General features: G+C 39.4%; 1 protein-coding gene across 1 annotated transcript; it reads right to left on the reverse strand.

The window, feature by feature from the left end:
* Positions 1 to 42,519: 42,519 nt before the first annotated feature.
* On the reverse strand, positions 42,520 to 47,654 carry LOC141643037 (eukaryotic translation initiation factor 2 subunit alpha homolog). The gene is made up of 8 exons (XM_074452061.1): positions 47,465 to 47,654; positions 46,934 to 47,334; positions 46,393 to 46,449; positions 46,223 to 46,309; positions 45,966 to 46,112; positions 43,838 to 43,942; positions 43,043 to 43,141; positions 42,520 to 42,926 (listed from the first exon to the last, which is right to left on the reverse strand). The coding sequence occupies exons 2-8, from the start codon at positions 47,303 to 47,305 to the stop codon at positions 42,777 to 42,779; spliced, it is 1,017 nt and encodes a 338-aa protein (XP_074308162.1). The 5' UTR covers positions 47,306 to 47,334; positions 47,465 to 47,654; the 3' UTR covers positions 42,520 to 42,776.
* Between the last annotated feature and the right edge of the window lie 24,435 nt (positions 47,655 to 72,089).

Here is a 72,089-nt window from a genome sequence, read left to right on the forward strand (position 1 = left end):
ACGACCTAGTGATCGAACTGTTATTGGTACAAGATGGGTGTTCAGAAATAAACTGGACGATGCAGGACTTATTACAAGAAACAAGGCACGACTAGTTGTGCAAGGCTACAATCAACAATAAGGGATCGATTATAACGAGACCTTTGCACCCGTAGCAAGACTTGAGGCTATTCGTCTCATTATTGCCTTTGCTGCTCATAAAGGAATGAAATTATGTGGGAAATATCGGTATATTTCATCAAGAAAATTCGGATTATAACGAAATTATGAAATATGAAATTACAAGTCATAAACGAAATTGTATAAACAAAAGAATAGAGATTAGAATTAACCTCCGGTCCTAGCAATTTGGCCTAAGAAAAAATATCGAGATCGATATTCTCCTAATCGTTGCACCCAAGATGCTCCGAGAGATGCCTTTTTCTTGCAAGAAAGAGAACCCTAATTCCTAATAATTTTTAGGGTTTTGAGTGATGAGAGTATTAGGTCAAAAACCTAGAGAGAAAAATGATCCTCCCTCTCTCCTATTATAACCGTGTAAAAGGAGAAAAAAAGGGGAAGATATTTTTCTTCTTTTTTTCTTTAAACCGTGAATCACAAAAAATAAGGAGAAAATCTTCTTATTTTAGGTAGTTATTGATGTGTGTCTTTTATATGATGTTTTACATCCTATTTTCCACGCATTTCAGAGCTCATTCGCGTAGTTTAAGCTACCATTTCCCCTATTTCCGTCTATTTTCGTGTTTTTGTACATTATTGCAGAAATGTGAAGAATCCAACGGAAATTGAGCTAAATCCATCCCCGAGTGTCCTGCATTGCATTTTGACGTGAAGTATTTACTTAAGGAACGAGTTTGGTGCGCAATCCAAGGCCCAAAAGACAAATCCACGAGATTATAGAAGCCAAGTAGCAGCTAAAGCAGTCGATCGACCACTACCTCAGTCGATCGACCAACCATCGGGTTCCAGAGGCTACTGTACACTGCTATTCAGTCGATCGACCGGTAACTTCAGTCGATCGACCAAGACGCTATTCCAGACGAGAATTAAAAGATCGAGATTTATCAAGCCCATGAGTTATTAGGTTTAGGAATTATGTTACGTATACTTTCTATATAACGTAACCTAGTTCGACAGATACAAGGATCCAGTTTTTATCAAGTTTTTACATTAAGTTTTACATATAGTTCTTTAGAAATAATTAGGGTTAGAGATTACTTTCGGTATTGAATACAATTCGCTTTGTCATTCGGCTTTGTTCTTTTCCTTCGCAATTCACACGGTACTCTCTGGTTTTATTCTGTTATTTTATTTTCGTTCATAGTTGTCGAATTGCTAGATCAGTTCCCAAGCCGAATTGCCATCTTTTGTTAATTGTTTATTTTACCGTTTTAAGCATGAATTCCGTAGTTTTAATCCTTAATATTATTGTTGCCTTCAATTTCAGTATGAGTAGCTAATTTATTCGTGATAGGATGTAGGGGAATTGTAGTGTAGGCGACAATATAATGAACACGGCCTGATTCGCGTGTTGGTCGATCGACCGCCATGCCTGGTCGATCGACTGACCACGTGAGGTTTTATATTCGTTTTAATTGTTTTAATTCTTTATTCGACGAATCGAGTGCACACGGCTAGTTGAATGTTTAGGATTTGACTGACCCATTAGATCGAGAGATAGGGACAGTTGTTAGATCACCAATTAAAATGACTAAACTATGCTGAGATCGAAAGATAGGTAAAGTTTAGACCGTTAGTCATTTTTCAGGACGAAAGTTAGTATTAGTGATATTAGGGACCTATAGCGAGATCGAAAGATGCTATTTGTTAAGAGTGGACCGAGAGGACCTCTTTATTTCCCGCCTCATGTGTTTGATTTAGACCTGTTTAGTATCTTTGCCTTGAAACTATAACGAACTGACCATCCTAGTACCCCTTCTCTATCTGTTTTATCTGTTTATTTAGTTTGTTGTCTTTATTTGCTATTAGTATAGACTAAAACAAATCAACCCCCACTTTTGTTACCTTAGACTAAATTAGACAATTAGAAATTACATTCGCCTCCTTGTGGTTCGACCCTGTTACCACTAGCCTAGGTTAGTTTTAATAGGAGATTATAAATTTTATTTTTGGTGCTCACAACGACGGGTATCAAATTTTAGGCGCCGTTGCCGGGGAGGCAATTGTTCTAATTTTTAGTTGTTTTTATTTAGTCTTTCTTTAGTTTAAGGGACTTCCGTTCCTTAAACTTTTCTTCTATTCTTTTTGTAGTTTCTTCTTATGCGCAGGTCACAGGGTGGTGAACTAGTACCATTCAATCCTGAGATCGGGAAATCCTTGCGCGAGTTGAGACTATCACAAAGGGTATTACCGACAGAGGAAGAGCTGAGTACTCTGTCAAGCTACTACGAGAATACTCTGTTCGAAGAAGATCCACCTACATCTCCTGCCTCTACTTCTTCAGCTGAGACAGTCACTTCTCCAGAAATTCCAGTCATGGCCGAAGAATCAACCATTGCCAGTCACTCAGAGTCGACAGCTGCGAATCTCTACAAAGGATTCGAACTACCTTAGGAGGCGAGGAAATTCGAGCCGAAGCCTTCCTATATTAACCTGGTTGAGAGAAACCAGTTCGGGGGAGCTGCAAATGAAGATGCAGCCAAGCATATGGAGATTTTTATTGATTATTGCTGCTCTATACCCCCGCCGACCGGTGTGACCTAAGACCAGATCAAGGAGACCATGTTTATTTTCTCCCTTCGTGATGCTGCAAGGGAGTGGTATAGAGATCTGGATCGAGCTGCTCATGGGATCACCGACTGGAATTCCTTAGCCCTGGCATTCTACAAAAAGTACTTCTCTGCCTCGAAGACGAATGCCATTAGAGCTCAGATCACGAGCTTTAAACAAGGGCCGGATGAGAACTTTCATGAAGCATGGGTCGTTTCAAGAAACTGGTGCGAACCATACCGCACCATGGGTTCGAAAAATGGAGTCTTTGCAATCAGTTCTATAATGGGCTGTATGACGATCAGAGGGTTATTTTGGATGCTGCAGCCAATGGCCGATTTGCTGAGAACATGGGAGAGACTAAGGGGTGGAAGATCATTGATGATTTGGCCACTCATAAGGCTGAATATGGGAATTCGAGAGGAAACCAGAGGAGAGCTGCTGAATCTTCCTCTATAGCTGCACTAGAAGCTCTCACTGCAAGGTTTGACAAATATGAGTTGGGAGGAGCTTCTAAAGGAGGGACGTACCATTTTAACGCTGTTTCAGATGGTCCTTTCGTCTGTAGAAGATGTGGAGCTGAGGGGCATGTCTCAGAGAATTGTTCTGTCCCCTTTGAGTCTTGTGCTGCCTTTCAACACTATAGGCAGACAAACACGTACTATGAGCCGAATGACCACCCCAACTTGAGGTGGAGTAGCCAGAATGTCCTGAATCCGACTCAACCTCCACAACAGCAGCAGCAGCAAACATTTTTTCCCCCTTACAAACAACCATATCAAAAACCTCCCTATGTGCCGCAGCAACAACAATCCCAAAATTCCGAGTTCACCGAGTTGAAGAACTTATTGCTGAAGGAGTCCCAAGCTAGAGAGGCCGGGATGAAGATGCTAGAGAGCCAAATTGCTCAATTGGCTAGCAAGAGTACCACTCGAGCTCCGGGACACTTACCGACTCAAACTGACCAGAAAGAGACCCTAAATGCCATAACTTTGAGGAGTGGGTCTACCCTGGAGGGGCCTGCTATGGTCGAGGATGATGCTGCAAAAGATGAGGCAAAACCGAGTCAAAACAAAGCTGAAACGAGCAAAGGAAAGAAAAAGGCGTCTACCAGGTATATCGATCGATCGATGACATACCCGGTCGATCGATCAAAGTGTGGGTTCTGAGAAGCTTCGGTCTGTTCAACTCGGTCGATCGATGACATCACCGGTCGATCGATCGAGATCGGCTTGATAGTGAGATTTTTCGTCCTCCGATGCCCGAAAACTTGAGGGATCATTTGTTTCGGGCACGACAGTCCAAAAATATTGGGAAAGACCCGAGTGCTGATGGGTCAGTCCCGGCTCCGAAGTACGACCCGATGTCGATCAATGGTTCACATTTGAGACGGTCTGAAGAGGGTTCAAGCTTCAACAAGGAGAAAGTAGTGGACTTACAGCCTAAGTCCACGGATACCGGCATGCGCGATTTAGAGGAGAGGGCTAAGCTACTTCTTACAGCCCCATATCCGGAAAGACTAGTGCCGACGAAGGAACAAGTATCTTTCAATAAATTTGAAAAAGTTATTCGTAGCTTGAATGTACAAGCGCCTTTCCTTGAGTTAGTTAATCAAGTGCCTACCTATACTAAATTCATGAAACAACTCTTGTCTAAAAAAAAGTCACTTGAAAATGTGCATACTGTCGCAGTAACCAAAGAGTCATGCTCTTATTTGTCTCACACTGCACCTCACAAGCTAGAAGACCCGGGTAGTTTTTCTGTTCCTTGCAATATAGGTACCTTCTCTATTGAGAAGACATTAAGTGACTTAGGAGCTAGTATAAGCGTAATGCCCTTGAGTCTTGCTAGGAAGCTCAAATTGACTATGTTCGCAGTAACAGACATGACAGTACAGATGGCTGACCGATCTGCGGTCCAGCCAATAGGAGTCTTAGAAGACATCCCCGTGCAAATAGGGAAGTTCTTCTTCCCTGTTGACTTCGTCGTACTTGACATGCCTGAGGATGCCCATATTCCCATTATTTTGGGTAGGCCATTTCTGCACACTGCTGGTGCAGTCATAGATGTTGGTTCGGGTACCTTGACTTTTAAAGTAGGGAAGCATTCTATTGTCTTTGCCCAACCTGCTAAGAAGAAGGACCCCATGTGGCCTGTGACTTGCAATACGGTTTCTGAAAAGAAATCTTATTTTATACTTCCTGATATGCCTGTCTCTACTCCTATTCCTGTCATAACCCCTCCGTCCCAGATTGGGAGCAAATTGGAGGAAGATTTGTCTATTCCTGATATTGCAGGAGCTGGTTTAGGGAAGGACGAATTGCAAGTTACTCCAGCAGCAAAGAAGCCAATCATCTCACGAGGTGGTCTTGGTTGCCTCAGCTATGGCACTGATGAAGAAGTTGATGACGAGCCGGTCAAAGTGAGGAAGTCCGACTTGGACTTTGATGAGCAAGAAGAGGTCATTGACTGGGGAGATGATGAAAGTGTTGATCCGTTGAGCCATACGGACATGGAAGCTAAGAAGGGTGCAGCTGATAAGATAAGCACCGTTGAGGCTACCTCTAGTAGCCAGAAGCCGGCGAAGTGGGCCATTCCGTGGCCGTTCTTGATCAACTACTAGTTGATCACATGTTTTCTGAACATTTTAGTTGCTTTTGTTAGACACTTTTTATTGCTTTTGTGTGCGCGAAACTTCGCATTTTATTTTGCTTGCTTAGGATTTTATACGCTTTAGGCTTTATTTTGGGTTTTGCGCAATTTTGGGCGCGTATTATTGTGCATTTGCAGGTTTTTAGACCTCATTAGCTCAAGTAATTGAGCAAATACGAAGAAATCTGAAGTACAGCAGTATTTTCAGTCGATCGACTGGGCTATATAGTCGATCGACTGGTCTGCAGTTTCCAGGAGCTACTGTTCCTTTCACCTCGGTCGATCGACTGAGTGATGTGGTCGATCGACCAACCTGCACTGCTGTATCTGTTTACGACCCTCTCCTGCTATGTTTGGTCGATTTGCGGAATTAAGGGAGTTTTCTACTCCACTTTATCTTCCGTCACTATTTATTTCTTCGTATTTTTCTCAATTTTGCACATAATACCGCTTCATCATTGCTTTCTCGATTTATGCGTGGTACTTTGCTTGTCTTTTCAGGTACTTATTAGTAGCACTATCGCTCACAAAACCTCCTAGCTCACGCTGGTTTGGGAGGTTTCCTTTGCGCTTAAAGTCTTGTGAGTTTCTAAGTCTTTACTTCATGTTTTATTTATTTAATTTTCTCGCAAATTCCCGCTTCTCTTTTCTTCATTACATGATTTTGCACAATGGGGACATTGTGCGATTTGGTTTGGGGAAGGGTTTTGTGTCGCATATCATTTGCTTGCATTCACGTTTACATTTTCTGCTTGCATTGCTTTTTTATTTCATACTTATATACAAAAATCCAAAAAATTGAAAATTTTCAAAAAATTCAAATAAAATGCACGTTTATTTTAGCATATAGGTTGAGTCGGAACGGTAGTATTTCCATGATGACATTGCATTTGCACCTGTTTTTGCCTAAGCCTTGCTTGATTGACATGTTATTAGTATAATCATATATGCATAGTCTACGAGTTTTCGTTAATTATTTGCTGAACTTGAGACTTAACTTTGAAAATTGGCAAACTACATCATATTTCTGAGATTTAGAGCCTATAACTGGTGACATCTATGACCGGTTTATTTAGGAATGTGAGTAGTACTCCTTATGAGACATGTCATATCAATGTGCATAAATATGAACTTAATCTGCTTAATACCTGTATGCATTCGGTTTGTGGTTAGTTGACACATGTGGTAGAGGTTTTCCTTTATTCATTTTACCCATAAGCTCCACACTGCCAAAAATATTCTTTTTTGTCCTATTTACTACATCCTACATTTAGCCTGTCCTTTGTCAAGCTAGTAGTCTTAGTTGTTGGGATTGTTACTTCGTTTTTGGTAGCCAATTGCTCTTATTTGAGATTTTGTTGGGAAGATGAAATGAAGGAGGAAAGAAAAGAAAAAAAAAAGAAAAAAAAAATGATTCGAAAGAAAAAAAAAGTTCTGTACTGTTCAAAGCAGTCAATCGACTGCCCATTATGGTCGATCGACTGGAGTTCGAAAGAAAAAAAAAGAAGAAATCAATTCGCATAATTCAAATCCTTATCTTTTGGCGATTTTTGCTCCCATGTTGCATTAGTATCTTATGGGGAGTTAGTTGATTACTTTTATACCTGGAAACTGTGAGATTTGTGCTTGCTATAGCACCGTTTCATTTGATTTTGAGCAAGAAGTTGGATGTTGCCATATGGTTCCGTTTTGGTACTAGCTTGATCACCTGTACCTCCACTTTTCCATAAACGTTTTGCCTCTTCTTACCCATACCTCACATATCCATATACCTCGGCATGTGTCATGGTCATCTGTTTGGTTGGAATGCATATGTACGGTTGTAGAGATTATTTTCATATTAGACTGCAGGCATGTTCTTATCGGTCGTAGTTAGGTGAGAGTCTTTACAAAATGAATTCTTTCTCTCCTCTTATATTTTCACCTGTGCTTATGTGTGATATGAGCGACCCGTGAGAGTCCAATTTGATAAGTCTCTTTGGTTGACGGTTCAGCGGTTTTTGACGACTCCATAACTCGTTTGCATGATTCATTTGCTAATTGATTGTTGGTTGTGCATTAAATTGGTTTAGGCTTTACATATTGCATTTCGCTCTGAGATTGAACTCGTTCCATGAGGTTTTAGGATCGAGTCTAGTTCTTGCTTGGGGACAATCAAGGGTTTGGTTTGGGGAAGTTTGATGCGTGTCTTTTATATGATGTTTTACATCCTATTTTCCACGCATTTCAGAGCTCATTCGCGTAGTTTAAGCTACCATTTCCCCTATTTCCGTCTATTTTCGTGTTTTTGTACATTATTGTAGAAATGTGAAGAATCCAACGGAAATTGAGCTAAATCCATCCCCGAGTGTCCTGCATTGCATTTTGACGTGAAGTATTTACTTAAGGAACGAGCTTGGTGCGCAATCCAAGGCCTAAAAGACAAATCCACGAGATTATAGAAGTCAAGTAGCAGCTAAAGCAGTCGATCGACCACTACCTTCAGTCGATCGACCAACCATCGGGTTCCGTAGAGCTACTACAGACATCATTATTCATCGATCGACCGGAACTTGATCGATCGACCAAGACGCTATTCCGCATTTGCGAGAATTAAAAGATCGAGATTTATCAAGCCCATGAGTTATTAGGTTTAGGAATTATGTTACGTATACTTTCTATATAACGTAACCTAGTTCGACAGATACAAGGATCCAGTTTTTATCAAGTTTTTACATTAAGTTTTACATATAGTTCTTTAGAAATAATTAGGGTTAGAGATTACTTTCGGTATTGAATACAATTCGCTTTGTCATTCGGCTTTGTTCTTTTCCTTCGCAATTCACACGGTACTCTCTGGTTTTATTCTGTTATTTTATTTTCGTTCATAGTTGTCGAATTGCTAGATCAGTTCCCAAGCCGAATTGTCATCTTTTGTTAATTGTTTATTTTACCGTTTTAAGCATGAATTCCGTAGTTTTAATCCTTAATATTATTGTTGCCTTCAATTTCAGTATGAGTAGCTAATTTATTCGTGCTAGGATGTAGGGGAATTGTAGTATAGGCGGCAATATAATGAACAAGGCCTGATTCGCGTGTTGGTCGATCGACCGCCATGCCTGGTCGATCGACTGACCAAGTGAGGTTTTATATTCATTTTAATTGTTTTAATTCTTTATTCGACGAATCGAGTGCACACGGCTAGTTGAATGTTTAGGATTTGACTGACCCATTAGATCGAGAGATAGGGACAGTTGTTAGATCACCAATTAAAATGACTAAACTATGCTGAGATCGAAAGATAGGTAAAGTTTAGACCGTTAGTCACTTTTCAGGACGAAAGTTAGTATTAGTGATATTAGGGACCTATAGCGAGATCGAAAGATGCTATTTGTTAAGAGTGGACCGAGAGGACCTCTTTATTTCCCGCCTCATGTGTTTGATTTAGACCTGTTTAGTATGCTGCCGCCGAAACTATAACGAACTGACCATCCTAGTACCCCTTCTCTATCTGTTTTATCTGTTTATTTAGTTTATTGTCTTTATTTGCTATTAGTATAGACTATGATGCGGTCGTTTCTACACCAAAAATAAAATACCTAGATTACTGCTAACAGAAGTCAGCGGCAAGTAGGGTCGATCTCCACAGGGAGGCTAAGTTGCTATCTATCTGTTTAACTCGGTCCGTCAGGGTGTCACAGAAATGGGGGTTTTGAATTGATTTAACTAACTAGAGACTAAAGCGAGGAAAATGAATAAGAGAAATTAACAGCAAGAGGAAAGGGAGTATGCTAGGAGTCAGTCTACCGTGGCAGCTATCAAATCTTATACTATTGGGAATACTGAGGCGATTAAACTATTGATAAGAAGAGCTATGGTCGTCACCTTTCGGTCCTTAAACCGCCCTAGAGCGTAAATAGCTTAACTTTCGCCCTCACTGCAATACCCTATTGTAATTAAGCAAGCCTTCCCTTCCAATCTTTCGATCTAGGTCGGGGTTAACTAGATTTATGGTCTCCTGCATGCATTCATTCGACCGGATAACAGTTAAATTGCCTAATACAATTCCTATTGCAAGTCTAACCTATTCAAGTCAGTTAAAACATCGCTACCACGGCTTCCCTAATCCTAACATACTATGGGGAATTAGCTAGACATGGAAATAAGGGGAATAAGCATAAAGGAAATAAGAATAATAAACATTAAATTAAAAGGAGAGAATGAAGAAAGAATTACTGAAATTAAAAGATCCGGAAATAAGGAAGTGACAAGTAACAGTAAACGTGATAGAAGAGAAGTAGCGTGATCACTGGGTGATTACAAATGGCAACCTTTACTCCTATTTATAAGAAATTAGGTGTAAAGTTAAACCTAATGACGGAATATAACTAAAAAGCCCAGCCCGTCAACAATATCCACTCGATCGAGTAACTAAATCACTCAATCGAGCAAAAGCATAAAAGGAACTGGTCGATCGAAAGGAAAAATAGTCGATCGAGTACTTATTCATCCTAAAACCACTCGATCGAGAAGAAGTGGCTCTCGATCGAGCAAATGGGCTCTCGATCGAATAGAAATAGTTCTCGATCGAGCACTTCTCAGCGCGTAATTCCTGCTTCGCGCACTGAACTTCAAATGGCTGCCATTTCTTCGTTACTTGGGCAAATAGGACGTGGTTGGTGGCGTTGGAAAGCTAAGAGGATAAGCTTTCACCTCCAACTGGAATCACCTTAATAACTGTTGTATAACTCGAGATATGGCTCTTACAAGCAGGAACTAGCAAATTGAAGCACTCTCTTGGCTCGCCTAACTTCCTTACTCCAATGCGCATCTCAAAATAGTACTTTCCAAGCTCCGACTCAACTATCCTTTCCTAAATGCATGCGTAGGGACATGTTTTAAGCTTGTTTTCACTCCTTTCGGGTTCATTCCTGCAAATAAGACAAAATAACCCAAAGTAGCATATTCGGGGCATTTCGTAGCATAAAACCACGGTAAAAGCATAGAGATGCGTGCATAAAATAGGCTAAAAAGACTATATAAAATGCACGTATCAAATCTCCCCAAACCAAACCTTTACTCGTCCCCGAGTAAACTAAAATGCAACTAAAGGAACGGAAAAAGATAATTCAGAGCCAGCTACAAATGCCCACTTAAGCCAATTTAATACAAGCAAACTAACACTTATAGCAAAACAGTCAAATGCAAACGAGTTATAGGATGTTTATAATAAAGCTGAACCGTCGACCTTGCAAGACCTTTAAAATCGGACTCTCACGGGTCACTCTTCTCTCATGAAGCAAAGGGTAAGCAAATGAATGTAAGAGAGAAGAAGAAAAATAGTCGCTCACCTAGACTACGACCCACATAAACATGCATGCAACTAATATGATAGACAATTCTAGATACCGTACACACATTCCAACCAAACGAGGTCCGTCACAGCCGAGGGCTTACAAAAATATGGTAAAGTGAGGCAATGGGTAAGAAAAGGCAAAACATTTATGGGAATGTGGAGGTATAGGCGGCCAAGCTAGTACCTAAACAAAACCATATATCAACATCCGATTCTTAAGCAATTATGGGATTAAGCACATGCCCTTCATTTGGCATAAAATCTCACCAAACCAAACTAGAAACACTCCTCATATGATATAGAATAGAACATAGGAGTGAAACCGTCTCATCAAACATCAATCTTTTTTTTCGAATTTTTCTTTTTTTTTTTCTTTTTTTTCGGTTTCTTTTCTCTTTTTTTTTTTGAATTCTTTTTTTTTCATATTTTTTTTCTTTTTCACGTCCTTTTTTCATCAACCTCCTTTCCTTCATAAATTACCAACTCCAAGTCAACAGATACACGACGGGTATCAAATTTGATACAATGAAATATATACCGCAAAACATACACTAACCTAGCTTGACAGGGCAGGCTAAATTTGGAATGTAGCTAAGGGTCAACTGGCAAATTTGGCTAATGTGGAGTTTAAATGGGTAAAAATGAAAGAAAGGGAAATTGTAAGCACCTCCCTGCATGTGACACCAACCACTAACCCGAATGTATGACGGCAAAAAGCAATTGAATCTCATATATGTGCAAATTAATGAACATGTTATGCAAGGAGTAACTACTCACAATCCTACATGAAACTGGTCACAAATGACACCAGTTTATAAGGCTCTAAATCTTAGAAATTATAAGTAGGTTGCCAAAATTTCAGGTCAAGTCTATTCGTTCAGCTAAATTCAACATTAACTCGTAGATATGCAATAAGACAATGCTAATAGAATATATAGTTCAATGCAAGGCTTAAGCATAAAGACAAATGCAGTGCAATATCATCATGGAAATCTACCGTTCCGACTCAACCTATATGCTAAAATAAACGTGAAATTTTTTGAATTTTTAACAATTTTTTTTTAATTTTTTTTTATGGGATTTTGAATTTTTTTGAAATAAATAACAATGCAGACAGAAAATTAAACGTGATAACTGAAATGCAATAAAAACAATATGCAGACGTAGATATGGATGCATAACCTCCCCAAACCAAACCGTACAATGCCCCCATTGTACCAAAACATGGAAAGGAAATGCAAACTGAAGGAGAAAAAGAGTAAATGCGGAAAAACTCACAAAATGCGCGAATAAGGGGACCTCCCCAAACCGACCATGAAATGGGAGGTTGCTAAAGGCCCGGAAACCGTCTCAGGAAGCTAATCCAAGTCAATAACACCCGATCAAGAAGAATAGTGGCTGATCGAGTAACATGGGCGCTCAAAAACTGCTCGATCGAGGAAGATACCAGTCGATCGAGTGGTTCTCATCTTGCAGGTGGTCGATCGAGTGGGTTAATCACTCGATCGAGTGAATCCATCGGCTACAGTGCTCGATCGAGTAGAAAAACCACTCGATCGAGTAATGCTCAATGTAATTCCTGTAAACGCAATGAAAACAGCCCGCAAACCAACAAGACAAGCATACTGAGAAAGTTTTATGGTATAAGAACCATTTATTACAACTGAAATTGAAATAAAAACAAAATAAAATCTCCGGGTTGCCTCCCGGGTAGCGCTAGCTTCAGTCAGGTCCCAGCTCGACCTTCTTTTCTTCAAGCCACTCAAATTAATCACAATCAAAACAAAAAAGCGCGCAAAAAATTTGTCAAATAGCTGCGCATGTGCTACACAACAGCATAAGTAGCACCAAAGTGGAATACAGAAATAGGAAATAAAAATGTTTAACTCTTTAAGCCGAACGAATTTCCTATGAGCGCTCCTAAATTTATCCACAAAATAAAGGAGCACGGGAGCAATTGTCAATATATAAGGGTCCCGATTCAGATTAGCAAACTTGGAATGATAAGGACGGTGAAAATTCGTTAAATTATGCGTCCACATATGAGAGGGTGTAGCATTAAAAGAAGGAGCACAAATTAAACGAGGCAATATACTGTTAAAACAAACAATAATGAAATTATCGCTTACTACCTCGGGTTGGTCGCTCCCAACGACGGAATCACTGACAAAGGAATGGATTACCTCATCCGTGCTAGGGGCAATTACCGTCTCAGCTGCTTCTTCATCAACCTCCTCAGTGGAATCCATCCCGTAGATCGCAGCTTCAAGTGTATCCGACTCGGCTGTGAATAAGGGAGGTTCACCGTAACCTTCATCATCGTCAAACTCGTCATCCAATATGAACCCAAGTGACGAATTAAAGCTCCCAATGGCCAATTCAGTCGATCGAGCAGAACAATCACTCGATCGACCACTTTCCTCCCGCATCTCACTCGATCGAGTAACAAAATCACTCGATCGAGAACTATCCTTCTGCACTTCACTCGATCGAGAAGAGGTATTACTCGATCGAGGACTGTCTTCTGGAAATTCACTCGATCGACCATTATAAGTCACTCGATCGAGTGATTCTTCTTGTACAGTGCTGACATCCCCGCATACACTCTGGAAATACGATAGAAATTCGTCATCCGAAATATGGAAATCATTTTCAAAGATTGGGCAACGCGGGTTCTTCATGGGAAAAACCGCTCTTGGTCAAGTACACCTCTTCCGGTTGCCGATCATCCAACCCAAATTGTTAACCGAGCAATTTCGATCGCAACTCAGTGACTTGAGTACCCATATATCTATCATATTCTAGAATTAAGGATTTCAGCTCCGCGATTTCTTTTTTCAGTGTATCATGAGGATCTTGTTGCGGTGGCCATTGATGGGGTGGATGTGGCGGCACAACTACAGCTGCATTGTGCTCAGCAGCACCACATCCCCAAGATTTCTTCCTTTCCCAACTAGCAGGTCTTTCAGCCTGGGCTTCAAATTGAGCAATTAGTCGGGAGACAGATGTCATCTTGGCAAGAGGGATCGAAGGTACTCAAGCCTTCCCTTCGATAATCTCCCTCGTGCTTTGTCTAATAAACCCGCAGGCCTATCAAAACAGCACTAAAGAAAAAGATAAGAACGGCCTCAAGGTACTCAGTCGTCCCTTGAGGCGAAAGGACAAACAAAATAAAACAGATAAAAAACGTCGCCTCCCCGGCAACGGCGCCAAAATTTGATGCGGTCGTTTCTACACCAAAAATAAAATACCTAGATTACGCTACAAGTCGGCGGCAAGTAGGGTCGATCTCCACAGGGTGGCTAAGTTGCTATCTATCTGTTTAACTCGGTCCGTCAGGGTGTCACAGAAATGGGGGTTTTGAATTGATTTAACTAACTAGAGACTAAAGCGAGGGAATGAATAAGAGAAATTAACAGCAAGAGGAAAGGGAGTATGCTAGGAGTCGGTCTACCGTGGCAGCTATCAAATCTTATACTATTGGGAATACTGAGGCGATTAAACTATTGATAAGAAGAGCTATGGTCGTCACCTTTCGGTCCTTAAACCGCCCTAGAGCGTAAATAGCTTAACTTTCGCCCTCACTGCAATACCCTATTGTAATTAAGCAAGCCTTCCCTTCCAATCTTTCGATCTAGGTCGGGGTTAACTAGATTTATGGTCTCCTGCATGCATTCATTCGACCGGATAACAGTTAAATTGCCTAATACAATTCCTATTGCAAGTCTAACCTATTCAAGTCAGTTAAAACATCGCTACCACGGCTTCCCTAATCCTAACATACTATGGGGAATTAGCTAGACATGGAAATAAGGGGAATAAGCATAAAGGAAATAAGAATAATAAACATTAAATTAAAAGGAGAGAAGGAAGAAAGAATTACTGAAATTAAAAGATCCGGAAATAAGGAAGTGACAAGTAACAGTAAACGTGATAGAAGAGAAGTAGCGTGATCACTGGGTGATTACAAATGACAACCTTTACTCCTATTTATAAGAAATTAGGAGTAAAGTTAAACCTAATGACGGAATATAACTAAAAAGCCCAGCCCGTCAACAATATCCACTCGATCGAGTAACTAAATCACTCGATCGAGCAAAAGCATAAAAGGAACTGGTCGATCGAAAGGAAAAATAGTCGATCGAGTACTTATTCATCCTAAAACCACTCGATCGAGAAGAAGTGGCTCTCGATCGAGCAAATGGGCTCTCGATCGAATAGAAATAGTTCTCGATCGAGCACTTCTCAGCGCGTAATTCCTGCTTCGCGCACTGAACTTCAAACGGCTGCCATTTCTTCGTTACTTGGGCAAATAGGGCGTGGTTGGTGGCGTTGGAAAGCTAAGAGGATAATCTTTCACCTACAACTAGAATCACCTTAATAACTGTTGTATAACTCGAGATATGGCTCTTACAAGCAGGAACTAGTAAATTGAAGCACTCTCTTGGCTCGCCTAACTTCCTTACTCCAATGCGCATCTCAAAATAGTACTTTCCAAGCTCCGACTCAACTATCCTTTCCTAAATGCATGCGTAGGGACATGTTTTAGGCTTGTTTTCACTCCTTTCGGGTTCATTCCTGCAAATAAGACAAAATAACCCAAAGTAGCATATTCGGGGCATTTCGTAGCATAAAACCACGGTAAAAGCATAGAGATGCGTGCATAAAATAGGCTAAAAAGACTATATAAAATGCACGTATCAGACTAAAACAAATCAACCCCCACTTTTGTTACCTTAGACTAAATTAGACAATTAGAAATTACATTCGCCTCCTTGTGGTTCGACCCTGTTACCACTAGCCTAGGTTAGTTTTAATAGGAGATTATAAATTTTATTTTTGGTGCTCACAACGACGGGTATCAGCTATCATATTGTATAAAATGTGTATAATTATCAATTGTCATTTATGTCGTCACGTATTTAATAAGTCCACACACATAAGTTTGTCGTCGATTTATTAATACCGGTATGTTCATCATTTATGATGACAATTTCGTATAATATATACATTAACTATAAATATCGCATATTTATAATTTGCTAATTAAATATAACCGTTTATGTTAATTACGAATTAACATCTTAATTCGTTTAAGCTAACATTATATACATTAATTAAATATAACAGTTTATATTCAATTTACGAATTAACAATTAATTCGTCTCAGCTGATATTGTTTAATTGTATTAAATAATCGACTCATCATCACATTGACTAACCTTTTAGTCATATAAGGCATCAATGTGATTATATTTTCATATAATCACATCTCTCAAACACATCCTTTAGGTGTGACTTTTAGGGACCAGTTGATCACCGCCATTAGTATGATAAGAACGTCAAACTTCTAGCAAGCCAACCGTTATTAGTAAATGTTAACCAACTGATAAAATACTAAGTATACCCTGTGAACCTATAAGAGATTTATACACGTTATCACACTAACTGTGGAGGACACTAGCTCCAACAAACTCCCACTTGTCCTCACAAGTGTATGTGCGATAACCGATTCTCATATCCTTAATTTCTCCCACTCAATGTAAAACAATTTGCAAAATCCGTATTATACATCCGTATAATACCCTTTAAATATAGGACTATAACGTAAATTTAAACATGTGATTATTGTCATAAAACATAAATACAATAGAAACGATAAAGATTAGAAATCAACCTCGGGTCCTTTGATGCACGGCGTAAAGAACAGAAATCAAACCAGATTCCCTCCTAATTGTTGCACCCAAGACCTTGTCCGAGATATGCCCTTGTGCTAGATGGTGTTCTCCGATTGCCTTGCAATATTGGGAGAACTTGTTGTGAGTTTTTCTCGAGATGTGAGATCTCGGTTTCAGAGAAAAGCTTGATCTCCAAAACCCTAGTTTTTCTGTAAATGAAATTGTCTAGGTCACAAAAGAGAGAGATGCTCTCTTTTGTTAGCTCGGCCAGCCGTGGGTTTTAGGGGGAAGTGGGCTTTCCACTTTCTCCTAATATTTTAACCTGTGGTCCGATCAATTCCGCTAAAATGTATATGACGGGTTATATTATAAACTGTCATCGGTTATCGGAAATTAAGGCATCAGCTAATAATACGGGTTAGCTGAATTATTAATACGTGTCCGACAAAACAGTATTGTATAATTATATTCAATATACATTTAATTAAATATAAAACGCTTATATTTAATTTTACGAATTAACTGGTTAATTCGCCTTAGCCCATGATATTTAATCCGTATTAAATATAATATCTCAACATCACATTTTGACTAATTACTAGTCAAATAACTCGGACTAACTGGTTAGTCAATTTTGGCATCTACATGACAGTATTTTCATACCGTCACATCTCTCGAACGTATCCTATAGGTGTGACTTTTAGGGACCAGTTGATCACCGCCATCTGTATGACAATAACGTCAAACTTATCTAGCAAGCCAACCGTTATTGATAAACGTGGATCAACTGATAATAATACCAAAGTATGCCCTTTGATCCTTATAGAGGTTTATAAGTCCTTGCACTAACTGTTAAGGACACCAACCCCAACAAGCTCCCACTTGTCCGTACAAGTGTATGTGCAATGACGTTATCCGCACTAACTGGAGGACACAAGCTCCAACAAACTCCCACTTGTCCGAACAAGTGTATGTGCGATAACCGATTCTCATATTCATTTAAAATTTCTCCCACTCAATGTAAAACAATTTGCAGATCTGGATCCACAAAGGTCGTATTTTACAATCGATCTGTATCTAGAGTGGTTTCCCGACTAGAGAGTAACTTAACCGATAAAACGAATCCGTATCCGAGCATGGCCATGCATTTCGATTCTGACTCCTCGAGTGGCCCTGAGAAATATCGAGTACCCGATAAAGGCTGAATATTTCCTTCAACTCGACTCCTTCCGATCTAAGCACAAAGCATGAAATGACCCGAAAAAAATCTACTTGGCCCCCTGATACGGATGACCGTGAGAAAGAAACCAAAGTCACCCAAAATCTGCCGTAGTCTCAAGAGACAGTCGATAGTCAAAAGAATCGACTCTTAGGATCACCATGGAGGTCCTATCCACGACCGGGCATCGAATGTTATAAAACATTTAGGACTCCACGTCGATGTCACAATGGTGTCCTACGAAATATCCGTATAAATCGCCTCTGTGATTGGTCAGTCAACCGGTTGACTTATGGCTCGTTGAACCCACCATCAACCAACGTCACAAAATAATTGCCAGAGTTATCAGCTCATGTGGGCAATTAAGGACTGAAAAAGATATGATGTTTGTTCAGTTCACTTTGTGGTGTTCAAAATTGTCGTACAATTCCACATGAAAAAACAAAATATATATATAAAATATCAAAACGATGATGTCGTATAGAGTACAAAGGAGAATGAATCTGATCCATAAAAGAGTACTACAACTCAGGAACACGTTTGATTCCCATGGAATTTACGTGCCCTTCATGCTTGTCTTGTCGTAATGCTTTAGTGAGAGGATCTGCTATGTTATCATCAGTAGCAATCTTTTCTATCACTACTTCCTTTTGCTCCACGTAATCTCGGATTAGATGAGCTTTCCGTTGTACATGTCTAGATTTGTTGCTAGACTTTGGCTCCTTAGCTTGGAAGATGGCACCACTATTGTCGCAATAGATGGTGATTGGGTCATTCGAACTAGGCACTACAGATAGTCCATGTAAGAATTGACGCATCCATATCGCTTCCTTTGTAGCTTCGTACGCGGCATAGTACTCGGACTCGGTCGTAGAATCTCTTTAATGTGTTTGTTTCGAACTCTTCCAAATGATCAGCGCCATTAAGAGTAAAAACGAATCCAGACCGAGATTTCGAGTCATCTCGATCCGTTTAGAAGCTAGCATCTGCACAGAATCGGTTGCGCATAGCTTTTGAGAGCCTCCATAAGTCAATGCCCAATCTTTAGTCCTCCGGAGGTACTTAAGAATGTTCTTGACAGCCAACCAATGTGGTTCACCTGGTTGCTGTTGGAATCGACTTGTCATACTCAATGCATATGCCACGTCCGGACGTGTGCATATCATGGCATACATGATTGATCCTATTGCCGAAGCATAAGGAATCCGTGTCATGCGCTCTTTCTCTTCCGGTGTCTCTGGTGCCTGGGACTTGCTCAAATGCACCCCTGGAGCCATAGGAAGGAACCCCTTCTTGGAGTTAGTCATGCTTTGAATCTCTCTAGGACTTTGTCTATGTAAGACTCTGACGAGAGAGATAACATCCGTCGTGATCTATCTCGATAGATACGGATGCCTAGAATTCTTTGTGCCTCTCCCAGATCTTTCATCTGGAAATGGTTTTTCAACCATACTTTCACCGAAGTTAAGAGAGGTATGTCATTCCCAATCAGGAGTATGTCGTCAACATACAATATTAGGAAGACAATCTTGCTCCCACTCGACTTGATATATAGACATGGTTCCTCGACCGATCGAGTAAATCCATTTTCTTTTATCACTTGGTCGAAGCGATGATTCCAACTCCTTGATGCTTGCTTAAGTCCATAAATGGAACGCTTAAGCTTGCACACTTTCTTAGGATGTACTGGATCGATGAAACCTTCGGGTTGTACCATGTACAACTCTTCTTCCAAAAAGCCGTTTAGGAAGGCGGTTTTCACGTCCATTTGCCAAATTTCATAGTCATGAAAAGCGGCGATCGCTAAGATAATCCGAATGGAACGCAGCATGACTACGGGTGCAAAAATCTCATCGTAGTGCAAACCTGGCACTTGGGTGAAACCTTTAGCAACTAGTCGTGCTTTGTAGATATCTTGTTGACCTTCCACAGAATGCTTTATCTTGTAAAGCCATTTGCATTGAAGAGGACGAACCTTAGCAGGTAAGTCAACAAGATCCCACACGTTGTTCTCATACATGGAGTCCATCTCGGATTGCATGGCCTCAAGCCATAGCTTTGAGTCAGAACTAGTCATGGCACCTTTATAGGTTGCGGGTTCACTACTCGTTAAGAGTAGAACGTCATCTATGTCATGTTCCTCGACCATACCAATGTATCTGTCCGGAGGAATAGAGACTCTTCCCGACCTCCTAGGTTCCTCAGGAATGTTAACCGCAGCCGGGATTGAAGGAATAGGTTCCTCCAATAGTTGCTCGGTACTTGGTTCTGGAATCTCCGACAGGTCGAAGGTTCTATCACTCTTTGCATTCTCGAGAAATTCCTTCTCTAAGAATGTCGCACTAGCCGCAACAAAAACGCGTTGTTCGGTTGGCGAATAGAAGTAATGACCAAGAGTTCCTTTAGGATAACCTATAAAGTATGTCTTGACCGATCGCGGGCCGAGCTTATCCTCGTGTCTCCACTTGACATAAGCCTCGCAGCCCCAAACCCGTATAAAGGACAAGTTAGGGACCGTTCCTTCCATAGTTCATATGGAGTCTTGTCAACAGATTTAGACGGACTTCGGTTAAGTATTAGAGCGGGCCGACATAAGAGCATAACCCCATAATGAATCATGTAAAATCGTGTGACTCATCATGGATCGAACCATATCAAGTAGTGTTCGATTTCTCCGTTCGGACACACCATTCAACCGAGGTGTTCCAGGTGGAGTTAATCGTAGGCAATCCCACAGTCCTTTCGGTGTTGATCAAACTCGTGAGAAAGATACTCGCCACCACGATCCGAACGCAGTGTTTTAATCTTTCTACCCAATAGGTTCTGCACCCTATTCTGGTATTCCTTGAATTTCTCAAAGGATTCACTTTTGTGCTTCATTAAGTAGACATAGCCATATCTACTCAAATCGTCCGTGAAAGTGATGAAATACCTATAGCCTTCTCGTGCGGTGATTGACATAGGACCACATACATCCGTGTGTATGAGCCCTAATAGGTCATCAGCGCGCATTCCAACACCTTTGAAGGAAATCCGAGTCATCTTACCGATGAGACATGATTCACACGTGCCAAATGATTTAAAATCAAAGGCCGAGATAGCTCCATGTTTGATGAGCTGTTTTACGCGTTTCTCATTAATGTGTCCCATACGGCAGTGCCATAGATACGTTTGATCTTTGTCACCAACCTTTAACTTTTTATTCATTACGTGTAATATTTCATTGGTCTGATCTAAAACATAAATTCCGTTCATGGAGACTGCCTTGCCGTAAATCATATCGTGTAATGAGAAAATGCAAGCATTATTTTCTATTACAAATGAAAAACCAAGTTTGTCAAGTGCAGAAACTGAAATAATGTTCTTAGAAAGACTAGGTACATAATAGCAGTCATATAATGACAACTCAAATCCGCTTGGAAGCTGGATCACATATGTCCCCTTTGAGATGGCAGCTACTCTTGCTCCATTCCCAACACGCAGTCCACCTCACCCTTTACGAGGGGTTCGATGTTTCGAGCCCCCGCACATGATTACACTGATGAGAACCACAACCAGTATCAAGTACCCAAGTTCCGTAACTTGCGTGGTTAATCTCAATCATATGAATAAAAGTAGAAGAAGAAGACATACCAACAGGTTTAACACGACCTGCTTTTAAGTCCTCATGATAAACAGGACATGTGCGTCTCCAATGCCCAGTCATGTGGCAGTGATGGCATTCCATGTTATCTTTCTTGCTCTTTGTCGCGCCTGATGAGTTACTCGACTCACCAGGACCACTCTTACCTGAGCCCGACTTCTTAAACTTCGATTTGCCTACTGCTAGGCCTGGCTGAACTTTGCCCTTACCCTTGCCTTTGTTTGACACAACGAGAACATCCTGTTTTATGCTCCCACTGAACTTCATGTCCTTCTCGGTCTGTACGAGGAGGGAGTGCAGTTCATGGGGAGTTTTCTTCAAATCATTCATATAGTAATTCGCTCTAAATTGCGAAAAACCATCGTGGAGTGAGTGAAGCATGCGGTCGATAACAATGTTCTCGCTGATGTTACGCTTAAAGGTCTCCGACTTCTCGACATTCTCAATCATGCTGAGAATGTGTGGGCTAACCGGTTGGCCCTTCTGGAGTCTCGCATCAAAGAAGCGAGTGGTATGCTCATAGGTCACGATTCTCGGTGCTTTCGAGAATTCCTTAGTGAGCGTGGTGAAAATCTTGTTTGCACCATGGGCTATGAAGCGTTTCTGCAAATTGGGTTCCATTGCAAAAATGAGTACGTTTTTAATCGCACCCGCTTCCAAGGCGAAATCGTTATACTTGTCGATCTCGTTAATTCCGGCCGTGGGGCCTGGGTTTGACGGCATGGGCTCAAGCGGAAATTTGAGCTTCCCGTCGCGGCGGCAGCATTCCGTAATGCCGCCTCCCGGTCCGCGAAGTTGGATCCATCATTCTTCGATCCGAGTAGACCGATTCATCCGATTCATGAAGATCCGAAGCCAGGACTCACGGTCCAATGTGGCACTTGGCATTGGGTTATCGGTAGAACCAGCCATTTGTTGTTTAGCAGTTTAAAAACGTGATCTACACTCGAAAAAGAAAGAAAAACAAAACGAAATAAGCAACTCATCGAGGTGATTTAAGTCTATTTTAAAATTCATTTTAAACATGTAGACTCTCGCACTTGCATAATTGATCTCCCTCAAGAATGATACAAGTGATCCCAAGACTCAATTTCTGTAAATTGATAAGCCAACTGTTTAGCTAATTCTTCCGGAAGAACTCTTGGTCGATAGATTTCCGTAAATCCTATCTATAGTCCACCATAATCACAGGATCGTACGAGTGACCATAGTGTTGAGATAAAATAGGTCAATCGGTTCCAACTTACCCGACGTAGAAGGGGTCATATTATGCCTACCGACGAAGAAGGGACTCATTGGAGTTTGACCTATAAAGACCGTTCTCAATTTTTGTTTATACGAGGAAGATCCCATCAACAAAATTATAATTCATTTTAAGTGAACGAATAACTAGCGTTTGTCGTGAATGAATTTATTTGGATGATGGCTTTAAAACGCGTGACATGAGAATGTCAAAGAAAACTAACTCGTGACCTCTATATGTGTCAGTTTTCATGCAATTATTAGGTGGTTTGGTTTTTAGGCGGAATATGATGCATATTATCGTTACGAAAAATAAAAATGAATGCAATACGTAAATAAAAATTCCTAGTGTGGCCTATCCTAGTAAAACAAAACATAAAACAACTTTGGAATCCACCGTTGGACCCGAGAAGCTTGTCTTGATGTTCCATCTTGATCCAAGTAGCGGGAGTGAGCATCCGGTCTCCATCTTTGGTCTTCTCAAAAATTACAATTTAAAATTACAAAAATAAACCTATTTACATTCTAATTAAAAACTGTAATTACAAGTGAAAAAAAAAACAAAACGGAGATACGAGATCTCAAAATACAACCAAGACCGTGTTCCATCATTACGGTAACACGTTCTACTAAGGCCACACTAAGTTACAACCGTTTGCAAAAATTAAATACGTAATAAAAAGGCATTCACGGCATACAAGATAAACGATAAATAAAAATGCATCAACTAAAAACAAATTCATTCGTGACATAATTCCGTAATTATGTTAAAATTATCCAAACCACCTTTTAATGATTAAAATTCATGTGATAAAACCGCTTCTATCATTTAATTTTAATCCATTACAATCCGTTACTTTAAATATGCTTTAAAATAACTTAATGGTACGTGTGTGAACCGTTTCACAATCATAGCGAGTGTACTATATCCGTATAAAGTACATATTGAAGCCAAAAGAAAATTTAAATCAAAAGAAACAAATTTTCAAAGCTGTCAAAACGGAAATCCCTCGATCCAGGGACACAAGTGCTCGATCGAGGAACTAAAGGGCTCGATCGACTGAACTGCAAGTCGATCGAGGGGTATGCTAATCAGGGGGTACTCGATCGACTAAACTGGAGGTCGATCGAGGACTTATATCAGCAAATCTACTCGATCGAGTACGAGGACAACTCGATTGAGCAGTAGGGTTTAGAAAGGGGTCGATCGAGTACAACAGGGACTCGATCGAGCAAAAGGTTTTTGAAACGGGGTCGATCGAGTACAACAGGGACTCGATCGAGCAAAAACAATACAGGAAAAACACTCGATCGATTAAAAACTTGTTCGATCGAGTACAAAACTTTCTGAAAAAACTCCAAAACCTCGTGAAACAAGTTTTATGATACAAAACCACAACAATTTTGATCAAAAACGCATAAAATCAATTTTAACAATTGACAAAAACATGACATATTGTTATAATTTCTGTATAAAACAACAATATGCAAAAAACAAATCGAAAACAAGATGATAAAACCGTGTAAAACATGTCACGGTTTCAACAAGAACAAAACCCGAATCAGCCGTGTATACATGGCACGGAATTCGATGCAGAAAAACATCGTTTCAAAAACGTTTTATGAAAAACACATAGAAAATTTACGTGGCCTCGCTCTGATACCACTTGTGGGTATACATCCGTATAATACCCTTTAAATATAGGACTATAACGTAAATTTAAACATGTGATTATTGTCATAAAACATAAATACAATAGAAACGATAAAGATTAGAAATCAACCTCGGGTCCTTTGATGCACGGCGTAAAGAACAGAAATCAAACCAGATTCCCTCCTAATTGTTGCACCCAAGACCTTGTCCGAGATATGCCCTTGTGCTAGATGGTGTTCTCCGATTGCCTTGCAATATTGGGAGAACTTGTTGTGAGTTTTTCTCGAGATGTGAGATCTCGGTTTCAGAGAAAAGCTTGATCTCCAAAACCCTAGTTTTTCTGTAAATGAAATTGTCTAGGTCACAAAAGAGAGAGATGCTCTCTTTTGTTAGCTCGGCCAGCCGTGGGTTTTAGGGGGAAGTGGGCTTTCCACTTTCTCCTAATATTTGAACCTGTGGTCCGATCAATTCCGCTAAAATGTATATGACGGGTTATATTATAAACTGTCATCGGTTATCGGAAATTAAGGCATCAGCTAATAATACGGGTTAGCTGAATTATTAATACGTGTCCGACAAAACAGTATTGTATAATTATATTCAATATACATTTAATTAAATATAAAACGCTTATATTTAATTTTACGAATTAACTGGTTAATTCGCCTTAGCCCATGATATTTAATCCGTATTAAATATAATATCTCAACATCACATTTTGACTAATTACTAGTCAAATAACTCGGACTAACTGGTTAGTCAATTTTGGCATCTACATGACAGTATTTTCATACCGTCACATCTCTCGAACGTATCCTATAGGTGTGACTTTTAGGGACCAGTTGATCACCGCCATCTGTATGACAATAACGTCAAACTTATCTAGCAAGCCAACCGTTATTGATAAACGTGGATCAACTGATAATAATACCAAAGTATGCCCTTTGATCCTTATAGAGGTTTATAAGTCCTTGCACTAACTGTTAAGGACACCAACCCCAACAGTTATCACACTAATTGTGGAGGACACTAGCTCCAACAAACTCCCACTTGTCCTCACAAGTGTATGTGCGATAACCGATTCTCATATCCTTAATTTCTCCCACTCAATGTAAAACAATTTGCAAAATCCGTATTCACAAAGGTCGTATTTTACAGGTGATCATTATCAAGAGTGGTTTTCTCGACTAGCGAGTAACTTAACTGATAAACGAATCATCATTCGAGCATGGCCATGCATTTCAGTTACAACTCCTCGAGTGGCCCTGAGAAATGACTAAACCTGATAAAGGATGGATATTTTCTTCAACTCGAATCCTGCAGATACAAGCACGGTATGAAATGACCCAGTAAAAATCTGCTTAGTCTCCTGTTACGATCGATCATGAGAAAGAAAGCAAAGTCACCCAAAAAACTGCCTTAATCTCAAGAGACAGTCGATAGTCAAAAGAATCGACTCTAGGAACACAATGGACGTCCAATCCACAACCTGGCACCGAATGTTTTTAAACATTTAGGACTCCATTACGTTGTCACAATGTCCTACGAGGTATAGTTATAACTCGCATCTGTGATCGATCAGCCAACCGTTTGACTTATGGCTCGTTGAACCCACCATCAATAAACTTCACAATATAATAGCCAGAGTTATCAGCTCATGTAGGCGATTACGGACCAAAACAAATATAATGTAATTCAGTTCACTTTGTAGCGTTCAATGTTGTCGTACAATCCACATGAAAAACAAAATATGAAAAATACGATGAAGTTATAAATAGCATATGAAAAAGAAAATGTATCGAATCCATAAGCAACTAGTATAACTCAGGAACACGTTTAATTCCTATGGAAATAATGTGCCCTTCATGCTTATCATATTTCAATGGTTTAGTGAGCGGATCCGCGATGTTGTCATCCGAAGCAATCTTGTCAATCACTATCTCCTCTTGCTCCACGTAATCACGGATCAGGTGAGCCTTACGATGTACATGTCTAGACTTGTTGTTAGACTTAGGCTCCTTGGCCTGGAAGATGGCACCTCTATTGTCACAATAGATGGTGATTGGGTCATTCGAACTAGGAACTATGGTTAGTCCTTGTAATAATTTACGCATCCATATAGCTTCCTTTGCTGCTTCTGAAGCGGCATAGTACTCGGATTCAGTAGTAGAATCTACTACAACTTCCTGGTTGGAACTTTTCCAGCTGACCGCAGCACCATTAAGAGTAAAGACGAATCCAGACTGAGATTTCGAATCATCTCGATCCGTTTGGAAGCTAGCATCTGCGTAACCGATTGCACATAGCTTAGTATCTCCTCCATAAGTCAATGCCCAATCCTTTGTTCTCCCTAGGTACTTAAGGATGTTTTTAATAGCCATCCAGTGTGTTTCACCTGGATTGCCTTGGTACCGACTCGTCATACTCAATGCATATGCCACGTCTGGACGTGTGCATATCATGGCATACATGATTGATCATATGGCTGATGCATAAGGAACGCGACTCATGCGTTCAACCCCTTCAGGTGTCTTGGGTGACTGAGACTTGCTCAAATGTATCCCAGAAGTCATTGGAAGGTTCCCCTTCTTGGAGTTGGTCATGCTGAACCTTTCAAGAATCTTATCTAAATAAGACTCCTGACTTAGTGATAATATCCGTCGTGATCTATCTCGATAGATACGGATTCCCAATATGCGTTCTGCCTTACCCAGATCTTTCATCTGGAAATGGTTCTTCAACCATCCTTTTACCGAAGATAAGAGAGGAATGTCATTCTCAATCAAGAGTATGTCATCGACATACAATATCAAGAAAAAAATTTTGCTCCCACTCGACTTGACATATAAGCATGGTTTCTCGACCGATCAAGTGAAATTATACTCTTTTATCACCTGGTCGAAACGATGATTCCAACTCCGAGAAGCTTGCTTAAGTCCATAAATGGAACGTTTAAGCTTGCACACTTTTTTAGGATTTTCAGGATCTATGAAACCTTCGAGTTGTACCATGTACAATTCCTCCTCCAAATAACCGTTTAAGAAGGCATCTTTCACATCCATCTGCCAAATTTCATAGTCATGAAAAGCGGAAATCGCTAAGATTATCCGAATGGAACGCAGCATAACTACGGGTGCAAAGATTTCATCATAATGCAATCCGTGCACTTGAGTGAAACCTTTTGCCACTAGTCGTGCCTTATAGGTATCTGGTTGCCCTTCTACAGAATGCTTTATTTTGAAAAGCCATTTGCACTGAAGAGGTCGTACCTTGTTAGGTAAATCAACAGGATCCCATACGTCATTCGCATACATGGAGTCCATCTCGGATCGCATGGCTTCAAGCCATAGCTTAGAGTCGGAACAGGTCATGACACCTTTATAGGTAGCGGGTTCATTACTCTCTAGAAGCAAAACGTCATTTTCCTCGACCATACCAATGTATCTGTCTGGAGGATTAGAGACTCTACCCGACCTTCTAGGTTCCTGAGGAATATTAACCGTATCATTAGTTGAAGGAACATCTTCCTCCATCTGTTCCTCGGTTGTTGGTTCTTGAATCTCCGACAGCTCGAAGGTTCTATTACTTGATTTGTTCTCGATAAATTCTTTCTCTAAGAACTTTGCACTAGCCGCAACAAAAACTCGATGTTCGGTAGGCGAATAGAAGTAATGACCAAACATTCATTTTGGATAACCAGCAAAGTATGTCTTGACCGATCGCGGGCCGAGCTTATCCTCGTGTCTCCACTTGACATAAGCCTCGCAGCCCCAAACCCGAATAAAGGACAAGTTAGGGACCGTTCCCTTCCATATTTCATACGGAGTCTTGTCGACAGCTTTAGACGGACTTCGGTTAAGTATAAGAGCAGCTGACAAAAGAGCAAAGCCCCATAATGAATCACGTACTACCGTGTGACTCATCATGGATCGAACCATATCAAGTAGTGTTCGATTTCTCCATTCGGACACACCATTTAATTGAGGTGTTCCAGGTGGAGTTAACTGTAAAACTATTCCACGGTCTTTAAGGTGTTGATCAAACTCATTTGAAAGATATTCGCCACCACGATCTGAACGGAGTGCTTTAACCTTTCTTCCCAGTTGGTTCTCAACCTTATTCTGGTATTCCTTGAAGTTTTCAAAAGACTCACTTTTATGCTTCATTAAGTAGACATATCCGTATCTACTCAAATCATCCGTGAAAGTGATAAAATATCTATAGCCGTCTCTTGCGGTGATTGACATAGGTCCACATACATCAGTATGTATGAGTCCTAATAGGTCATTAGCGCGCATTCCTACACCTTTGAAGGAAATTCGAGTCATTTTGCCAATAAGACATGATTCACACGTGCCAAATGATGAGAAATCAAATGTGGAGATAGTCCCACTCTCAATGAGTTTCTTTACACGTTTTTCATTTATATGTCCCATTCGACAATGCCATAGATAAGTTTGATCTTTGTCACCAACCTTTAATTTCTTATTATTCACATGTAATATCTCTGTGGTTTGATCTAAGATATAAATTCCATTCATGGAAACTGCTTTGCCATAAACCATTTCATTAAAAGAGAAAATACAGCTATTGTCCTTTATTGAAAATGAAAAACCGTCTTTATCAAGTACGGAAACAGAAATAATATTCTTAGATAAACTGGGTACATAGTAACAGTTATATAAATATAACTCAAAACCACTCGGGAGCTAGATTACGTATGTTCCCATTGAGACTGCAGCAACTCTTGCTCCATTCCCGACTCGTAGGTCCACATCACCCTTTGCGAGGGGTGTGATGTTTTTTTAGGCCCTGCAAATGATTACACAGATGAGAACCGCAACCAGTATCAAGTACCCAAGTTCCGAAACTTGTATGGTTAATCTCAATCATATGAATATAAGATGACATACCAACAGGAGTGACGCGGCCTGCTTTTATGTCCTCGTGGTACACGGGACAGTTCCTCCTCCAATGCCCAGTCTTGTGACAATGGTGGCACTCAACGTTACCGCCCTTGCTCTTTTCCTTGCCTTGTGAGCCACTAGTCTCACCAGGCCCACTCTTACCGTTTCCTGACTTCTTAAACTTTGGCTTTCCTACAGTTAGGTCGCCGTGAGTTTTGCCCTTACCCTTATTCTTGTTGGAAATCATGAGAACATCTTGCTTCATGCTCCCACTCAATTTCATATCCTTCTCGGTCTGTACGAGAAGTGAGTGTAGCTCATGAGGACTTTTCTTCATGTCATTCATTTAGTAATTTGCCCTGAAAAGGGCAAAACCATCATAAAGTGAATGAAGTATACGGTCAATGACTATGCTCTCATTGATTTTGCAATCAAGTGCCTCCAGTTTCTCGACATTCTCAATCATTTCAAGAATGTGTGGGCTAACCGGTTGGCCCTTCTGGAGTTTCGCCTCAAAGAAGCGACAGGTATGCTCATAAGTAACGATTCTCGGTGCTTTTGAGAACTCATTAGTGAGCGTGGTGAAAATCTTGTTTGCACCTTGGGCAAAGAAGCGTCTTTGCAAATTGGTTTCCATTGCAAAAATGAGTACGTTCTTTATCGCACCCGCTTCCATGACGAAGTCACTATAAGCAAGTGACTCGTTAGCTCTTACATTGGGCCCTGGGTTTGGCGGTATTGGCTCAGTCAAGTACTTGAGCTTACCGTCAGCAATGGCAGCATTCCGTAATGATGCCTCTCAGTCCGCAAAGTTGGACCCGTCATTCTTCAGTCGTGTGGACTAATTCATGTGGTCCATGAAAGTTTTGAGCCAGGACTCGCGTACAAGTGTGGCACTTGGCATAGGGATATCATTATTTCCAGCCATTTGTTGTAAGCAGTATTATCAATATAAAACGAATTCTACACTGCGAAAAGAAGAAGAAAACATAATAAGCATACTCATCGTTATGATTTAAGTCTAATGCAAATCTGTTATAATGCGAAGACTCAAGCATTTATACAATTGACCTCCCTCAAGAATTATATAAATGATCCCAAGACTCAATTGTCTGTAAATTGATAAGCCAACCTCTTGGCTAATTCTACTTTTAGAATTCTTGGTTGATAAATTTCTGTAAATTCTATCTTTAGTCCATCATAATCTCGAGAAACTCTTCGGATTATAATGTTGAGATAAAATAAGTCAACACAAACTACTTACCCAACGTAGAAGGGGTCATATGGAGAGTAAGGTCTTATATGCCTACCGACGAAGAAGGGATTCACAGTTGTTTGGCCTATAAAGACTAGTCTCAATTTTAGTTTTAGAGGAAGATCCCATCAATTTTATTTTAATACATTTTAAGTGAACTAATATCTAGCATGCGAGAATGAATAAACTAAGATGATGACTTAAAAGTGTGACATCTTTATGTCCATGATAACTAACATCCAAACTATATGAGTCAATTTTCATGCATATAAATAGGTGGTTTGGTTTAGGCGGAATTTGATGCACTAACTATCATGCGAAGAAAAGAAACAAGAATGGAAAAACATAAAACAAAAATAAAGTCCTAGTGTGGCATATCTACCAAAAATGAACATAAATACAACTTTGCAATCCTTCCTAGGACCCGAGAGGCTTGTCTTGATGTTCCATCTTGGTCCATGTAGCGGGAGTGAACAATCCAATCTCCATCTTTAGTCTTCTAAAAATTACAATTAAAAATTACAAAATAAACCTATTTACATTCTAATTTCAAAAACATAATACTAAAGAAAACCAAAGGAGAATCGAGATCTCAAAATTACATCAAGATTATGTTTCCATCATTACGAAAACATAATCAAGTAAGGTCACACTAGGTAATACAAAATTACAACCGATTGCAAAAATACGTAAATAAACCATTCAACAATTCATACAACTAAATAAAATGCATCAACAATAAATTAATCATTCAAGACATAATTCCTTAATTATGTAGAGTAATTTATCCAAACCACCTATTTTAAAATGATCAAAAATATGTGACAATTCCTCAATTACTCACAATAATTCCAATCTTAATACACATTAACTTGTAATATGAATTAATCTAAGATCATTTTAAACCACTTTAAAATAATTGGTTATCTAAAATTTGTGAACTTTTTCACAACAAACAATCATACATTATAGATATAATGTATAATAATTATTGGCCAAAACACACCAAAAAAAACAAAAAAAATTTTTTATGGCTCTCGGCATACAGCCCTAAAATCGAAAAACAGTTTTTTTTTTTTAATTTTTTATTGCTCTCGGCATTTTCGAAAACAACCCCTTTTGATGTGAACAAATTTGTTTAATGTTGCTACTATAACAAGATTGGCATAATCATCAATGTTTAATTTAAACATAGATCCAAACTAGATGATTCAATTTAACCTCTTAAAATGAATATCTAAATTATGATTAAATCGATTATCTGAATATTTAATTCATCACAATTGATTTGAACATTATTAAATTAATGAATCATGATTCTTAAACAACAATTTAACACCATGTATGCCAAAACTATATAGCAAAAACAAATGAACATCATCAATCAAAACAATTTCCATTTACATTTCAATTTAATTTTTATTAAATAAAAATTTATCATATTATCATCTTAACATATTAAAACAACAATATCAATAAATCAAAATGGAAATAATGCACCAAAAAAATAAAAAATAAAAACCTCTCGGCAAGAAAAAAAATTTGACACGGCCGACTTTTTTTTTTTTTAATCCATTTATGAAAATCATATAAAATAATTTCGTGGCCTATGCTCTGATACCACTTGTGGGAAATATCGGTATATTTCATCAAGAAAATTCGGATTATAACGAAATTATGAAATATGAAATTACAAGTCATAAACGAAATTGTATAAACAAAAGAATAGAGATTAGAATTAACCTCCGGTCCTAGCAATTTGGCCTAAGAACAAATATCGAGATCGATATTCTCCTAATCATTGCACCCAAGATGCTCCAAAAGATGCCTTTTTCTTGCTAGAAAGAGAACCCTAATTCCTAATAATTTTTAGGGTTTTGAGTGATGAGAGTATTAGGTCAAAAACCTAGAGAGAAAAATGATCCTCCCTCTCTCCTATTATAACCGTGTAAAAGGAGAAAAAAAGGGGAAGATATTTTTCTTCTTTTTTTCTTTAAACCGTGAATCACAAAAAATAAGGAGAAAATCTTCTTATTTTAGGTAGTTATCATATTGTATAAAATGTGTATAATTATCAATTGTCATTTATGTCGTCACGTATTTAATAAGTCCACACACAATAGTTTGTAATCGATTTATTAATACCGGTATGTTCATCATTTATTATGACAATTTCGTATAATATATACATTAACTTTAAATATCGCATATTTATAATTTGCTAATTAAATATAACCGTTTATGTTTAATTACGAATTAACATCTTAATTCGTTTAAGCTAACATTATATACATTAAATAAATATAACAGTTTATATTCAATTTACGAATTAACAATTAATTCGTCTCAGCTGATATTATTTAATTGTATTAAATAATCGGCTCATCATCACATTGACTAACCTTTTAGTCATATAAGGCATCAATGTGATTATATTTTCATATAATCACATCTCTCAAACACATCTTTTAGGTGTGACTTTTAGGGACCAGTTGATCACCGCCATCAGTATGATAATAACGTCAAACTTCTAGCAAGCCAACCGTTATTAGTAAACGTTAATCAACTGATAAAATACTAAGTATACCCTGTGAACCTATAAGAGATTTATACACGTTATCACACTAACTGTGGAGGACACTAGCTCCAACAAATTATTCCAAATGGACGTTAAGACTGCATTTCTTAATGGCTATTTGGAAGAAGAAGTTTATGTAGAACAACCTCCCGGATTTTTAGATAGCAAGTTTCAAAACCACGTTTATAAATTAGACAAAGCTTTATATGGTTTGAAACAAGCTCCAAGGGCATGGTATGACAGATTATCCAAGTTTTTACTACAAAATAATTTTAAAAGAGGATATGTCGATAAAACCTTGTTCCTAAAATCCGAGGGTTCTAATTTACTTGTTGTGCAAATTTATGTAGACGATATTATATTCGGTTCTACTAATGAAAAATTGTGCAAGTATTTTTCAGATCAATGACTTCTGAGTTTGAAATGAGCATGATGGGAGAATTTAAGTACTTTCTAGGTTTACAAATTCAACAAACAAAGGATGGTATAAAGATTCACCAACAGAAATATATCAAGGAACTAATTCGAAAATTCGGTATGGAAAATGCAAAATCTTACGATACACCTATGGTACCTGGTAAGAAGATAACTATAGATGAACATGGTAAGTGTGTCGATGAGACTACATATCGAGGTATGATTGGTTCACTTTTATATTTAACTGCAAGTCGTCCTGATATAATGTATAGTGTATGTGTTTGTGCGCGATATCAATCGTGTCCTAAAGAGTCACATATGATTGCAGTTAAACGTATCTTGAGATATTTAATTGGTACATCAAATTTGTACTTATGGTATCCATTTGAGTGTAATTTCGATCTAGTAGGGTATTCAGATGCAAATTATGCAGGATGCTCTTTAGATAGGAAAATCACTTCTGGGTATGCAACGTTTGTTGGACCTTGTATCATCACATGGGGATCAAAGAAACAAAATTCAGTTGCAATGTCTCTCTTTGGCCGGTATGTGTATCTCTTGACTTGTATGTTCTCAATTACTTTGGTTAAAGCAACAACTATGTGATTATGGTATAAATGTAGGTCGTATGCCTATTATGTGTGACAATACGAGTGCTATAGTAATTTCTAAGAACCCTGCTCAGCACTCGAGGACCAAACATATAGATATTAGACACCATTTTCTACGAGATCACGTAGAGAAGGGCAACATTTCACTTGAATTTTGTAGTACCGAAAGGCAATGGGCTGATATATTGACTAAGCCGTTAGCTAGAAAACACTTTGAGTTATTGAGACTAGAGATTGGTTTAATTAGCGATAATTAAATCCGTCATAATTATGTCTGGGAACCTGAATGACTGGCTAGGAAGATGAGATTGTACGATTGTGTCCGTATATTTTGTTGCAAGTTTAATTATGTTAAATAATGTTTATTTTACGTGTTATATCTTGCTTATGTGTATGGTAATATTTAATATTCTGTATAATCACATTCTTACAAAAATTCGACAAAATCTACAATAAAATGCCTAAATATAATAAAGATATTTCTATCTTATTATATTCCTACACAAATCCTGCCTAAACACCAACACAAAAGATTCTTTCCTTATCTCACATCAAATAGGATTCTTTTCTTATTCTTATCATATAAAAAAAAGGAGATAATGCCAAAAAAAAAAAGGAAAGTGCGAAAAAAAAAAAGGAAAGGCCGAGAAAAAAAAGGAAAAGCAAAAAAAAAAAAAAAAAAAAAAAAAAAAAAAAAAGGAAGTTGCCAAAAAAAAGGGTCACCGGAAAAAAAAAGGAAAGGCACCGGAAAAAAAATAAGGAAATTGGTATTATTTTCTTTCCTTAAGAATTCTATGGTTACCAAAACACAAACTCTTTAATACTATTTAAACCCTTTTAACCTCTCCATAATTCTCATCAATTTAATCATCTTCTTCCCTAATACTTTTTCAAAACCTTCAAGATTAATAATGGCAAATCATCCTACAACCCGTTTTCAATCTAAGAAACCCGTTGTTGTTGGAAAGAAGGTAACCCGATCACCCCCGAGAACCTCCCGCTCCGTCACGCCGCCCGAGACCCCACGGTCACCCCGGTCCGCCGCCGACCTACCCGACACCCACAAGAAGCGAAGAAAATTGGTTAAGGATAAGGGAAAATTGGTTTCGGAAACTGAGGTAAGCTCGAAAACTGAGAGCTATATACTTCAAGATGGTTCTTCACGTGTTCTTTACGCACAACATATGGATGATTACACTAACAATGGACTGAATAATCTTCGATTTACTCAAGTAGAACGAAGGAATATCAATCAAGTTGCTCAATAGCGCATTCACGCAGGACGAGTATATTCGGTTGATTGGTTAAAGCAATATAAAGCACTTGGGTTCTTCAGAAATTTTCTCAAAGATCAATGTTTGGAAAATATTGTTGTTGTAAGTGGTCCAGTCTTTCCTATTGAGGTATATCAATTTTATGCTACTGTTCAATTTAAGGAAGGAAATTTACTTGTTGTGGTTAATGAGACATCTATACGTGTCTCACCTGGTGATTTCTGCGACTTGGCTCGAGTTCCTAGAGGAGGAATCGAAATTAATCCAAGCGTAGAATGGGAAAGTATGTCGCCTAATGAGAGGTTAGTAGTGAAACGGTATTTCAAACAAGATGCGACTTCGTCTGAAACTATTTTAACAACCAAGTTGTCGCCATCTTTGACGTTCTTTTTGAACTTTCTTTGGACTACTATTGTTCCTCGCAAAGAAGGTAGAGATAAATTTGGGGTTCACGAGATGATTATTATGAAGGCTTGGCTTGAAGGATAAAAGGTTAGTCTACCTATGCTTGTGTTTCATAAAATTATACAAGCTAGTATAACAGCTAAGATGGACGATTTAGCTTCTACTTTAAGTTTGCCTTATGGAAATTGGATTTCTCGTATTTTAGAAAAGAAAGGAGTTATTGGGATGCATAGTTATGGAGTTATAACAAGTGATGAGATGAACGAACTTTATTTATCTTATATGAAGCTCGTTATTAATGGCCCGGAATTGTGTTTTGAAACGAAAGGAGAAAAAGGAGGGAAAAGCAATGTGAGTTTTGAGATGTTGGATTCTAAGATGGAATCAAATTTTACTTCTATTCTTGTAAGGATTAATGAGCAAGACAAGAAATTATGTGAGTTGTTTGATCTCATTACAAAGGAAATGAGAGTTGATACTAGTGGACCGAGTAGTGTTAGCCCGGCGCGTGTATACACCATGTTGTCACGATTGAACACGCAAGTCGACACCGCTCTAAAGGCAGCCGTGCGAACACACTCCGAATCTACTCATATGAGGGAAGGTATGGATAGTTTGGTTAAGTTTGGTGATGAGCTTTTGCAATCGTGAAAGGAAATGAGGTCTGAGATGCATACGATATATGAAGCAGTTAAAGCTATGACTTTGAGGATTGTTAATTTCGATGCTCGATTAGCTGCTCAAGCTGCGCTCCTAGACCATTGTCACACACGACTCGAGGATTTGGAGTTCTGGACCCGTCCGAGGTCACGACCACCGAGCCCCTACCACCCGTGACCATCTCGCCCTACCCATCCAAATTTCCAACCTAGCCTTATCTTTTTAATTCCTTTGCTCACAATAAAAGTCCATTCTTATGAATATTAGCTTTTTCAATTCCGCATTTTATTCCTTGTGAGGTTGCAGGTTTATAATATTATTATGCTAATTAAGAATTAGATTGCGTTTAATATAATATGTTTTTCATGATTAATTCTTGTCTCATAATATATTATTCTAGTTGTTTTATGTTTGTTCTCATCTTTTCAATGATGCTAAGAGGGGGAATTGTTTTTATGATTTGCGACCGTCTCAAGTTAATTCTCTCAAGGCGTTCAATAGTTATAACTTTGAAAAGATTATTAGTTTCTGCGCTCAACTATTCTATAATTTGGGAAGTATTATGTTGAGGGGGAACTAGACTTAGACACAAATCATAGGAGACTTGTCATCATCAAAAAGGGGGAATTTGTTGGACCTTTAGTCCTAATTAGTTGTTTTAATAATGACAGTAATGATTTGTATGTGAACTTAATATTATAAACATATGCGTGTAATTGTGTGCTCAAGTCTTAATATAGAAAGGAACAATTACAATGACGCAAGCTTGAAGTTTGGCCCAAGGAGGTATAACTTCAAAAAGAAGCAAGCTTGAAGTTTGGACCAAGGAGGTACAACTTCAAAGACATTTGATCGTAATGTTCAAGATCAAGATCAAATAACAACCACGAGACTCAAGATGAGAGATTTGTGAAGAGACGATTCGTTTCATCAAGATCTACCAAGATTAGATAGTATAGGTCGTCATCCTCAGAATGGTTTTACTTTGTTTGATTTAAAGGTTAATGAAGTTATGACCTCATAGCCATAACTTCACTGCTAGACAAAAATGATGCGTTAATTTTTGGAAAATATATTTTTAATGTTTTATAAGAATAAGAGAGTATTTATATAATTGGAATTGTTTAATTAGAATTTAAGTTGGATGTACTATTGGTTTGTAACACGATATTTATGTCGTCATGCAACCTAGGGTTTCAACTAAAATTCTATCTCGATTTGTTGTGGGCTATGGTGGCCGAAATGGACCGAAGGAAGCCCTAGGGGCCAGCCGAAACCCTAGAGGCCGAGCCACTCCCAAACCCTAGCCTCCTACTTGTTCGTCAAGTCATTTAGGGTTTCACACCTTCCAGAATATTCTAAAATCCTAATTCCCTACAACTATAAATACCTCTCTTCATTCAACATTTAAAAAGTGACACACATCTACACTTTTAAGAGAAAAAATATTTAAGCAAAAATTATTTGAGCTTTAAATCTTATTTTACAAATTGCTTGTACAAAAGTTGCGCATCATATTTGTCAATCACTCAAAGAGAAATCGTTATAGGATACTAAGTACACAAATATATTATACTCACTCGCATAACGTGAGATTAGTATTTATCGTTGTTCTTTTCTTATTAACGTAAGAGCAATCTAGAGTATTTAGCGATACTCAATCTGAGTTATAATCATATAGTTGATTATACGAGTGGATTGATAATTTTTGTAATCCGTAGAAAGGTACTAAAAATTATTAATCGAGAATAGTGGACGTAGGTTTCGACTTGTGAAACTGGACCACTTTAAAAATCCTGTGTGTCTCTCTTTCTCTCCTTCTTTATTTTTGTTATTTCGATTTTGCGCTTATTAGTAAATTAATTAGTTGATTTTAATCAATAAAATCAAATAATTAATTTTACATCATATATTTCGAAAAAATGGGCATCGTTTTTAATACTCAATTCACCCCGTCTTTCGTATTCGATCAATAGACTCCTCAGAGTAAGTTGAGACTGGACCATATATAATGATTAGAAAAGAATAAGAAAACAAAAAGCACTTTTGTATGATCACTGTTGTCTCAGTGCACTGTGATTGAAGATAAGTGTTGATTCAATCAATTTTCTCAATTCTTTTCGTTAAAGAAAGTGAGATAGATACTTAAAATATTGGTTAAACATTTTAAGAATGATTAGATGCTAATGGAGGTAATTTAGGAAGATATGGCCAAAAGTTTAAAATATGAGAATGTAATGAATTAGATTGAAAGAAGCGAGATTCATTACAATTGTTTATGTCAATTATATAAATTAAATAAAAGAAATTGATCCTTATAAGATGTATTACAATTCATTACAATTGTTTATGTAAGTAATAATTTGCAATTTAGCCAACATGATCACAGTTGCAAATCATCAAATTATTGAATTACCCACGGTAATTAAGTAGGTGGGTTGCTAAATCGTCAGTCATAATTTTTTGATAATTGATCCTTATACTGTATATAAGATGTATTTACAGTATTGTATAATAACTCGTCTTATGATTATCAAGACAAAGGCCCTGTTTGGTAAAACTGTTTGGTAAACAGCGGATTAATATTAGCAGAAGCAGATTTAAAAAGCAGATTTGACTAGCATAATGATTTAGCGGGTTTGACTAGCAGATTTATTTAGCAGAATTGTTTTAGCGGTGTTTGGTAATTGACAGTTTTAGATTAGCAGATTGTTTAGATTCTTTATAAAATGACAAATAAGGATATGAATAAATTATTTATTAAGGCTCTGTTTGGTAAATGACATATTGGCCAAATTTCAGCATATTGCAGAGGTTTAGCATGTTTGACTTACGAATATGCTATTTAGAGCGTTTGGTTAATGGCATATTGAAATAGCATATTGGGGTCCAATATGCTTTTTTTTGCAATATCTTTGCTCCTACTAGCATATTAGGTTAGCGGATTGGAATGAAAAAATATTGTCATATTTACCCCCTTAAAAAATATTACCTTTCCTTTTATATATTTAATAAATAATTTATTCATATCCTTATTTGTCATTTTACAAAGAATCTAAACAATCTGCTAATCTAAAACTGTCAATTACCAAACACCTTTAAAACAATTCTGCTAAATAAATCTGCTAGTCAAATCTGCTAAATCATTATGCTAGTCAAATCTGCTTTCTAAATCTGCTTCTGCTAATATTAATCCGCTGTTTACCAAACAGGGCCTAAATATAAAAGGAAGGTTAGTATTTTTTAAGGGGGTAAATAAGACAATATTTTTTCTTTCTAATCCGCTAACCTAATATGCTTTAGTAGGAAGCAAAGATATTGCAAAAATAGCAAGATATTGAACCCCAATATGCTATTTCAATATGCCATTAACCAAACGCTCTAAATAGCATATTCGTAAGTCAAACATGCTAAATCTCTTCAATATGCTGAAATTTGGCAAATATGTCATTTACCAAACAGAGCCAAAAAACCCAAAAATAAGGAAATACTTCCATAAAATAACCTACGAAGTATATGTTTTATTTTACATTTTACAATGATAACATAAAAACGACTTATACGCATGCGTATCTAGGAATGTTAAGATACTGTAATAGAAGTAGTTGGCCTAATCCTATTTAGGAAAATTAACAAAAGATGGAGATGCCGAGAGTGGAAATATGCGAAACTTGTCATTAAGATCTGGAAAATCTAGAAATGAAGAAGCATGGCAGGCAAACTACATTGCACCAAAGAAACCTCTTAAATTGATGGAAATTACAAAGGGGAGTGGCCAGTGCCGAGTGGGGTAGGGATTTTCCAATGCGTGGCTTTATTGTTACGCTGATATTACACCCTATATGTGTTTTTTCGTAAAGCAAAGCCACACACATGACACAACCCATAAGAAGACCATGGTACTAATGGTAATGGTATCATCGTCGTCATTTGTCCTATCAAATTAACATGAAAGCACTATCCCACCAATATTTATCTAACATAACCTATTAAGCTCATTTCTTACAAGTAATTTACTATTTCTTACCTTTTATTTTTAGACGCAATTACTATCTCATGCTAACCTCATATGAGTAGGTGTCGTTGTTTGGGTGTCGAGCTCCAACACACGGAATCATCAAGGAAAATGAGTTGGTGTCACCAAATGGTACCTAAATTAGACGCCATCGGGGTTGTTATAGAAAGTTGCCTAGCTATAGTTCATAGTAAATAAAAGAAATTCACCCGAATTTTTCCTTGAGTCTTGCCACTTTTTGAGAAAGAATGTTACAAGTTACAACAAACAATATACTCCCTCCGTCCCAATCATTAGTTTACACTTCCTTTATTTTCCCCTCCTGCCCAACCGGGTCAACAATTTCTCAGGCCGCTCCCATGGCCCACCTAGCCCGCTCCTATACCCGGGCCGGTCCCGGGCTCCCTCTACCCCAGCTCACACTGCCCAAACCCGCTCCTTTTTAGGCCATTTTGACCAACTGGGACTATTTAGGGCCATCATCTCCCAGCCCAGCCCGCCCTTGCCCGTGGTGTGGGCTCGGGCACCCCTCCACCAACTCGGCCCGGCCCGCACCAAACCAGCTCGTTGTCCATTTCTAGTTGCGTCCTATTGCCATCCAATCATCAATACGAAGTAAAAAAAAGCAATCCAAGATTACTACGTATTGTCAATTGATTTAAGGTGAATTCATATTTAGGTTTATGAAACTAGGTATTTCGTTTTTTTTTTTCATTTTCAGAGCGAGATCCAAACTCAATTTGCAATTTTTAAGGTGAAATAACAAATAACTCAGTAAGTAGTAACAATAATAACAGTAGATAGATGTAAAAGCAAATGATAGTTGGAATAGTATAATGAAGACAAATTAATAGGCGTGTTAAGTTAGGTATCACTCATTTTTTTTTTAAATAAGAAAACTAGGTTAATGCTCTAGGATAAGATCAACCTATTTCATCCTTTCAAATTTGTTACTCCGTAATAAACAACAAAGAGACATGGTATCTCACTTACATTCTAATTTGTACGAAGTAATTAACTACAAAAAAAATGTAGGATGAAATAATGTGTTATCCATTGCACGTGTAAGATTTGCAAAAGACAAAAGTAGAGGAGGACCAGGTCAAATGTGAGTATTATTATTATTATTAATTAATTAATCTGACAACATAGCACTAATAAGAGATGAGAGACAAAAACTAGTTACTAATTTTCATTCGTAATGATTCATAAACACCATGTTTTCACAGCACTAGAAATACTCAACATTGTGTTTAGTGCATGCTTAATATCATCAGCCTCAACTCCAACATTCATGTATATTCAACCAAGTGTTGTCACATTTTTGAATAACCACGCCACAATATCTAATATCTGTCTTGCTTGTGTCCGTCTTCAACTTGTGACGTCTCTGTCTCATAGCCCCTTTTTCACCTGGTCTCCCACCTGCTTTTTGCGAGAGTCTCTTAGCATACTCATTCATTCGCTTAGTAAATGGGGTTACACAAGATTAACAATCAAATAATTTATTTATATTTCTATTTTTTTAAACTTTAATGGATCATTTGTTCTTCATTTTCTTTAATATAAAACTACCAAACTAGCACAAATTCTTGTTTGTGACGGCACATATCCGTCACTCTTGAGTGACGGATACCATTTTACCTCACAAAGTACCCACTTTTTCTCTCTCTACAACACTATTCATGTGGTCCCCTTTCTCCACTTACCCATTTTGTTACCATTTTATCTCACAAAATATCCGCCACAAATGGTAACCCGTCACAAGGGAGACCAATTGACAAACTAGATCAAATCACTACTGTCTCTTCCTCTCCTTTCTCTGAAATTTTAGATCCTTTTTCCTCTTCGTCTCTCTCTAAAATTTGTGTATTAACTTTATCTTTTGGGAAGTTTTGTTCCCATTTACGCTGAGTATTATATCACACACAATATGAGAGTTTAAAATCTATTATTATAATGAATAAGTGGAAGATTGAAACTTTTCGTCGCATTTGATTCCGTGATGAAGGCGTTACCAGATCTTCTTATACAAAATGTTAGGCCAGATACCATCCCATGCAGTTTTCTTTTATAGAGTAGCTTTTTTCTGGGAGCCATCCCGTTGAATCCTGCATTGCGTGTCTAATACACCGTAATGGGTTTGATAATTAGTTAAGTACCTAATTAAAGCTCGTATAAGAGTAAATAGCACTCAATTCAATTGCCTTGACTCTTATCAAGTCTACGAGCAGACAGACCATATGAGATGGAACATCATCATCCAAGGTTGTATGTAGGCGTGTAGCCTCAGAAAGCTGAAAGCACAAGACTACGTGAAATATGCTCAACAGTATCTGCAACAACGCTGTTAAACAAGAACGGAACCTGACAACTGTAGTCAGGAACTAGTAAGCCTATTCCCAAAAAAAAAAAACATTTGTGGCCGTGTACAAAACTCAACAACAAATCAGGAACGTAAATAAAATGGTACTGTATTACTCAAGACAACTCCAGACGCTCTAAACTTGAAACCCAGCATTTTCAACATCCACATCCCCCATTCCGGTGTCATCTTCTTCTTCGCTGTCATCATCTCCGCCCTTCTCTTCATTATCTTGGCGCAATTTTTCCAACTGATCTTGGAATAGCTTATCATCCCTTTCACTCACCTGTACACATAAGCAAAATGAAGCCGATTAACACTTTAACAGAGAGGGAGAGAGGCAGAAAGAGAGACACTGAGAGGGGGGAATTCTTCCTTTATGCTGTGTCAATAAATACTTACAGTTCTAGGTGCATCCTTCACCGTAAGCTTTCCATTATGACGCTCAATTTCTTCAGTACAAGCAATGATAGCTTTCTTAAGGGTTGAAATACCTTGATCCTACAGTTGCCACAAAGCATTTGCATAATTCACAAGGTACTCAAATATGAAGAATAACATCACATATCAAAAACAAATACCTAGTTGTCTATTTCTTATCCAAGTGTCTGAATAAGAAATCTACCCTTCAACAAATTTCAGAAATCTACCCTCAAGGAAAAACAGGATGCCTCACTGTCCCATGTAAAATAAAAGAAACGGAAAAACCAGTGCACTTTTCATCTCTCATAATACTACTATTAACAAGATTCTTGCTTATTTGCTCCTCCTTGGTTATCGCTTTTCACCTAGTTCCCCTTTGCTGATTCGCTCCACCTTGGTTATCGCTTTTTACCTAATTCCTTTACTTACTCCTCAAGCAGGCTGTGTCTACAGAAGACCTACATCATCCTATCCTCTTTACCACATTTGACAATTACATCTTACAGAATACTTGCTCCCTTGAGTCACCATTCTTCATAGCATAAGCAAGAAACCTTCGGGAGCACTTTGTAGCAAAACTATGACTATAATACTAGATGCAAATGTGCAAGTATACGAATTATAAAATCTTCCAAATTAAGCTACAACTAACCCAAATTATAAAATCTTCCACACATTCAAGAAGCAAACTCCACATTAACAGATCTGACAGATACAAGTAAAATAGCAAGAAGATAGTACAATAATGTATAATCGAAGGAACAACAAACTCACTTTATCAAGGGTCTGAGTGGTCAGAACATAGAGAGGTGGTGCAACTAGTTTGATTTTCACAGGGCAATCATTTGTTCCTGCAGCTTCAGCCTTGCGCATGGCTTCCTGCAATATAGGACAAGTATAATCAAGAATAAAATAACACATCATATAAAAAGTGCCATAATCCCTTCCAAACATCTTGAAATCCAACTCACTATAGAAGTTGTCACTCTAACAAGAAAAACTAAATTACAAAGAAAACCCTTCATTAAGTCCACTCTCAACCGAGCAGTTAAACCATCAAAAGGAACCAGTATCTACATTGCCGTACTGCATAAAACATGCTTGTAAACTTGATATGAATATGTAAAATCTAATTTGCCGGACGCACTTTCTAGTATCTACTACTCCCTCCTTTGGCAAGTTTCAAGTCACAAAGTTACAATTATATCCTGGATCCATACATAGTTACACACTTACACACCCTTTTTGTGTTCTTGATACTTAAATATTATATTCTACTTTTATAGTTTTATCCCCTTTTGAACCCTTAACTTGTCCAATTTCATTGTCAAAGTGAGACTCATTCGGTCATTCCCGTGTTTTTGCTTTATTTGCTCATTCACTTTTTCGTTCTTGTCATTGTTATATTTCCGCAATGTGGATGACTCCTACTCCCCCCACCCACCCAGCCAACACTACTACCGCTGTCCACAAAACCCCCACAGGCCACAACCCACATCACCAACACCTAACCAACACACAGACACCAACAAATCCCACCATTACCATTTTCAACACCCTCATAACCACCTCACACCTCATATGAGCTGAAAACACCACCAAACAACCTTAAGAACCACCCCAAAACCTCCATCCTCACTAACCAATTTCCTTCCACCACCAATTCAACAACCCACAAGCAAGAAGTCCTGAGGTCGGCAAGTTGCATGAGTGAAGGGTGGTCAACGATTAGTGGTGAAGATGGTGATTAGATTTGTGGGGTGATAGTCGTTTTGGCGGAGAGCAGCGATGGTGATGGTGGGGACAAGGTTTGAGAGTTTTAGGAAAGGAAAGTTACCGTTACCGATGGGGATGGTTAGGTGTGGTTGCCGGTGACTCCCAATTCTTGTGATGGATAAAGTTGGGCATGAGGGGACCGATGGGAGTGGTGGGTGGTGGGGACAGACTGAAACGGTGGTTAGGTGGGGAGTGGTTCACGACAGGGTTAGAGGTGAGGGAATGATAAAATTTTAAGAGGGTAAAGTGAATTTAACAGCCCTATCTCTTAAACTTGGTGCAAAACCCCAAATAAATATAATTGACTGGGAAGGAGAGAGCATGTAGTTTCTACGCAAGCGCCATAATAGAATAAGCTTAAACCGATTCGAGATTTGCTAAAGGTTTAACTAACCCAGTAACCCAAGCACAAGGTCTTATATGAAGTGGCATGTTCACTAAAACCAAAGGGAACACTTATAAATAAAACAATGTCAGCCCAGAACTTAAAGCTCTGGTCAACAGCAAGGTCATGGGCGTAGGATGTAAGCAAGCTTTACCCGATAAATAATGAAAATTGCAATTAACAGCTTCTGCTTTACAAATTGGAAATCAAACAACTTAGCAACTCATTATGACTTATTCCATCAATTCCATCATATTACAAATCCAAAGAAGAGTAAGTACTATATCTGTGAAGAAGGAAATCCCTTGTAATATTCCAAAATTTTGGATAAATTTAAACCCATAATAGCCACACATATTGGTCTAACATGTCACATCCATACAAGGAAAAAAGATAGAGTTGCCGAATATAGTAATGTTGCCAGCATGTGCACACAAGCACAAAAACACGAGGGGTCGGAGTAGGGAAGGCTTTAATCGGAATAGAACGACAATAGCCACCCATACAGTAAGTCATCAATAATGTAGATAAAGTAGCCAGGTCAAATCCTAATCATCAAGCAGAGTAAAGGTTTCAGAAAATGTACATAATCGGCACAAAATATTTGAAAGATAAGCCTGTAACAATGATGTGCATAACAAATTAACATCAAAGGATAACATCTTCCAACATAACAAGCAAAGCCTAACCCAAACTATTTAAGCCACAAGCGCACAGCTTGAGCAAAAGTGAAAAACATACCTTGATATGAAGCACCCCATCAAACTGGAAACATTTCAGTTCAATATCAGCACGGATTTTCAAAGGTTGTGGAGTCATTCTTCGTTTAACATTCTTCACCAGCGCATCCTTGATCTCTGGAGTCACAGCAGGAAGCACCTCAGTTACCTGCAAAATAGGTATAAGACACACAATTCATCAAATGATGCAGTGTGAATAAAATTTTTTTTGCAGAGACAAACGCACAAAGGCTGAGCAAATGTTTGGTAAGGTCTTACCTCCTGACCATCATCACCGATTTTTTTGACTTCATAGGTAAGTTGATCCAAAATAGAGTCAGGGTCTGTCACAACTGTTTTGAATGCCTACAGTCATTGGAAACAGCAATAAATAAAAATTATCCTGAAAGCATAAAGTTAAGGATGGAGAATAAGGATGGAAATCTTACTTCAAAAGCATGGCCATACTTGCGATACAGGGGCCATCCAAAACGCACATACAATTCCTGCATAAATTGAAAACGTGATTACATCCATGAACAAAGACAGCATACTTAAGCTACCGTCAATAGAAAAGAGCAGTATACTATACTGAGTAACAAGTGCGAATAGAGTCAAAGAGACACAGTATAACGTGCAGCCAAACATAACTCAGCATAAAGTGTATAGCGAACTATAAATGAATCTATGAATCATTTACACATGGATACAGCAATCTGTTAACTTAAACACGCTAATTACCAAACATTTATGGCTTTATGCTTAATTCAATCTGTCATTTATAATCTGCTATTTTTGCTGCTAATAATCTGGTGAGTACCAAACAGGGTCCAAGGCATAAGCAATAGTCAATTTTCGAAAAAACAGCACTAAGCCGGCCTTTTTACAAGAAAAATTACAACAGCAGGCATTCTACATAGACGGCGAAATACATGCATAAAGATGATGACTATGAATCAAGTGAAAATCAGAGAAAAGAGGGAGACAAACCTCCAAATCAGTGGAGGTAGTCTCAGCAACATGGCGCATAATAGAGTGAACAAGCTTGCTCTTATTGTAGCGCTCCTCACAGTGAGCAATATCCTCTTCAGAAACACGACGCTTGCTGAGATCAATGTAACCCTTATCCTTATCAACCCTAAGAACCATGACAGGCTCAATGCGGCCAACCTTGATCAGACTGTTGACACTCCTAATCCTACGCCTCGAAAGCTCGGAGAATAAAATCATGCCCTCAATGTTATTGTATTCCAGTAGTGAAACGTAAGCCCCCATATCCGCTATGTTCTTAACCTGTATCATCACTGCCATGTCTACCTCAGGGTACTTGGCCTCGTACATCCTGCACTCTAGATTCGCCATTCGTCTAATCGATTTGAGAAGCCCTGTACCTAATTATACAATAACCAAATCATCTATCTATCTATCTAATAAATTAAATATGAAATTCAATAACAAACATCCAAGAATCTTAAGTTAAACGCTATAAACCTTCAATTAAGAAATTAATCAGTAACTTACTGTTTAAGAATTGGAATCGTAAATCTGGGATGAAGAAAGTGATAAGAGAAGGAGGTGAAGCGTGATTTTGAGTATTCTGGGAATCCTGCGGGTGCTTGTTTTTAAGGGTTTAAGTCGTTTGTGGATGAACAAGGAAAGTTTGTGTAGATTTATTTGGTGTATGTACGGGTCAACAATTCAACATCGGCCCGCTTATTGTATAACGGTCGTGTTAAATATCGTCGACCCTTTTACTAATTATCGTTCATCTTTTCAATATTGTCCCTCATTAACTCCCACCTTATCTCTCTCTAAATCTTTCTAAAACACCTATCTACAAAAGGTGGGTAGCATTATAACTCAATAAAATCTTTCTAAAACAAAAAAAGACGGTTTTTTTGGAAAAAAATCGTAGTTTAATTTACGAATTTTCAATTAAAATGGTTTTAATCATATTGACTACAGACGGTAACAACGATCAAGTTAGTAACGATGTTGAAGTGATATGTTTACGTTTTAAGTTTATTATTTGACGAACGGATTAACGATTACCAATGCCTGCGCCGAAAACTAATCTAAAACGGAAATTATTATTTTTTTTTTTTAAAAAAAAGTCGAAACAGGATCTGGATGAAGAAATTTTTCGTCTAGGAGAAAAAAAAATCATGTTTCGACTTAGATTAATTTTGGGCCCAATAATCGATAATCGCTAATCCGTTCTAACAATAACGATTTTATTCTAAACCACCTAAATCTACTAACTAATTACAAATTAAACTAGTTTTGATTACTTGCGTCGTCGATTCCTTGAATTTGGTGGCGGAATTGAAGCGGTGGTGACGGAAATGTCGTACTTGAAAAAAAAGAGGTTAATATGTGGGCGAGGGGTAGATTAGGAAAGTCATTACAAATTATCGACGATATTTAGTAATTTGTCGACGAAGTTTAGCAGGTTGGTTATAAAATCGTCATGTTTTCTCACATTTGATGTCATAAACACCCATATCATGTGCACCAAGCCCTTCCACCATACCAAAGAGGTCAAATAAATTGTCGGTGAAATATATACAATTAGGTTGCAAATATTTGGCCGAAACGAACATGATAGAATTACCACCTACAAACAATGTCGCTTGATCTTCCATTTCCTCCCATCTTCTCTCTTTAGGATCAAGTCTATAGACCAAAAAAATCAATTGTTTCACAAGGTCGGTCAACATCGTAATCATTTCCACCTGAATTTAATACTTCTTCCTTGAAACGTAATACCATGAGAAGATCAGAACCTGATTGTACCAAATATTGTGCTCCTATTCCAATTATAAACTGCTAGAACATTTTCCAAGGACAATGAAATCCCTTCCAAGCAAATCAACATCATGACTTTTCTTATCGAACCCTTGCATGGCCAGAAGTATAAATGATGCTGCGTAATGAGGAAACTTGTTGCGGGACCAGTCAACCTCACCGAGACCTACATTTTCTGGTGTACGACACCACCGCCGTGTTTTACCTTTCCTAATTTGACCTGCCTTTAACAAAAGTTCTCTTTTAAAAGAGTAAGTCATATTTAGCGGAGTCTTCAAATCCGGGATCTCTTTCCAGGTCCCAACACCAAACGGGCCTTTGTTGCTAGGCAAAAAACCAAACTTCAGGCTCTTCTGAAACTGATATAAGAGGTCTTGACAGCTTTTTTTGAACTATAGTTTTAGAATTAGCAAGCTCTTGAGCTGCCTCAGTCATAGGATTAAGTATCATTATTCGTTGGCTCACATCCAAATGAGGCGAGTACAGAAGCTTGTTTATAGCGTTTAAAGATTCAAAGGGACACATCACAAGCAAAGCAACTAGCGCCTTCTGCCTCTTTTCTTCAGCCGACTCCTCTCCTTTCACTGCTATATGGCCTATATCGGCCCATGGAGCAAGTATGAGCATTCTTACTAGATCACCGGCTACATGTCTTAGTTCATCAGGTAGTGCTCGTGTGAATTTTTCAACAACATCAAGAGCTCCTTCAACCTCCATGACATTTTATGGTGACTAGTTGTTGTAGATATTGCGGCTCATATTTTGGGCTAGTATAGATGCATGCTCGTGTTACTCGGTTGTTTGGATTAGTATGTATCGATCAATGCATGTACAATATAGTATTTTTAAATTGGTGCATCCTCGGCCATCCTCACTGTAACACCCCCATATACCAAGTTGTTTTACCAAGGGCCACCCCATGGTATAAAGGCGTTACCATCTCAGTTTCCCGAGGTAGGTAGAACAAATGAACAATAGTAGAACAGATATTAAATAGTTTTACACTTTACATCGTAGAACAACGTGATAAAGATACAACATAACAACTGAAAGGACTACTAAACATGAGTGACAAATGTATTTACTTCGGTAGCGTGATGACTCGATTCCCCTCCATGCCCCGCTCGCATCAAGACTAGTTGTACCTGCTAAACCAACTGCTCACCAACCCCGAGTGGATCACCACAGTTTTGAAACACAACACGGGGTCAGTTCACTGAATAATAAAAATAAGCAAAGGCAAAAGATAAAACAGTTGTTCTACCACCAATCTCCAACTCCCAATCGTATCTCGTAACTGACTACACACTAAAGTTTGTAGCCCTGCCAGTGGGGGACCGCAGCCTTGCCCACCTAAGCCCCGCTTATCAACGAGCGATAACCTTGTTCATTAATGTGCACATCCCCTCTTGTGGTGGGTTCCACGGAGGGCGAATCAAGGGCGTGAATCCAGTCCCGCAAGTGACTCCACTCAGCCGAGGACGCACCTCGCGAACATCAATAACCATCACAACTCCAACACCCCATACTCCAATCCACTAACAACAATCAATCAAATCACGTAATCACAATAATACATTAAATTAGTTATACAGTTAACTGAGTAAGGAAACCCTACCTTATCGCTAATCCATGAAAGTACATCCAACAACTAGCCAGACATGACTCCGAGACAAATCCTACAAGTAGTAACCATATCCTATTGCTAGACTGCCCCAAAAACCTACTGAGAGATAACAACGGAACACAAACTTACCTTAAGACGCAGACCAAAGTCGACAACGATGACATCCCGACTCAAAGACTCCAAGCATGAACCATTCCCCCTTCTTGGGTTAGTGTCTAAGGTAAAGGAGTGGGAGAGGTGGGTGATAAGTAGGAGAAAGGGAGATTAGGGTTAGAAAGATAAAAGAACCGTAAAAAATGAAATAAGGTTTACGATCCCGCGTTTTATAATAACGCGTTAACAGACGTGATACTCGGTCGAGTATAGTCATACTCGGACGAGTAAGCCCTACTCGGTCGAGTATTCCTACTACTCGGCCGAGTAACCTCCACTAGGTCGAGCAAACAGTAACGTAGGTCTCCTATCCTCTCCCATAACCCTTGCTAGAGGTCTCCCATGGTCAAATGGTCAGTTAACAAGTCCTTAAATAGGGCGGGTATTACAGTCTTCCCCCTTAAAAAAGAACTTCGTCCCCGAAGTTCGTCTCACACTTCCCAAAACGTCAAGATAAGGCACCTAAAGATCTCTTACTACTACTACTACGACGACCACCAAAATAAAGTTTAAGACTCATATGACACTAGGTTATAAACATCTTTCGACATAATTTGTCAACTATAGACTCACTATACTGTTACTTGTATACAACCACATCTTTAAATTACATAACAAATTTGAACTTCAAAACACATATTACATAAGTTTGTGACAACTTAGAAGTTAAAGTTAAATTAAAGGTGAAGCATAGATGAACTCTGTCAACTTGCTAGAAGTTTTACCGCGATGTTATCTACCCCTAAAAAAGGAACTTCGTCCCCGAAGTTCATTCCACCTATTAGTCCGGCCAACTTATAAATGCGTAAGGAAACAACAGCCATATAACGTATATCACATCGCGTGAAAAGTATGACACGCCTGTAATTTAAGCGAACGGCTAGCATATTCATTCAATTTTAGAAGAATAGGCACATGCAACATGAGTAACTAGATGTAAATTGTACGTATAAAACCATAGTGACACCATTACCATTCCTTCACCTCTTTCCGGTTCTCATATTAAGATTACCGTCTCATCACAATTTCCGATCATATACCGTTATCATATAAACAAGGTGCATGTCAAGAAGTCTTAGCTCGACACCAGAACATTGGAGCATGCTTAAACAGAAAAATAGATACTCATGCGATTCTATAATCTATCCAAACAACTAGAAGCGCAAAGTCCGTATACTCAGTCGAGTATCTAGAAGTACTCGGTCGAGTATGCGATACTCGACCTAGTATTGGCATGCTCGGCCGAATTTTCCAGGGCAGAATACGATTTTCAACATTTCTTATACATAACACCAAATGTTTAATCCTGCAAACAGCTAGAGGTCTAATATCAACTCCAAATTCATGAGCCAGACGACACAAAAGCAGTACAGAAAACAAGTAGTGGCCTTATGGCCAATTACAACATCCAAAATAAAAGAGTACGATGAAAGTGTAACAAATATCCAACAACGAATCCAAAGGAAAAAGTCCAGAAACAAGGCGTAAATCAAATATCCGCACCCTCCTCCATATCCTCACCACCTTCGGTGCCCGATATCCCTGCTCCAGACGTTCCCGCTCCCTGATAAGCTCCAGCTGAATAGCCTCCACCGCGCGGTCCATCTCCCTGCCTTATCCAACTGACTGCCATAGTTGGCTCCCCACGGTCCCGCGAGGCAGCCAAACTCGGTCTCCTCCGATGGTCTCCAAAAGCTGGGATCAACCCCATAACTGTGGAAGACTCTAGTGTCCACCCCGAGTCCTCTACACCAAACCGGCTGCGCTAACTTTGTCCCTATACCCTGGTTGTTGGCCATCTCGTGCATGTTCCGAAGCATCAAGGTAGAACAGATCCGCTCAGTCAGGTCAATAACTTGCATCCTAGTGTAACACCCCCATACTCCAAGTGCCTTACCAGGACCACTCAGGTATGAAGATATTACCATCTCGGTTACCCGAGGCATGATAATCATAAGACAATGAAGAAACATACTTTATTAAACAAGTTAAGTGATTACATAACAAAGCCAACTCGTAAGCAAAATACAATCGCTCTCAAACTATAAACCAACCGAAAGGAACTGTCCTAACAAACACAAATGAAGACTAAAGACTCGATATGTGATGACTCCATCCCCACTAGATCCCACGCGTATCCAAGATATACCGCTTAAGCAAATCGCTCACCACCCCGAATGGATCACTACGAGTTTTAAAACATTTAAACTGGGTCAGTACTAATCACACAATTTATATACATATCAACAATCCGATAAATGCATACTCACTCACACCGTCACACATACAATCACACCAATCCCAACAATCTCAATCACCGATCGTCCACCGGACCAGCCCCGATGGGGGACCGCAGCCGTACCCACCAAATCCCCGCTCCACATAGTGAGCGATAACCCTGTCCATTAATGTGCACATCCCTTCTGTGGCGGGTTCCACAGAAGACGAAACTAGGGCGTGAAGCCACTCCCGCAAGTGACCCCACTCAGCCGAGGACACGCCTTGAGAACCACAGACAACAATCACAAACACAATCGCAATCACAACCGTCACCATACAATTACTATATCAAATAACCAAACACAACGCATCAACCAATATCCCATTATGGGACTAATACGAGTAGGAAGTCCTACCCGTAAGCACACAATCGACGGTCTCTCTTCTTTGAATCAAAAAGCTTCCTCTATGAACCCTCCTCCTATCATACAACACATAAAGGCTACCAAATCACATACTACACATAAACCCCCAAATCTCTAAATTAGGGTTTAACCAAATCAAAGGAAAGACAATAAAAAGGGTACATAGATCTTACCCTCGACGCAAGGAACTCAACGGTATAAGCAACGCTAAGAATCGACCTTCCAAACTCCGGGGATTGCTAATTATGCGATTAGGATGAAGAACTTGCTTGCTTTCTCTCTTAAACAGTAATTTAGGTTTTGCAAAAGTGATTTAGAATAATGACGATAAAGCTTATATACCTTAATCGCGTAATTAACAAAACCCGAGAAAACTCCCCGTAAAACCGGACACTCGATCGAGTACCCGAGATACTCGATCGAGTACCCACGCTACTCGATCGAGTACCCACGCTACTCGATCGAGTACCCAACAGGTCAGAAACTATTTTAAAACGCAACTCACCCTTACTCGACAGAGTAAGGCCTACTCGATAGAGTACCCAAAGACTTATAAATACGGAGTATTACAGTCTTCCCTCCTTAAAAAGAACTTCGTCCCCGAAGTTCAACCCATACATAAAAACAACCATACTGACTCGACCAAGACACAACAACTTAGCTAAGGACTCAAGAACTCGACCGAACATAGAACATGAACTCTTAACACCCACACCACCAACTATGTTTACTTCCACATATATATCTCTCACGACACCAACTCCATGCATAACCAACTACCATCCTCTAATGCCGCTAGCTCCATAATATCATCAACTATCAAATCCAATACCAAGACACTCATAGACATCAAACGGAATGTTACATTCTACCACCCTTAAAAAGGAACTTCGTCCTCGAAGTTTACTCACACTCGTAACCTCATCACCCAACCACAACACTAGTGAAATATTCTCACACTCCTAAACATCACGCTACTACAAGCACGGTCATGGCCTTTAATAAAATCACCCACAACACGAATCGAACTTATATTCTACATCAAGACTCAACTTCCGAATATATTATCATATGTACAACCATCAAAATCTGTTTTATCGCATCCTACTCCTCTTAAGCCAAATGTTACGTCCTCGTAACTCACTAATACCCAAACCATATCTATATCTCATTACCCTCTGTACCACCACATGTCAAAGATAACCGTCTATAAACCAAACACTCACCATTCTTATAACTCACGATCCGCACTCGTTACGTACACGCACACTAGATCCTCAAGTTCTTTCTTTCATTACCGTAAAACTCATACACAACTTAACATGACACTAATTCCCCAAACACCCTACACTCTTGTCTGAGAAGCACATGTTCCACGAATCATTTTCCATTACCATGTCTACCGATGTCTCATCCGAAAACAAGATCAAAATTATCAGAACAACCTCTCACAACCGTGTCCCATCAACAGAAAATCACTATACCATGACAACACGAAAACATATACAACTCTCTTTCATATCATACTCTACCTCATTCCCAACTTAACCTGGTAAAGAAAACATCAATCAACGGACAAATCGTCATGCACTGCAAAATCCGAAACTCGCAGGAGCAACATCAAACAAAACAACAATCTATATATAATCGGTATGTACTTTCAAAACTCGAATCATAATCATCCCGCCTACTCCACCACAATCGGTGACGGCATCACAACACCGCCACCAACAACCACACCGTAGTGCGAAAATACCCGCATCACAACACTATGTACCGTGCCCGGTCACCACCCGAGGCACCACAACCACACCGATAGACATCACAATCGTATACAATTCCCATAAACACCGACTCAAAGATAACTTCTCGACAAGAAAAACTTACTCAAATCGACTTTATTAAATCACCACGCAACATATTATATGGATAAACAGATAAGCATCTCATGAACATCATCTCTACCATTTCACGGAATACACATGTGTTATCAATACACATAAAATTATAACTAGCCATGTCAAATCAATCAAATTATTACCTTTTTGGATATCATTCAATTAAATTACCGTGTCCAACATATATATTACCGAACATTCATAAAACAACTTTATAATTATCACACCATACCACTTCTTGTAAGGTCAGAACCTCACACTAACATTTACACATAACATAGACTCGTAATCACAACCAACTAGTCAATCCTGACCACGTAAGTTACCACTCGATAAAGGTTACCTGCCGCCCGAGTTTAACTCATATGCCCCTCATAGCATATTCCCCCATTCGCACAACCATCACTTCCTGCCAAATATAACCATACCTTTACTATTCAACTAATAGCATCCGCCTCATCTAACCACATCTTATACCCTCTCACAATCATACACAACAATCAGGTTCCTACCAAATCAACCTCTTTAGAATTGCTACCTTTCTAATATACCATCACTCTTAACCACTAGTGGTAACACCACCATGCCACCACTGATCGTATATAAAACCTCTTACACTCATATCAAAATAACATGGTTTTTCTCCTATTTTTGGTTAACATCCCAAATAACGAACATCAAACCCATCCACAAAATTACCTCAACATTATTCCCAATACCATCTTATTTGTATTGTCACCCAACTCTCCACCAAATATCTCGTATCGTGCCAATACTACACCAACTTCTTACTCCCTTAATTCCTCGAAACTCATTATCAATCATGTTGTCCTGAAACTCCTATATAACCTTTAGCTAACATCCTCGTGATACTATCACACATTTCGATGATTCCTTACCTTTATATCACATAACTCCGGTGAACATTTTCCTCAGCTTACTTTTATCCTTCTTTCCTCTTTACACTCAATAATACCAATTAATAGTTCAACTCCTTATTCCTTCTAGCTAACTCTTTAGAAATCCAGTTACCCCTTCGTTGCTCCAAAACTCAAATTCCATTATTTTCTACCGACATCATCTCACTCTTTCTTACCATGGATCTTCTCTTATTATGCTATCACTCACACTTGCCACTAATCTATCCATAGAATCAACGTTTAATGTTCAAACAATTGCATCTCCTTTTTTTACATTTCTAGAAATCAGAATTCATTTAATACCGTTAATTACCCAAGGAAATCACACAGTAGTTTCATCTTTTAATAAACCTAACCTCCCAAACTCACTCACTGTCTACAAATACACCTCGTGACATGTCTCCACAAAGTTCACTATATATTACTCTTCTCAACCCCTTTAAACGAACTTTCACTACATATATCCATAACCCACACGACTCCTAACCATTTCCCTCCATAATTCTTTACACATCTCAAGCTGCCACTATCCACATCCTTACTTTCAATCTTTTATTCTCACGTTCATTATACTCACATCATCCCTTGCCCATATTCACTTACTTTTACATTACTCAACACACAATCATATCACTCATCCCGTCTCGCAAAACGTGCGCCATGCCTCAATAAACTATACCAATCTTTCTTTTCTCTTTCCACTGTCTATCATAATCACATATAACTCATGTCCTCCCCACCGAACTCATACTCATCATAAGTGCCACTCTTTACATCATAAGATTGGGTAACTTACGCTTCAGGACCAACACATACGTAAAACAATGTATAAAGAAGTAATACAACACCCTTGAATTAAACATAATATGCAACGAATGTCAAAAGATAAACATATGACCCGAAACACGCATATGACACCTGACACGGACCCCACTCGATCGAGTACCCGAACCTACTCGATCGAGTTGAGGCTACTCGATCGAGTGCCCAACATGCTCGATCGAGTGCCCCGACTCGAACCCAAACAGACCTTCGATCTCGACTTACTCGACCGAGTAGCCCGGTTACTCGATCGAGTGACCCCATACTCGATCGAGTGCCCGAGGTACTCGATCGAGTGCCCAAAAACACGATTCTTGTCAAAATAACGACAAATACCCACTCGATCGAATCAAACCCACTCGATCGAGTCATGCTGACTCGTGAATACTACCCGCATGTTATCTCACATACCCCAACGTACTATGCATTCATTATTATTTCAACATTATGATTACAACTACGCATTCAAATCTGCGCTCTCTCATACAATCAACAAAATAATCTACTTCGTGTTATCAAGTGCCACGTTATAAACAACGATCATGCTTTTCATCCAATTCGTTATACAAAACACATATCATTGAACCTCTATTCTTCATGTTACTACTTACCAAAAGCCAAACATTACCATCTATCATGCTCATATAACATTCAACTTTCAATCATGTATTACCCGCATGTTTTAAACTTTCATAACTTTTCATAACACAAACCACACCCATGCACTACAAATCCTATTTCCATGTTGCTAATACAACAACATTACAAATCCACTTCATCACATAAACACTTCCATAATCAAGAAATTCATATCCTTACGAAATTGTCACTTCATCTTTTCCAATCAATTCATCTAGTTCAATCACATACTTCATCTAACAAGCGCATATGATACGATAGTAGACAATTATACGAACTTAATATATAGCTTTACGCAAACAAAACTACGAAAACAAATCTTATCACACCCTCTAACCACATGTTATTAGGATTGCCTCATTATAAATCATTCGTCCGGCAACATCATTATTCATCACACATCATTATATACGAACTACTTTCTTTTTCTACCGTATCATTCATCATTCTCATATACTTTTCCAACGATTCCAACCAACATGTAAACCAACTATCATGCAACATGCTTTCAACAAACCATATACAAAATCACATCGTCACCATCTTTATCTACACATTCCCCATTCTCCACAATCATACATCCACTGGTTCATACCACACATTACTATATAGATGCAAAATACACAAGGTAAACACATAGCGATCCCGACTCATATCCCAAGGTGACCGGTTCAAAATTATAGGGCGAGTTCGCGACTTTAGGACGTCTCCCAAGTCTTTGCATTAGCTCCTACAACCTTTACCCCGGGTTCATTTTAATTGACTCCCTATATTCATTGGATTTATTGGTTACAGGTTTCAGGATCGTCGCTCTGATACCATTTGTAACACCCCCATACTCCAAGTGCCTTACCAGGACCACTCAGGTATGAAGATATTACCATCTCGGTTACCCGAGGCATGATAATCATAAGACAATGAAGAAACATACTTTATTAAACAAGTTAAGTGATTACATAACAAAGCCAACTGTAAGCAAAATACAACTGCTCTCAAACTATAAACCAACTGAAAGGAACTGTCCTAACAAACACAAATGGAAGACTAAAGACTCCGATATGTGATGACTCCATCCCCAGCTAGATCCCACGCGTATCCAAGATATACCGCTTAAGCAACCGCTCACCACCCCGAATGGATCACCACGCTTTTAAAACATTTAAACGGGTCGACTAATCACACAATTTATATACATATCAACAATCCGATAAATGATGACTCACACCGTCACACATACAATCACACCAATCCCAACAATCTCAATCACCGATCGTCCACTGGACCAGCCCTACCAGTGGGGGACCGCAGCCGTACCCACCAAATCCCCGCTCCACATAGTGAGCGATAACCCTGTCCATTAATGTGCACATCCCTTCCGTGGCGGGTTCCACGAAGGCGAAACTAGGGCGTGAAGCCACTCCCGCAAGTGACCCCACTCAGCCGAGGACACGCCTCGAGAACCACAGACAACAATCACAAACACAATCGCAATCACAACCGTCACCATACAATTACTATATCAAATAACCAAACACAACGCATCAACCAATATCCCATTATGGGACTAATACGAGTAGGAAGTCCTACCGGTAAGCACACAATCGACGGTCTCTCTTCTTTGAATCAAAAAGCTTCCTCTATGAACCCTCCTCCTATCATACAACACATAAAGGCTACCAAATCACATACTACACATAAACCCCCAAATCTCTAAATTAGGGTTTAACCAAATCAAAGGAAAGACAATAAAAAGGGTACATAGATCTTACCCTCGACGCAAGGAACTCAACGGTATAAGCAACGCAAAGAATCGACCTTCCAAACTCCGGGGATTGCTAATTATCCGATTAGGATGAAGAACTTGCTTGCTTTCTCTCTTAAACAGTAATTTAGGTTTTGCAAAAGTGATTTAGAATAATGACGATAAAGCTTATATACCTTAATCGCGTAATTAACAAAACCCGAGAAAACTCCCCGTAAAACCGGACACTCGATCGAGTACCCGAGATACTCGATCGAGTACCCCCTTACTCGATCGAGTACCCACGCTACTCAATCGAGTACCCAACAGGTCAGAAACTATTTTAAAACGCAACTCACCCTTACTCGACAGAGTAAGGCCTACTTGATAGAGTACCCAAAGACTTATAAATACGGAGTATTACACCTAGGGTCGTGGACGGTGGGGTAGGGCGAGTACTGCGATGGGTAGAAGCTAGGGATAAGAAAGGAAGGCTCCGTCTCAGTCTCAACCACCCTAGCTGCTCTCCCACAACGGCGCTCGCGAGGCGGAGGAGCGATTGGCTGCTTCTCCGTCACGGAGATAGGCTCAGGTAGGTCTAAGAGGATGGTGGGGTCGATCAAGTAAAAATGAGGCTCAGGTTCCGGTTCTGCACTCCCCGGGTCATACTCTGCCAGATGATCAATCATGGGTAGGTGCTTAGAATCAGGGAGCACCATCCACATGGACCCCCTCACTCTCCACGCATACGACCCATCCTCCAACCTCTTAAGCCACCTTTTATGACACCAGTACCTCTCATCCATCGTAGGAGCAAACTCAAACAACCCAGTACCCGACATAGGTGGAGCCTCAAAACCAGTCAACCTCTGAGCTAAGCGGGTCACTATAGCCCCACAAGAAAGGTGGCGGCTTGGAGACCATGCCATGAGGTCCAAACTAGAGCATACGACCCCGAGAGCACTATAGTAAAAAGGCTTCCCCCGACGAAGGTTAAGGTATGACATCAACAACATGACCTCATGAGTGTTCATCTTAGTCACATCCTCCCTCCCAAACAGTAGACAAGTCAATATCCTAAGAAACATGTGGAGTGACACATGTTGGACATCATTGATTAACATGGCACTCGCACTCGGAACAGGTCGGCCGGTCAGGTAAGGTAGATAGTGAGGTGCCGCACTATTCTTTGCCACATCACTAATGTACCCCTCTTTCTCCGTCTCTAGTCCAAGGTGGTTGGCAAACTCATCAAGGGTTGGGATATGGTCATCGTTCACGAGGCGGAAGGAAACGATTTTCCCCTTCACATCATACACAAAGGAGCTAAAAAACTCCAATATCAGATATGGGTAGGACTTCTTGCGAAGATGGTAGAGTCCCTCAATTCACAAAATCTCGAAGATGTGAATGATATCCCCTTTAACCCCCAAGGTTTCCAAGATGTCGGGATATATACAACGAGTCGACCTCATAGTCTGATCCATCAAGGCCACAAAATCAGCTCGCTGTTTAATGTCAGAGAAAATTACCGATGGATATTCCTCCACCGGAGGAACTACGGGTTCTTGGCTAGATTGACCTGTTTCCAAGTGAACGTTGGCGCGAGTCCGCTTCTTAGCTGGGACTTTTGCTTTCGGCATACTGCAAAAGATGAATTCAACAAGGATTTTCAAGAAATTTTGCCATAGTAAGGACTATTTTCGAGTTATACACTTTTTAAGACGATGTTTTTAAGACGGATTTTTCTCACAAAAGTCATGATATACTACTCAAGAAAAGCATTGTTATCACTAACTAACTCTCAAGGAACATCCTAAAGGAAATCTAGGTGTCCAAAAATCAAAACTTTGAGGTACACACTAGAAAAATTTCTATCATATGATGGAGGATTTTAAGCATGAAAACCATTTTAGAGCACACGTGGGCGATGTTTAAGAGTAATTATGACCAAGATATCATAAAAACTTTGAATTACTGATGTGTTAATTTTATATATATTTTTACCTCTCATTTTAGCTCGGTTTTTATTGTATGTCATACTTTAATTAGTATATTTGTGAGCTAATCTTGTGTTCTAGGTGTATTGTTTGTATTTGTTACATTTTGTAGGAATCTAAGAATTTAGAGGCTTTTTCCTCTCACATTAGCATACACCAAGATCACTAAGCTAAGTGGAAACAAGTTGGACCAAGCATGACAATGAAAGGTGTTTCCAAGCCCAAGCAAGAGTGTATGAGAAGTGCAAAATGATCATACAATGAGCCCAATGAGAAGTCCAAAATCATATGGAAAAGATCAAGCATAGGATACTCTTTGGAAGCTCTAAATTTGATAGATTAAAGCATTTATCCGGGTGCATTAAGGGTCATTTATCACGTACGTTGGATTACCTGAACATTTAAGCAAGGAATTAAGAGAAAATAGCCGGATTACCACGCCCCCGATCGAGGTTGACCCTCTCTTGCAATTTTACGTTATGCCCCTATTTTCTTATAAATAGGGGCCTTAATCCGTCATTAGGGATATATTTTTCTCACGTCTCTCATACTCTATAATAGCCTTAAGCAAAATTCTATCATTAGTTTTCATATTTAATTTCAATATTGTTAAGCATTTGATTGTTAAACATTTGGTTATTTATTCAAGAATTTGGTTCTACTTTGTTCTTCTTTGCAATTCAAGTTCCATTTCCATTACAGTATTCCTAAATCTAGCTTACTATATTACATTTCTATTTTAGTAATCACATAGTTTATCATTGGCGCTTTTATTATATCACATTAGTATTATTCTTATTTTATGTTTCACCGTTTAGTTTACATCATTTCTACAATCATGTCTAGCATTTCTTACAACAAAGTTTATAGTTTACATTTCGTCATGAGTAGCTAAATTCCTTAGTCTAGGGGCTAGGGAAGCCATGCAAAATCAAATATGTAAAATGATAAATTAGGTTGATATAATATTGTCCAATTGTTTCTATCACATGTTTGCATCTTAATGTTTAATCTTTGTTTAAAGGCCTTATGCATTGATTAAGTTTGTTAATTCATTCTACAAGTCGAGAGGTATGGAATCGGATTAGACTAAGCATGTGTAGTAGGATGGCCTAGTCATAAATTAGAGTTTCTCTAGGACCCGGTCTATGGTTGACATTAATATCGTAAGGTGGGTATCTCTAAGCCTAAATAATTGACAATGTTATTAATACCGAGTTTAACATGAACATATATTTACCTTTTCATGTGTGACCCGACTCTCCTAGACTCCCTTTTATCATATAGTTTACATCTTAATATTTGTTAGTCATCAAACCAAACAACAAACAAAACCAAACGAAATCGACCTTGATAAGAATCTTCCCATAGCATTTCAAAAAGGCAATTCCCGTCTCCTTGTGTTCGACCCCTATTACTACATTAATTTTTGTCTAGGGTAATTATCTTTGCATAGGTGTACGATAGCCTATCAAATTTTGGCGCCGTTGTCGGGGAGCACAATTTTATTGCATTTTGATTTGTCGATTTTTATCTTGTTTTCTTTTGTCTTGAGGAACACTTGTTCCTTGAGACCGTTACTTATCATTTTCTAGAAATTGTTGTCTTATGTCCAGGTCCTCTCTTAGTGGAGATTTGCTTTCACCGAATTCCGATCCCGAGAAAACCTTTAGGAGAAGACGACGTTTTTGGAAAGAAGTGAAAGAAGCCGTTTCTCCCGTGCAAGTTGAAAATGCTATAAAGTCTTACTTAGACGATCTAGAAGCCCTTAAAGAGGAGAAGGTTTCATGTTCATCATCTCCACCACCACCACCACCACCACCACCATCTTCAACTAAAAAGATGGTGAAACTTTCCGATCATTCAAATCCCACCGTGGCTATGCTTCCGGCTGGTATCACAACTACTCAAATTACCGTGTCGGACTTCGAGATCAAACCGGCTTTCATTAACCTTGTGGAGAGGAAGCAATTTTAGGGAAGTCCTTTAGAGGATCCCAATTTGTATGTGCAAAATTTCTGCGATTATTGCTCCATGATCCGTCAAACGGGCGTCACTCAAGCCCAAATAAGGGAAATACTTTTCCCTTTCTCTTTGAAGGACAAAGCCAAGCTTTGGATCAATAGCCTTGACCGCACCGCTATGGGAATCACCAATTGGGAAACATTGGCTCTTGCGTTCTATCAAAAGTTTTTTCCACTGGAGAAAACTCAAACCTTGAGGAGCCAAATCACCGGATTCCGTCAACAAGCTCTTGAGAGCTTATATGAGGCTTGAGAGAGGTACAAAGAGTTGATGTAATACTACGGTTTTATGAGTCTCTGGGTACTTTATCGAGTGGGCCTTACTCTGTCGAGTAAGGATGTTTTGGTTTTTACAAAAGTATTCTGCCTGTATGGTACTCGATCGAGTAAGCGACACTCGATCGAGTACGTCAGCTACTCGATCGAGTAGCTCGGTTTACGGGTGATGTTTTGTCGGGTTTTGTTAATAACACGGATTAGTATTTAAATCGTTCCGTTATCTTCATAATACACTTTTACAAACCTAATCACATTGAAAAGAGTTTCAAGTTACGTTCTTCGCATTCATCCGTGTTATTGACAAATCCCGGAGCTTGAGAGGTCGGATTTCATCATTCTTTACATCTTTGTGATCCTTGCGTCGAGAGTAACATCTACGTACCGATTTTATATTATTTAATCAAATTTGTTTAAACCCTAATTTGGGGGATTGGGGATTTGTGTTAGTTTTTGTATGGTTAGTGATTATGTGATGATATGTTAGGAGGAGGATTCGTAGAGGACGCTTTTTGATACAGCTGTTGAGATCGTCTGCGTGTGTTGCATTCCAGGTAGGGTTTCCCTACTCAGTATTGGTCACATAATGTGTTGGTTGTTGGTTGTGATTGTTGTATAATATCGTATTCGTATTGTGACGGTTGTTGGAATTGGTTACTGTTGATAGTTGTAATTGATTGCATCTGTCTGTGGTATTAGGGGTGCGTCCCTGGCTGAGTGGGGTCACTTGCGGGAGTGGCTTCACGCCCATTATTCGCCTTCTGTGGAACCCGCCACAGAAGGGATGTGCACATTAATGGATTTGGGTTATTCGCTCTATGGTATGAGCGGGGCTTAGGTGGGAACGGCTGCGGCCCCTCACTGGCGGAGTGGAGTAACCTGTTGCGACGGGTACTCTGGCAGGACTACACACTTTAGTGTGTAGTCAGTGACGAGGAGTGATTATGGAGTTTGGGTTATGTGATGGTTGAGATGTGTTGGTTTCTGTCTTGTTGTGATTATATATATGATTGTGTGATTAGTACTGACCCCGTCTTTGTTTTGAAAAACTGTGGTGATCCAGTCGGGGATGGTGAGCAGTTGTTGAGCACGTATGAGTCGAGACATATGGGCTAGCTGGGATGTGTCACCACGAGATGATAGAGTCTTCCGCTGTAGCTTGATAGTTTGTCAGACATTTTATTTAGTTGATTAAACAGTTGGTTTTGGATTGTATTCGCTAAACTTTATACTATTTAAATGTTGTTTCTTTATTGTCTTTTGATTATCATTGCCTCGGGAAACCGAGATGGTGACATCTTTATACTTGAGTGGTCCTGGTAAGGCACTTGGAGTATGGGGGTGTCACAAAGTGGTATCAGAGCGACGATCCTGAAACCTGTAACTATTGAATTTAATGAATATAGGGAGTCAATTAAAATTAACCCGGGGTAAAAGTTGTAGGAGCTAATACAAAGGCTTAGGAGACGTCCTAAAGTCGCAAACTCGCCCTGCAATTTTGAACCGGTCACAAGGGGGGTATGTGTCAAGGTCGTATGTGTTGTCTGTTGGTTCAAATGTGTGCATAACAATGTGTGTTGTGAACTGTTGGATGTTGGAAGTGGAGAATTAAAAGTATGGTTAAAAGAGAAGAGATATGTTTTATATGTGAATTGAATGAAAGGCATATTGGTTGTTTATAACGTGGCATTTTGATAACATGAGTAGAATTGTTCGTTGATTATGTATAGAATTGCTAGAAAACATGAGTATTTGTGATAGTATTGAAAGTGTGGTAATATATGTAAGATGGGGGAGTGAGATAACATGCGGGTAGAATTCACGAGTCTGCATGACTCGATCGAGTGGGGGGCACTCGATCGAGTAGGTGAGGTGCTCGATCGAGTGGGTCTGACTCGATCGAGTGGATAGTTGACGTTTTTATGGCCAGAACCGTGTTTTGGGGTACTCGATCGAGTACATAGGGGCACTCGATCGAGTGGCTTGTCAGCTCGGTCGAGTATATTAGAGATCAGAAGGTCTGTTTGGGGTCTGGAGTCGGGGCACTCGATCGAGTATGTTGGGCACTCGATCGATTATCCTAAACTCGATCGAGTAGGTTTTGGCACTCGATCGAGTGGGTTCTGGGCAGGCTGTTTTCGTGTTTTGGGTTATAGTATGTATGTTTATATCTACCTTTTCTTATATAGTTTCAAGATGCTGCCAAAGAAAACCGCTTTGTATGCGAGAGCTGAGAGCATGAACGTGGATGACATAGTTAAGATGTTGGAACATCAAGATGCTCTTACGGAGGCCCTAAAGAGAGTGGGGAAAGATAAGGAGGTTGATCACTCTAAGATCAATCTCTATATAGCGAGGTTTAACCCGAAAGAGTATAAGGGAACCGGGGAGCCAATTCTTCTTGACGATTGGCATCGTGAGATGGAGAATATTCTGGATCTGGTACATTGTCCGGATAAGATGAGGGTAGAACAAGCTGCGTTATACTTGAGGGAAGCAGCAGGAGAGTGGTGGGATAAGGTGAAAATGAGTGCTATAGATATGTATGAGAAGCAAGGGCTGTCTGCTATTCCCTGGGAAGAGTTTAGGAAAGCTATGAAGAGGGAGTTCGTGCCGGAGCATGTGAGGAGTAAGATGAGGGAGGATTTTGATGGGTTCAAGATGACCTCTGAGATGTCTGTGGCTGAGTACTACAAACAGTTTAATGAGAAGTCTAGATATGCTGAGGATATGGGATTGAGTGAGGAGAACCTAACTCTAAGGTTCGAGAAGGGGTTGACCCGCAAGATAATGGATAAGTTACCCGTGGGAGTCCTTACTGATGTTATGGAAGCTTATGAGAGGGATGTGAGAGCTGAGAGGTTGGTAGAGATGGCCCGGGAGAGAGGTGCTGCGAAAAGAAAGGCTGAGAGCGAGGGTGGTGGCCAATCTAGCTATAAGAAGGGCAACCACACTCAGGCTAGAGTATATTCTTCTGGTTCAGGATTTAGTGCTGGGGCTTCATACGGGCGTGGCCGTGGTGGTAGTGGTGGTAGTTGGGGGTGTGACCTGCTTTAACTGTGGTGGTGTAGGCCATAATAGAAATGAGTGCACCAGTGCGGCGAACATGGGTTACCAGAGGCCGGGACAGGGGAGTTTTTCTCAAGGGCCGGCACAGATTTTTGTGAGCAACAGACCGGCTGGGTCATGGAACAACCGGGGAGGTCAGAGCTATAATGGGGGAGGTAACCGCAATGGCGGTAATTCTTATCAGAAGCCAGCTACGAACGCCAACAACAACCAGGGGTCGGGTGTTAAGCCGACTACCTCTGCCAGTACTGTTCAAGGAGGTGGGCAGAAGACCAGTGGAAAGCTGTTTATGATGGAGAAACAAGCAGCTGAGGACGACGCACATGTTATCACTTGTACCTTTCTTGTTAATTGTGTTTACACCTTTGTTTTGTTTGATTCAGGGGCATCGCAGTCGTTTGTATCTTCGAGTCATGTTAAACAGTTGGGTTTGAGAGAGTATGAGTCTGTAAGTGAGAAAGTTTTTATACCTTCGGGAGAGTCTGTAACATGTGGGAGGTTGTTTAGGGATGTATCTATGATAGTTGGGCAAGCTGATCTACCTGTAGACCTGCTAGAGTTTCCTTTAAACGGTTTTGAGATGATAGTTGGGATGGATTGGTTAGGGAAGTACAAAGAAAAGATAGATTGTCATCAAAAGAAAGTGTCTTTGAGAGGTCCTAAGGGAATTAGTGTGTCTTATCGTGGGTTTGTGGTCAAACTCAAAGTTAAGTTGATTGCAGCTGTGACTTTGAAGTCCTATCTGAGGAAGGGGTGTCCGTTGATTTTGTGCCATGTGAGAGATGATCGGATAGAGAGTCTGACAGTTGATCAGATACCAGTTGTGGGGGAGTTTTCAGATGTCTTTCCAGAGGAGATTTCGGGGTTGCCGCCGAAGAGGGAGATAAATTTCACGGTTGAGCTGAAACCGGGGACGGTGCCAATCTCTAAGGCACCGTACCGGATGGGTCCTAAGGAGTTGGAGGAGCTCAGGACGCAGTTGGATGATATGATAGAGAAGGGATACATTAGACCTAGTGTATCACCATGGGGAGCACCAGTTCTTTTTGTGAAAAAGAAAGATGGGAGTTTTAGGTTGTGTATAGATTACAGGGAGCTGAACCGAGTGACGGTGAAGAACAAGTATCCTTTGTCAAGGATAGATGACCTGTTTGATCAGTTGAGTGGTGCATCAGTCTTTTCCAAGATTGATTTGAGGTCGGGGTACCATCAGGTGAAGATTAGAGAGGTGGACATACCAAAGACAGCTTTCACGTCGAGGTATGGCCATTATGAGTATGTGTGATGCCTTTTGGGTTATCTAATGCACTAGCCATGTTTATGGATTTGATGAACAGAGTTTTCAGTCAGTTTCTGGACAAGTTTGTGGTGGTTTTTATCGATGACATGTTAGTCTATTCCAAGACTAAGGAGGAACATGAGGAACATCTGAGGATTGTGTTGCAGACCTTGAGGGAGCATGAGTTGTATGCTAAGTTGTCCAAGTGTGAGTTTTGGTTAGAGAAAGTTGCTTTTCTAGGGCATGTGATCTCTAAGGATGGGGTAGTTGTGGATCCGGCAAAGATTGAGGCAGTTACCAAGTGGGAAGCACCGAAGAATGTAGCTGAGATTCAGAGTTTCTTGGGTTTAGCTGAATACTACAGACGGTTCGTGAAGGATTTCTCCAAGATTGCTAGACCTATGACAACTTTGATGAGGAAAGAGAACAAGTTTCATTGGGATGAGAGTTGTGAGACAACGTTCCAAACATTAAAGGAGCGTTTGACCACAGCTCCAATCTTAGCATTGCCTGAAGGGAGTGAGAACTTTAAGGTTTATATAGATGCCTCGAAGAATGGGTTGGGATGTGTGTTGATGCAGAACGGTAAAGTCATTGCCTATGCTTCTAGGCAATTGAAGCCTTATGAGGAGAATTATCCTACACACGATCTAGAGTTGGGTGCAGTGGTGTTTGCTCTCAAGATTTCGAGACATTACCTTTATGGGGCGACCTTTAAGGTATTTTCAGATCACAAGAGTCTCAAGTACATCTTCACTCAAAAGGAGTTGAACATGAGACATAGGAGGTGGATGGAGTTGATTGACGATTATGACATGGATATTATCTACCATGAAGGGAAAGCCAATGTAGTTGCAGATGCTTTGAGTAGGAAGAGTGTACATTCCTTGTGTACAGCTATATCTTTGATGAGGTTGAGAGATGAGGTTGGGAGGTTTGGGATACATATGATGCAGAGAGGGGATGCCATGGGAGATTTGACATTGCAGCCTGATCTATATGATAATATTCGAGGTAAACAGGTGTTGGACCCTAAGATGGTAGAGTGGAGAGCTGGAGTAGAGAAAGGGACAGTGTCTAGATTCTCTATTCATATAGACGGTAGTTTGAGGTTTGACGGGAGGTGGTGTGTCTCTAATGATGAGGAGCTGAAAAAGACAATCATGACAGAGGCACATAAAACACCATATTCAGTACATCCAGGTGGTGACAAGCTGTACAAGGACTTAAAGAAGACGTTATAGTGGCCTGAGATAAAGAAAGAAACAACTGGGTTTGTGGCCCGTTGTTTGACATGTCAGAGAGTTAAAGGGGAACAGCGACGACCACAAGGTAAGATTCAGTCTCTTGAGGTACCTGAGTGGAAGTGGGAATCCATCTCGATGGATTTTATCGTGGGTTTGCCAAAGAGTCAACAGGGTAACAACATGATATGGGTTATAGTGGATTGACTGACCAAGTCAGCTCATTTTGTGCCAATGAAAGATACATGGACTAAGGCATAATTAGCTATGGCTTATTGGAAGAATGTGCTAAGGTTACATGGGGTGCCTAAAGACATAGTATTTGACAGAGATGCAAGGTTTATCTCAAGGTTTTGGAAAGAATTGCAGGAATCTTTGGGAACGACATTGAAGATGAGTACAACATTTCATCCTGCAACAGACGGTCAGATTGAGAGAATAATCAAGACTCTTGAGGATATGTTACGAGCTTGTGTGATGAATTTTGGTGGTAGCTGGGAACAGAGGTTGGATTTGATTGAGTTTTCTTACAACAACAGCTATCACACTAGTATTGGCATGACACCATTTGAGGCCTTATATAGGAGGAGATGTAGGAGTCCGATTTGTTGGGACGACAGTGCAGAGGCAGTGGTTTTAGGACCAGAGATGGTACATGAGATGGTTAAGCAGATAAAGATGATCAGGGAAAGGATGAGAGCAGCTCAGGATAGGCAAAAGAGTTATGCAGATCTACATCGCCGGGATATAGAGTTTCAGGTTGGGGACAAGGTTCTTCTGAAAGTGTCTCCTATGCGTGGGGTTATGAGATTTGGGAAGAAAGGCAAGCTGAGTCAGAAGTTCATAGGACCATATGAGATCCTAGACCGGGTTGGAGAGGTTGCTTATCGTTTGGCTTTACCGTCTTCTTTGGATAGGGTATATAACGTGTTTCATGTATCTCAGCTGCGCAAGTATGTGAGTGATCCGTCACATGTGTTAGAGGCAGAGAGCATAGAGCTAGATGAGTCATTGTCTTACCTTGAGGTGCCTAAGCAGATTCTTGATCGGAAAGTTAGGAAGACTAGACATGGTGAGATAGTCTTGCTTAAGATCCTTTGGTCCAATCATGAGGTAGAGGAAGCTACATGGGAGGCAGAGGAGGCCATGAGAGAGCGTTACCCTTTCCTTTTTAAGCAGGTATGTATGGTTACGGGGACGTAACCTTGTTTCTTTTAGGGGGGTAAGAGATGATCGCAAAGAGTTTTTACACCCTTTTTGTGTTGTGTCAGTATGTTTTGTAGTGGTTTGAGTCGGGTTGAGTCTGGTTGGTAGCATGTTTTTACGTTGAGTTTTGTTTTGGTTGTTGTGTCGGGAGTGTGGTGGTATGTTTTGTTTTGTTGTGGTTTGAACTTCGGGGACGAAGTTCTTTTTAAGAAGGGAAAACTTTAATACTACGGTTTTATGAGTCTCTGGGTACTCTATCGAGTGGGCCTTACTCTGTCGAGTAAGGGTGTTTTGGTTTTTAGAAAAGTATTCTGCCTGTAAGGTACTCGATCGAGTAAGCGACACTCGATCGAGTACGTCAGCTACTCGATCGAGTAGCTCGGTTTACGGGTGATGTTTTGTCGGGTTTTGTTAATAACACGGATTAGTATTTAAATCGTTCCATCATCTTCATAATACACTTTTACAAACCTAATCACATTGAAAAGAGTTTCAAGTTACGTTCTTCGCATTCATCCGTGTTATTGACAAATCCTAGAGCTTGAGAGGCCGGATTTCATCATTGTTTACATCTTTGTGATCCTTGCGTCGAGGGTAACATCTACGTACCAATTTTATATTATTTAATCAAGTTTGTTTAAACCCTAATTTGGGGGATTGGGGATTTGTGTTAGTTTTTGTATGGTTAGTGATTATGTGATGATGTGTTAGGAGGAGGATTCGTAGAAGAGGCTTTTTGATACAGCTGTTGAGATTGTCTGCGTGTGTTGCATTCCAGGTAGGGTTTCCTTATTCAGTATTGGTCACATAATGTGTTGGTTATTGGTTGTGATTGTTGTATAATATCGTATTCGTATTGTAACGGTTGTTGGAATTGGTTACTGTTGATAGTTTTAATTGATTGTATCTGTCTGTGGTATTCGGGGTGCGTCCCTGGCTGAGTGGGGTCACTTGCGGGAGTGGCTTCACGCCCATTATTCGCCTTCTGTCGAACCCGCCACAGAAGGGATGTGCACATTAATGGATTTTGGTTATTCGCTCTATGGTATGAGCGGGGCTTAGGTGGGAACGGCTGCGGTCCCCCACTGGTGGAGTGAAGTAACCTGTTGCGACGGGTACTCTGGCAGGACTACATACTTTAGTGTGTAGTCAGTGACGAGGAGTGATTATGGAGTTTGGGTTATGTGATGATTGAGATGTGTTGGTTTCTGTCTTATAGGGATTACATATAAGATTGTGTGATTAGTACTGACCCCGTCTTTGTTTTGAAAAACTGTGGTGATCCATTCGGGGATGGTGAGCAGTTGTTGAGCAGGTATGAGTCGAGACGTATGGGCTAGCTGGGATGCGTCACCACGAGATGATAGAGTCTTCCGCTGTAGCTTGATAGTTTGTCAGACATTTTATTTAGTTGATTAATCAGTTGGTTTTGGATTGTATTCGCTAAACTTTATACTATTCTGTAGATACCCAGTATCTGGTGAGACTCCAACAAACACCCGATGATTATCGAACTATAACATGTTTTGGAATCGCGACGTTTGATCGAAAGTTTATGTACAACTTTACGTCGGAAAACTTAAAACGATTTCGAAAATAAAACATTTCAAAACATTTCAAAAAATACCTGGAGTGTTTAATGCACGATGATGGGGTCACAATGACACTAACTAGAGTCAAAACCGACACCGGACCAAAAACCGACTCAAAAATTCAAATCCCGACTTCAACAACGAGTCAAACCGAGCCAACCACAAAAAACACACATTTCAAACCTTCTACCTTAAGTTTTCCC

The sequence above is a fragment of the Silene latifolia genome, chromosome 2, assembly GCF_048544455.1.
Source record: "Silene latifolia isolate original U9 population chromosome 2, ASM4854445v1, whole genome shotgun sequence".
Taxonomy (NCBI): domain Eukaryota; kingdom Viridiplantae; phylum Streptophyta; class Magnoliopsida; order Caryophyllales; family Caryophyllaceae; genus Silene; species Silene latifolia.

What these genes read in the sequence shown, in the direction of transcription:
- LOC141643037 (XM_074452061.1), bottom strand. Translation starts at nt 47,305, where the DNA reads ATGGCGAATCTAGAGTGCAGGATGTACGAGGCCAAGTACCCTGAGGTA. An exon ending in CTACCTCCACTGATTTGGAG is followed by an intron (nt 46,450 to 46,933) that starts GTTTGTCTCCCT and finishes CAATTTATGCAG; the next exon opens with GAATTGTATGTGCGTTTTGG. An exon ending in TGAAGGATGCACCTAGAACT is followed by an intron (nt 42,927 to 43,042) that starts GTAAGTATTTAT and finishes TTATGTGTACAG; the next exon opens with GTGAGTGAAAGGGATGATAA.